Source organism: Myodes glareolus, chromosome 18, assembly GCF_982192425.1.
Source record: "Myodes glareolus chromosome 18, mMyoGla1.1, whole genome shotgun sequence".
Lineage (NCBI taxonomy): Eukaryota > Metazoa > Chordata > Mammalia > Rodentia > Cricetidae > Myodes > Myodes glareolus.
In genome coordinates this window covers 11,410,895-11,481,063 of record NC_142043.1, presented here as the reverse complement: position 1 = coordinate 11,481,063, position 70,169 = coordinate 11,410,895, and the positions used below count along the sequence as shown (strand labels likewise).

The 70,169-nt window shown below is 51.0% G+C and overlaps 2 protein-coding genes and 2 long non-coding RNA genes across 8 annotated transcripts in view; 2 read left to right on the top strand and 2 right to left on the bottom strand.

The window, feature by feature from the left end:
- The window catches only part of Slc22a7 (solute carrier family 22 member 7), a 6,000-nt gene extending 4,940 nt beyond the window's left edge, over window positions 1-1,060 (bottom strand). The window contains exons 1-3 of one of the 2 annotated variants that reach the window (XM_048445298.3): window positions 1,042-1,060; window positions 876-958; window positions 296-762 (exon numbers count right to left, since the gene is read on the bottom strand). In XM_048445298.3, the coding sequence (XP_048301255.1) occupies window positions 296-688 (393 nt within the window). In that variant the 5' untranslated portion in view covers window positions 689-762; window positions 876-958; window positions 1,042-1,060. The remainder of the gene's footprint in view (window positions 1-295; window positions 763-875; window positions 959-1,041) is intronic. The other variant, XM_085679307.2, reaches the window with a different exon arrangement.
- A 15,308-nt stretch (window positions 1,061-16,368) lies between these two features.
- Window positions 16,369-18,864, top strand: LOC125407564 (uncharacterized). Its single transcript, XR_007234256.3, has 2 exons — window positions 16,369-17,686; window positions 18,162-18,864. It is a non-coding gene; the product is annotated as an uncharacterized LOC125407564 (long non-coding RNA).
- A 3,049-nt stretch (window positions 18,865-21,913) lies between these two features.
- On the bottom strand, window positions 21,914-65,748 carry Ttbk1 (tau tubulin kinase 1). 4 transcript variants are annotated; one of them, XM_087897960.1, is made up of 16 exons: window positions 65,506-65,748; window positions 62,061-62,222; window positions 57,744-57,891; window positions 57,194-57,267; window positions 56,850-56,990; window positions 56,067-56,171; window positions 55,773-55,838; window positions 55,268-55,360; window positions 55,063-55,188; window positions 52,364-52,518; window positions 49,641-49,872; window positions 49,289-49,467; window positions 45,865-46,426; window positions 40,454-40,732; window positions 27,392-28,944; window positions 21,914-26,803 (listed from the first exon to the last, which is right to left on the bottom strand). In XM_087897960.1, exons 2-16 carry the CDS (start codon window positions 62,166-62,168, stop codon window positions 26,419-26,421), a joined length of 4,206 nt encoding a protein of 1,401 aa, XP_087754086.1. In that variant the 5' UTR covers window positions 62,169-62,222; window positions 65,506-65,748; the 3' UTR covers window positions 21,914-26,418. The 4 variants fall into 4 exon arrangements, with proteins under 4 accessions (XP_087754086.1, XP_087754083.1, XP_087754085.1 ...); XM_087897957.1 differs by lacking the exon at window positions 40,454-40,732 and having other exon boundaries at window positions 65,506-65,746; XM_087897959.1 differs by lacking the exon at window positions 40,454-40,732 and having other exon boundaries at window positions 21,914-26,800; window positions 65,506-65,746.
- Window positions 65,749-67,452: 1,704 nt separating this feature from the next.
- On the top strand, window positions 67,453-69,397 carry LOC146890695 (uncharacterized). Its single transcript, XR_014998430.1, has 2 exons — window positions 67,453-67,578; window positions 68,520-69,397. It is a non-coding gene; the product is annotated as an uncharacterized LOC146890695 (long non-coding RNA).
- Window positions 69,398-70,169: the final 772 nt, after the last annotated feature.

Here is a 70,169-nt window from a genome sequence, read left to right as displayed (position 1 = left end):
AATGGAGGCCTCTGTAGTTTTTCCATCTCTTACTGCAAGGACATCGTCCTCGACTTCCTGTTCCAACAGCCTGGAGCCGCCTTAGCCCTCCCCTGCCTTCATCAGCTCCCAGTGAATATAACAGATGAATTTCTCAGTCCAAACCCAGAACTCAACTCAGGGCTTTCCATCCATAGACTCTGCACACAGGCAAGCAAGAACTCTCAGAGCAGAGGAAGGTTATTTCACACCCACACAACAACCCCCAAGGTAGTGACAGGCACTAAAACATCCCGCACCCTCTGGACTCAGGTACCTCAGTTACAATGGTGGAGGAGAATTCTGAGTGGTCGTACTCCCAGCCCTGAGAGCAGGGTACTGTGGTAGGTTCTCCCTCAGGCTCCCCAGAGCTGTGTGCCTCTGTCGCCAAGGTGGTATTGGGGAGAGCCTTGGGATGGGCAAAGCGGAGGCAGGAGCTAAAGCTGCCGTCAGTTTCCCGGGGTAGATGGGCCTCCAGCCACAAGTCCTGGTGAGTGAGGTTGGCAGGGGCACCAGGCAAGGCACAGTGGTGGGCAGGCACAGCGGCCATGAAGACGGGCAGGAGGAAATGCATGGGCAGCAGCACCCGGGGCAGGGCCATTAGCACCAGATTCCGCAGCTGGAAGGGGCCAAAGCCACCCACCTTGTCCAGGAGCTCCTCAAAACCCATGCTACCCACCCAGCAGGTGTCCTTCTGTCGTGCCTAGCACAGCTCAAACTGCTTGAGACACGGACCCTTGGACTCTGGAGGTAGAAATGGTTATACTGCTGAGTGGAGAATCTGTAGCCAAATCCAGCCCCCAAGGGCTGGCCCAGGCCTGGCCCTCCCCCATCATCCATACTTCTACAGATCTTACCTTGCTAGTCTAGTGTCTACAGGGAAGGGCTACCATCCATCAGAGATCATGGTGTCTATGGATCTGGCCCTCACACACTGAACCTCAGAAACCAGGTAGGAGAGTCAAGGACCAGCATAGCGGGGCAGCTGGGTGTAGAGGAGACACGGAGACCCTAGCTACTTACTGGAGCTTCGAGGCTGTCTAAGAGGAGGAGGTCCCCTGGACACAGTGCCTGATGTCCTGGATGGCCTTTGTACTGTGACTTTTTGGTTAACTTTGTCTATTTGCAGCCAGAGCAGAGCTTGGCTCACAGCCCAGGATTCAGGATGAGGGCTGGACTTCCTTATGTAAAGGAGCCATCGCTAAGCCCCAAGCTTTTCTTATACCCCCACCCATGGATGGAGGATGCCCTGACCTAAGTCAGCTCTGGGACTGTGCTAGCCCCTCTTGGGGGTCTCAGGAACACTCTTTGGCTATCCTGTCTGCCTCAAGAGCATCCAAGAGAAGCCGTTGGAGTGGTGTCTTCCTCAGTGTTGCCAAGAGTTCATGAAGGACCTGCGAGAAGGGTTTGTTCCTGCTGACACTCCAGTGGTTCTCATTTACTGTGCCAGTTAGTTTTCTGTTAACTTGTCATAACCTGCACTTAATTGAGAAAATGACTCATAATATCTATCAGCAGTAGACAGGAAAGTCTATAGAACATTTTCGTAATTGCTGATCATTTGGGAAGGGCCCAGCCCATTGTGAGTGATGCCATCCCGTGTGGTGCCATCCCTGGGCTGATGGTCCTGGGTTCTATAAGAAAGCAAGCTGAGCAAGCCACGGGGAGCAAGCAGTAAGCAGCTCTCTTCTACGGCCTCAGTATCAGCTCCTGCCTCCAGGATCCTGCCCTGTTTGAGTTCCTGTCCTGACTTCCTTCAGTGATGAACAGCAACATAGAAGTGTAAATGAAATATGCCCTTTCCTCTCCAAGTTGCTTTTGGTTATGGTGTTTCAGTGAAATAAGAGACAACTAAGTCACCTACCCTGTAGCAAAAGCAGGGTAGAAGCCGGTAATGTCACACATATCCTAAGTTGATTCCCCAAATGCCAAAGCTCCTTTAGGTGTCCTTTGAGAAAAAGCCACTATATTTTTTAAAACGTTGCAAAGCACTGGACGGTGGTGGCGCATGCCTTTAATCCCAGCACTTGGGAAGCAGAGGCAGGCAGATCTCTGTGAGTTCGAGGCCAGCCTAGTCTATAGAGTTAGTTTTAGGACAGCCAAGGCTACTCAGACAAACCCCGTCTCAAACAAAACAAGACAAAAGTTGCAAAGCACTGATTTAAACCATCTCTCACTTTGCACAGATAAAGAAACCAAAGACAGGGTGGGGACATTGGGGTTGTACAGTGACAAAACCAGAGTCAAGAAAGCACCAGGAACCCAGACACACACACCCAGGCCCAAAGCTGCCGACTGGTTATGTCCCAGTCAGCTCCAGGCACCCCCAGACACGCACAGAGAAAGCTCAGAGGAAGGGACTCAATCTGCATTTTTTTTACGGGTGCTGATTGACAGACACACAGTGAGGGTCAGGTCATTCCCTGAGGGCGGTGCCGCTGGAAGGCAGGAAAGAGGGGCCAGGCAGGGCGATAAAAGCACAGATGTTTGCTTAGTCTAGTGCAGCCCAGGTATCCCGCAGGACACAGAGGTACTTCAGATAGCTCTACCGTTTCAGAATCAGAATCAACAAGAAGGTTCAAACAGGTCGTACAAACCTGGAGGAATGTGTGTGTGTGTGTGTGTGTGTGTGTGTGTGTGTGTGTGTGTGTGTATGTGTTGAAAAGGGGTCACAAGTGGGTCTTGGGAGGCAAAAGAGGCTCAGCTAAAGACCTGGACTTTCTGCCTGTCTTAGTTGGGTTTCTATGACTGTGAAGAGACACCATGACCATGGCAACTCTTATAAGGAAAACATTTAATTGGGGTGGCTCGCTTACAGTTTCAGAGGTTTATCCATCATCATCATGGTGGGAAGCATGACAGGGTGCAGGCAGATGTGGTGTGTAGCCCAGGTTAACCTTATATTCACTATATTGCTTAAGATGACCTTGAGTTCATGATCTTCTTGTCTCTACATCCCAAATTGGGGTTCAAGGCAAGAACTGCAATACCTACTTCAGGTGTTTTATTTGGGTGATTTATTGTTATACTATAATAATAATAAAAATATTGAATAAATAATAGCACAGTGGTCACCTCTCCCTCTTTACCTTGGCTCTTGGTAAATGTAAACACACAAGCCTTTTTTCAGGGAGAAATTTGGTATTAATTTGCACTGGTTTCATCTTTCCTGACCCCACTCAGCATGGCAGCACTCTTCCCTAATGTCACTGAAAATGAAGGTTACAATGATCATAATACTGGTGCCTGTGACTCGGCCAGGATCTCCACATTCCCTCCTGCCATGGGCGGGCTGGCTCAGGAACCAGGTTTCTTCATAACAGCTCTGCGTTCTATCTGCCTGAATGCCGACCTCCATGCACACCAGTGGCTTTGGTGGTGAGTTTTCCCCTTCCAGCTCCCAACCACAGCCTTGACAGCTACAGTTGAGCCTGTTATTCTTCTGCTGTCACTTTAAGAACTAACCACGCCCACCCCAGTCACTTCTGACCCCCCCTCCCCCCCGCCATCTTCTCTTCTCTCTCTCTCTCTCTCTCTCTCTCTCTCTCTCTCGTGTGTGTGTGTGTTTCGTGTCGTGTGTACGTGTGTCTTTGTTCTCTCTGTGCTTGTCTATGTCTCCCTTTCTTTAAGTAATAAATGTCTAGCTTTATGTATAGCCTTATGTCCATTTACTCTGCCGTCCACCGCATCCAGCCGCCTGACTCTGCTGCTCGCCCGGGGACCCTGTACTGCTCTGGCGGCAGCTTCTGCCTGGCTTGCAGGCCACCCGGGCCATCCCAACATCATATTATTTTTAAAAAGAACAATAGAGCCCTTCACTAACATTCATCTCTGGTTGCTTCCCATAGCTGAAAACATGACCAGACAACCCAGGGTTGGTCCTCCCATGCTAGCACTGCACACACTGTGTGGTGCATTCAGTTTGGGGCCTAGGGTCCCCCTAATTTTTCTTTCCCCTTTCTTTTTTTCTTTCCTTTTGGACCAGCTGTAAGTGGTCCCTGCTGTGAGAGACCACGCGGGGCAGCCTCTAAGCCTCTCTGGCTTCCAAGTCTCCCAGACTGGAGCCAGTCAGGCTTTAACACCCCACCCGTAGAGAGAGGACGCTCTTCTATAGGCCCTGTGGTGTTTCCGCAGGTTTTCATGTTTTCAACTATGGTATAAACCTTCAAACTATGCTCGCTGGCGTCCCACTGGCTCCACTTTTCCTCAAACTGTCCCTGCCTCTGCTACCAACAAGACTGGTTGACTCCATGAGGCAGCTGTTTTCAGTTCCAGCCTCTGCTCCCCACCGTGGCTTGTGGCATGGCTGCTCGCCAACAGAGCGAATCACACCTCTAGGTAAAACTCAGCTCAAAAAAGTGGCTTCTCCATACAACATGTGACCGCCACAATTTTGACTGAGGTCAGGTGACTTCACCGCCATTTTAACTGAGAGCCAGATTAAGTGACCAAGTCCCACCATCTTTACTGAGGTATTCCCTGCCTTGTTCCCTGGTGCTGACTCTGTTACATGTGTGTTTTGCGCAGTGGCATGTCTTTGGTAGGGCCCACCAAGAGCATCCATTTTGCCCAATTCCTTTTCACTGTGTGTATACATACATAAAACTTAAATGCACCTATGTTTACTGTTAAATGTTATAATTATCTGTCCCTTGTATCTCATTCCAGACTACAAAGCAATAAGTCTCATGTCTTAAATTGGTATGTACTTTTAAGTCTCTTAATCCAACCCTGCTTGACCTGTTGAGAGCCAGTACAGTCGAGCTCAGACTCAGCTCTCCAGGGAGATTCTGTACTGTAGTTATAACTCATCTATACCTGGTAACAGCCCTCAACTGCTCAGAGATCTGGGGAATATGGCATTTAAATGCTTAATTATTTAAAAAATACTTTTCATAACAAAAAGAGACAGGTTGGCTCCTAGCAGCAGCACTATTTCCTCCAAAGAAGACAGAAGACAAATGGACACAAAACAACGTCCATCCGCAATTTGCTTCAACTGCCAAAACTGCCCACTGGGCAAAACTGCCTTTTATCTAAACTGAACATCTCCAGACAGTGGACAGAATCACTGGAATTGACAGCCTAGCTGCTCAGGTCAAGGTAGACTTGTCTTCCTACAGATTTCTTAGCCCATAGAATCTTCTGAAGCCTGGTAGGCCTTGTGTTAAACAGTAAAAGAAAAATATGACCGTGGAGGACCCTGAGGAGGGGCTCTATGTGCTAACCAAGTAAGTTCTCTGTTGTTTTTTAATCAATAACTCAAGTAAAATTTAATCCTTCTCTAAGATCTCTGATGCAGTTGGACAGCTGAGAGGTGTTGTCAGTTTAAAAGGACAACCTCACCAAACAAATTTCAGTAAAATACAAATACAAGTTATTAAGGTATATATCTGCAAGTTATAAAGATGTGAGGACAAATACAAGTTAACAAAATTCTCTCTCATGCTGCCTTTATTAGTCTTAAAGATACTTTTCATTATGCAATAATTATCTGTCACAGTCATTCTTTTTTAAAAATATATTTATATTGGACTGAGCCCCCAAGGTCCAAATGAGGAGCGGAAGGAGGGAGAACATGAAAAAGGAAGTCAGGACCACGAGGGGTGCGTTCACCCACTGATACAAAGGGACTGGTCTGGTGGAAGCTCACCAGGGCCAGCTGGACTGGCACTGAACGAGTGTGTGATCGGGCTGGAATCTCTGAATGTGGCTGACATGAGGGCTGACTGGGAGGCCATTGACAATGGCGCTGGGTCTTGTTTTGTCTGCATGTGCTGGCTTTCTGGGATCCTGGTCTGTTTGGATGCTCACCTTCCTGGACCTGGAGGGAGGGGGGAGAAACTTGGACTTCCAGCGGGGCAGGAGGCCCTGACTGCTCTTGGGACTGGAGAGGGAGTGGGGGGAATGGGAGAATATTGGGAGGGGGGAGGAAGTGAAAATTTTTTTATAAATAAATGAATAAATAAATTTTAAAAAATTATTTATTTATTTTTTATGTATACAATATTCTGTCTGTGTGTATGTCTGCAGGCCAGAAGAGGGCACCAGACCCCATTACAGATGGTTGTGAGCCACCATGTGGTTGCTGGGAATTGAACTCAAGACCTTTGGAAGAGCAGGCAAAGCTCTTAACCTCTGAGCCATCTCTCCAGCCCCTGTCACAGTCATTCTGATATAAATATGTAAATATGCTGCTGCTTAAAACTTATGTTTTCATAAACCCAAAATATTCTTGTGAGTTCCAGGGAGCTAAATTAAAGGATCCACCTTAAACAGGTCAGATGCACCCCTCTCAATTCCCTGGTCCTAAAATTTTTTTTCCTAAACTTATCTTTGTCCTCTGTCCTGCCAATACCTTAAACAGGTATAAGAAACACCAGATATTTTCATACCACAAACACCAGACAGAAGCAAAGAAACCAGCTCTGCCAGGATGTGGCCAGCACCCAGATTTCTCAGGTTCCCCCTGGTGTAGGAGTTCCTTTACCTTTTTTTTTTAAAGCATTAACTTTATTTTATGACTCTCTATACTCTTTTTCTTCTCTCTCCCAAGCCTACGTATATTTATCCACCACTGAAACCCATTTAGAGGTCTTTTGTGTCTGATTCTGTCCTATTGTGAATCTGTAATTCTTTACTGTCTAAATGCACTTCTTAAAATGCTAAGCGCTTCTTAAAAAACTTAAGTTATGCCATTCTAAGGGGTAATATGGTACCACCTGTTTGTCTGCCCAGTCTAAAACTTAAGCTGTGTTATTACTATAAATATGGTAGTTCCTGCCTGTGCTCTACACAGTTCAGCATGGTGGAGCAGCTTGTGCCTCTGAGCCACATGCATTGCCCCACTTCTAGGCACACGCAAGTCCATGAGCCCACGTTTCCATCAAGCAAGCTGTAGCATTTTACTCACAAACCCCATCCAAAAGCTCTGTCTCTAGAGCCAGAGGTCATGCTGGCAGCACAGCCCAGAAAGCACACATTTTAAACCACTGCTTTTTTATGCTGCGGCTGCTGAGTCAGGAAAATCTTTCCTAAAGGAGCTGTGGCAGGTTGCCAGCAAATAGCAAAAACCTGTATTAAATTCTCTCTAATTTTTTTGTCTAGAATTCTTTTTTCAAGCCTTCTCAGGTTTTACGTGGATTTAGTTGACCACATTGGAGTGCCAATTGTTGTAAGGAGAAGGCCGTTTGTTCGTTCCGGCCACCCAGCTAGCTTAGCCCTGAAATAACCACATGGCTCAGTACCTTTTTCAGCAGGGCAGGTCACATCCTGCTTCTTCAGTATCTGGACAGTACTGGGGAAAGAGCTTCCTTCTTCCCAGAATACTCCTTTTCTCTACTTCCTGTCTGGTGGTCCCGCCTATAATTCCTGCTTGGCTACTGGCCAATCAGCGTTTATTTAAAACATAATTGACAGAATACAGAATTGTCCAGCACCAAGAGAGTTCTAGGATGTGAGTATAACTTGTTTTGTGTCAGGGACCAGCCTTGACAAAAATACCTTTCTCCAGAGTGGAGGCGTGGGAATTTAGAAATATAGTAAAGAATATGAAGACATGAATGAAAATACTAAAACGCAGAAAGATATAGGATAGTATCAGGAAGGACTTTCTCAGTGGGTACTGAAAATCAGCCCACATTTAACTTCCAACTTCTTGAAATACCCCTGACTCCAAAAGGCAGGAGTAAGACAAAAGACTGCATTAACATGACACAAGGAAATGACCATGCCAATTGAAAGTCGCAGGTAACATTCATAGTTAAACATTCTCTTGCTAGAACAAAACAAGCCATGTTTACACCCTAGACCAAAAGTTCTGTAGGCAAACCACTCCCTGGGTGGAATCCTGAGTTATTTCCATAAAGGGAACTGGAACTTAGTTGGATCCTTAGACCTTTGTTTGAGGTAAGAACAGATCTACTCCTCTGTTCCTGGAGCACAGGGTCTGGCAATTAGCCACACATGTTGACGATAACCTTGAGTGAGCAGAACTCTTTGACCTAAATCTAGGTGGGACCTCTGTCTGAGGTAGAAGCACAATAACCTTGAAAGAACTAAAAACAAGTCCCAAACTCTCTGACCTTTGGCCTTTTTGGGCTGCCACAGTTTTGTCCTTGCAACAGAACATTACGGATGTAGCCAGCAACCTTCAATTGGTCTAGTCATTTCCTTGTATCATGTTAATACAGGTTTTTTTGTCTTACCCCTACTTCTTGGGGTCAGGGTATTTTAAGCAATTGGAAATTAAACATGGGTGATTTCAGTATTCACTGGATCTCCCTCCTGATGCTATTCTATGTTTTTCTGTTTTATTATTTTCACACGTATCTTCATATTCATTACTAATATTTCTAAATCCTCATGCTCCTCCCTGGCAAGTGGTATTTTTGTCGAGGCTGGTTCCCGACCTGTGGCACAATATGGGGGTAACCAGCGAACCCCAAAATGCACAGAAGTGTGGCCAGACATACAAGGAAGAACGTGAAGGACCCTGCAAGAAAACTGCACCACAGGTGTAGAGGTGAATAAGGAGCACTTGGAAATCGATAATAGATAATAAAAAAGGAAAGAGGAAAGTGGGCATAAAATCAGGAGTAAAACTGTAAATATGGGACAAGGAAGTAGTATTCAACTATCTGTACAGTTGCTTGAATGTATTTTGATAGCTAGAGGAGCTGAAGTGGAGCAGAAACTGATACAGAGATCTTTTAGAGTTTGTAAATAGTATATTAGTGCTCCCCATTGGTGCCTTCGGGCTGCTCTGGGACTTGGAGAGGTCAAAGTGAGGCCATGCTTTTGCCCATGCAGGTGGTGGTGTTTTGGTCACCTGCCACAGCCTCTGTGAAGGGAATGTGGCCTTTGGCCCAGAAGTGGCCCAGGTTACCTCTGAGATAGTGGCGGTTTTGAGTCTAATCCATGCTCTGAGATGGAGCCAGGAAAGACAGGAGGCAGGAAATTTTAAAGGGCTATACCTCCCACGGTCAGCAACCAGAGTCAGTCAATGGAAATGCCTAGAGGCTATTTGGCCCATGAACCAAGGAACCTATAATGGATAAATCTATGGCTTTTAACAGAGGAGAGGAATCAAGAATTCTCTTTATTTTATGATTACAAAATTTAAATAAAAAGAAAGGATAGTAAAAATTGACATGGTGCTCCCCAGTCCTGCCCAGACACAGAAGAAGGAAGATGTGACCTGCCCCGCTAAAAAAGTTATTAATATAGACCTCTGTGTGATTTCTTTGGGGCTAAACAATAATTGGAACTGGGCAGGACAGAAACTCAGACAACAAATGGTGCCCACGTGGACAACTGCATCCACATAAAGTCTGACAGAGCTTGGGAAGTAATTCTAGATGAAAAAGAATAGAGTTAAGCATGACTTCTTGGTAGCAGCAATTTCTTGGATCTGCTCAGCTTGCTAGAGGCAAGCGCTCTCATCTAAGAGAGGCTTCCTGACTTGACTTTAGCTGCAAAACCCTGCAGCTCTTTAAGAGGTCCTGCCACAAAACACTTAAATGGTCTTGATGAAAATCTGACCACATGCTTTTTGGTTTTCAACCATAGCAGGAAAAAAAAGCCACACTGTTTTAAAATGCCGGCTTTCTGGGCCATCCTGCCAGGACAAACTCTGATTTTTTTCAGGCAGGTAGTCTGACTACAGAGCATTTGAGTGTGGTTTGTGAGCAGACTGGGGCAGCTTGCTTGCTGGCAGAGACCTTGAAACACCATAGAGTTGGGGCAATAAACATGGCCCCAGCCGGTACCTCCACCATGTGCCTGGAATCTGAGAAAGCTAAGGAATGGGCTGGATCTAGCTATCAAAGCCACAGCTTTAATCCTCTCCATATTGCTTAGCAAATTAAAGACTCATGTGGTCAGAAAAAGAGAGATATACAGTAAAGAGAAATTCAAAGATGAAGAAAACCTCTAAATGGTTTACAGTGTGTTAAAAATATTTGCAAGCTTGGGAGGATAAAGAAAAAGGTTAAAGTCCTTAAAATAAAAAAGAAAGAGAGTAGTTGGATGTGGTGGTACACACCTTTAATCCCAACACTTGGGAGACAGAGGCAGGCAGACCTCTGTGAGTTCAAGGTATGGTGGCATATGCCTTTAATCCCAATGCTTGGGAGGCAGAGACAGACAGATCTCTGTGAGTTCAAAGACAGCCTGGTCTACAGAGGGAGTTCCAGGACAGCCAAAGATATACAGAGAACCTGTCTCAAAAAGTAAAGGTAAAAATAAAAGAAATAGAGGTTAAATTAAAACCAATGTAAAGATGAAAAATACACAGAGAATCTTGATACTGTATGTTATTATGCTCTCTTTGAATTGTTTGAATGCTGAGAAAGGAGCAACAGCTGCTAAAAGATATTTGCTTATAAATGCTGCCGAATTAATCCAAGATAGGTATTTTGAAAATACTTTGACTTCAAAATTGAAGTCAAAGGTTTGTTACTTTAGATAAGAGATTTTGCTTTTGTTTCCACAGGAAATGAGAGACTGTGGATTCATTCTGAGTTAAGAAAAATCAGGTTTCATCAAGGAAGACCACCTGAGAAATCTCTGGTAGGACTAGATGGTCTGGATGCCTGAGTTCTACATTCAGAACAGATTCAAGGTGCTGTCTGAGATGATCAAGACTCACAGGATATTCCAGTCAGGAATTGATCATAATTTTAAATTTTCATTAGGTCCCTATAAGATTATTAGTCCCCCTAGCCAGCAGAAAGTAGCCTGGAAAACTATGACCACGCATTCCCCCCCCCAAAAAAAATGGACTATGGATGTTCTTGGTTTTTTTGTTTTTGTTTTTTTTTTAAAAAAAAAAAAAAGAGGAGGAAGTGGTGTGGGACAATTGTCTATATTCTGTCAATTATGTTTTAAATAAACACTAATTGGTCAGTAGCCAGGCAGGAAGTATAGGCGGGACAACCAGACAGGAAGTAGAGGCAGGGCAATGAGAACAGGAGAATTCTGGGAAGGAGGAAGCCCATTCCTCCCAGTCCTGCCCAGACACAGAAAAAGGAAGATGTGACCTGCCCCACTGAGAAAGGTACCAAGCCATATGGCTAACATAGATAAGAATATAAGTTTATATAAGTTATAAGAGTTAATAAAAAGCCTGAGCTAATGGACCAATCAGTTTATCATTAAAAAAATTGACATGGCTATACCTGCCTAAGCTTATAATCTCACAAGGCAGTTTCAGAGCTGTTACAATGGCAAGCACCTGGGAACCTGAGCTAAATTTGCCAGCTGGTCATAATCTGTATTGGGACCCTGGGACCACTGAACATAGCCTGTGTCCTGCTCAGGCAGAGCAGGCAATGAGGGACAGGCCACTTGGTCCTAAGTACCCAAGCGGGATGGCCAAGAGACTGAGGGAGCATGGCTTGCACCCCATGCACTGCCCAGCTTCAAGCCCAGATTTCCCATTTCAAGCCTAACAGTCAAGCTGCAAAATAAAGTAGCCTTGGGGGAACTGTAACTCCGGGCCCAGACAGGTGTCTATGAAAATGTAAATGAGCGAGTTAGGTCTATCAGCTAGGCAGACTTGCAATTTGGATTAAAAGATAGTTTACAAACTTTTAAGAAAACAAACTTTTAAGAAAACAAGATCTTCCTATGGGAGATCTTGAGCCACTAAGTAAAATCCTTAAAGGGAACAGTGGTCCAAATTCCACTAGACAGCTTACAGAAGCTCCAGACAGGTACTCACACAGGTAGAGCATGCTATACAAAAGAAAGCAAGTACATTATATTACTTATGATCAGCCTTGGCAAGCATGTATATTACCTACAAAACTTACTCCTACAGCAGTATTATGGTGAAACGGTTTACTTTTATGGCTATACCTTCCTATTTCACCAGTTAAGGTATTAAACCCTTATTTTGAAGCAGCAGTAGCTTCACAATAAGAGCAGGATGGAATCTAGGAGATATTTTGGCAGAGAATCCGCTGTAATGGTTTAGATAAAGTGATGCAGTTTCCTGAGGGGCGGCAGAGGGTCTGGTGCGGCCAATCCCACCACCCAAGGCTTCTGTGAGTCCCAGGCAGGTGGGAGGCTGGGAGGTGGTAGGTGAGAGACCTTGGTGGATCTCACAAACAAGGCCAGCAGATCATAACACCAGCTATGATCAATGTTCCTTATACTAAGCAACAGATTGATTGGTTATTTCAAAACAGAGATTCTTGGGTAATTGTGTTTGCTCAATTTGAAGGCCAGATTAATAATATTTTCCCCTCTGATCTGTTGCTGCAGTTTGCACAACTACATTCCTTTATTTTTCCTAAAGTTCCCTTAAAGGATGTGATGTTAATTTTTGCAGATGGTTCTTCCAATGGAAGAGCTGCATATGTTGTTAATGGAGAAGGACAAACAGAAATGGCCTCAACTCAAATAGTTGAGCTGCGAGCTGTTGCTAGTATTTAAGCTTTTTGGAAATAAGGCATTTAATCTATATACTGGCAGCCAATATATATTTAATGTTCTTCAAGTCCTAGAAACTGTTCCATATACTGGGACTAAAAATAAGCAAGTTACAATGCTGTTCCAGCAAATTCAAAATTCCATACAGCAAAGAAGGTTGCCATACTTTGTAGGGCATATCAGAGCGCATTCAAATCTCCCGGTCCTTTAGCAGAAGGTAATGCTTTAGCTGATAAGCTGACAAAACTAATCACTTTATCTCAGGTTGAGCTTGCTCAGTGATCACATGCTCTGCATCATCAAAATTGTATAAGTTTAAGAAAACAATTTAGATTAACAAGAGAAGCTGCTCACCAAATTGTTAGTGAATGTGATATATGCCCATAGTATTTACCTGTACCTCTTCTGGGAGTAAATCCCCGAGGACTACTTCATAATCATTTATGGCAAATGGATGTTACTCATATTATGGAGTTTGACAAATTAAGATATGTGCATGTGACAATCGATACATATTCAGGATTCTTAATGGCCACTGCACAAATTGGAGAAGCCACTAAGCATGTAATAACTCATTGCTTAAAATTGCTTCTCATTTATGGGAACCCCAAAAATCATAAAGATGGGTAATGGGTCTGGAAATGTTAGTAAAGCAAGTCAGCAATTTTGTTCCCAATGGAATATCAGATATAACACATGCATTCCTTAAAATCCTCAGGACAAGGGCTGGAGAGATGGCTCAGTGGTTAAGAGCATTGCCTGCTCTTCCAAAGGTCCTGAGTTCAATTCCCAGCAACCACATGGTGGCTCACAACCATCTGTAATGGGGTCTGGTGCCCTCTTCTGGCCTGCAAGCAGACTATTGTATACATAATAAATAAATAAGTAAATATTTTTTAAAAAATTAAAACCAGGAGAAGTATATCTTCAAATGACACATAATGCCTTGAGCCATGCACTTTTTATGCTAAACTTCTTGAATGTGGATGTCCATGAGCAATCTGCTGTAGACAGATTTTGGCATGATGTCTCCAAGGTGACATTTGCTAAAGTAGGGTAGAGGGACGCTTGCACTGGATTATGGAAAGGACCTGATTCTGTGTTAATATGGGGTTTACAGCATGTCTGTGTTTTTTCAATGAGGATGAGGATCAAGCAAGATGGCTTCCAGAATGTCTGGTTTGGTACACCCAGCAGAAGTGTTTCAGCCTTGATTGTAATGGATTAATTAAAAAAGCTGGGGGCCCCCCCGGAGGCAGGCAGTGAGCGGGCCATGTGGTGGCAGGCAGCCTGGGCCATGAGAACATGCTGCAGGTCCCCGAGTGGGGGCAGGCAGTGGGCCCCAGAGCAACTAGTCCCAGGCAGAGACAGCACAGTTCCCCGAGTGGCCGCAGCAGGCCACGAGGAGAGACAGACAGATGGGAACGCCACTAGACCACATCGCAGGTCTCCGAAGGCGACTAGTCCCAGGCAGGGAACCATGCAACAGTGGGCTAGAAATAGACGGATAGGCATGCCATGCAGAATGAGGTTGGATATTTATTTAGTGGGTTATGGAAGTATGGAGGGGAAGCGGGAGGAGAAGAGGAGAGAGAGAGAGAGAGAGAGAGAGAGAGAGAGAGAGAGAGAGAGAGAGGAGGGAGAGATGGAAGCTACCTCTTCGAGAGGGAGGCAGAAAAAGGAAAAGACGCAGGCTGTAAGCAGAAAAGATCTGCCTGCCTCAGCAGACAGGTGGGGGAGGTGGGCGTGGCTTGTTTCTTAAAGAGACAGAACAAATCACTACACTGATCACACTGTAGCTGCTAATGCCCCCCCCCCCCACAGAGAGTCGGAGTGAGAGCCTATGATCCTGACTTCCTCATGTCACCATGCTGCAGGCTGAGGAAAGGGGTACCTGAACCAATGCTCCTGACTCACAACATCATGCTGAGGTCTGAGAAGGGAAAGAAGATTGTGGTGATGCTCAGACTTCCAGACCTACCGAGTCCTGTTTACCTTGGAGCCAGACCAGAAATACAGACAGAATATTTGACTATTTTATACTTTCAGACACAGAACTCAGATTGCCAATGAGGTATTCAGTCTGCTGTTGAAAGGACCTGAGAACTGAGACCTCAATTTTCCCCTCAGGGGAAAAAGGACTTGTTGCAAGGAGTGACTGAAGCCCCTCTTCAGATGTGAGGAGGGTAGCCTAAGGGTTTTGCTACTGCTCAGAGACTGGGACAGTTCCTTAAAATCAGCATCACAACTGGACTCTCACCCATCACAAAAACCTTTCCTGCCTTTTGGTTAGAGTGGACTTAAGAGAGCTGTGATCTGACAACTGTGTTACGGTACTGACCTGCCAATGCTTTAGTTCACTATAAGACGTCAGTGACTAGAAAAAAATTAGAACGTGTCTAAGAAAAGTTTGACATTACCAATGAATTCTTGAATTTGACATGTTTGATAAGACAAATTTAGATTTTGATACAGCTGAACACTATCCCCAACCCTGGTGATCCTCCACTCCTATAATTAGGAAATACTATAGCCACAGAAATATGCAGAGCACCAAGTATTATTGGCTTGCTTACCATTAGCTAATTGTTGATGAAATCTCTTGACAGAAACTTGGATCAGAGACACAGAGGCCAGAGGTGCTTTCTCCATTAACCCTTTGATTGCAGAGGTCAGCAGTCAGAGAGAGATTTGATCTTTTTTCCTCCCAGGCACTTAAGAAATGGGCATATATGATTCCAATGACGGGTGAGTCTAGCAAACAGAAAAGTGTTCACCTAAGGCAGACACGATAATCTGTCCTGTTGCAAAAGCACAGGCTTTATTAAAATTAATTTTTAAAAAGGAAGGAATTGTGGAGGTCCAAAAATGTGAGCCTGTTTCCATCTTGACCAAAGGTTGGAGCATTGGAACATAGTTCTATTCCTTCAAGGTTATTGTGTTTCTACCTCAGACAAAGGTCCCACCAAGATTTAGATCAGAGCTCTGCTCTCTCAAGGTTATTGTCAACAGGTGTGGCTAATAGCCAGAGCTTGTATTTCAGGAATAGAAAAGTTCCTACCTCAAACAAAAGTCTAAGGATCCAACTAAGTTCCAGTTCTCTTATGGAGGTAACACTGGATTCCCCCCAGGGAGTGGTTTGCATAGAGAAGGCTTTGGTCTAAGGTGTGAGCATGACTTGTTTTGTCCTTGCAACAGAATGTTTAACTGTGGATATAGCCTGTGACCTTCAACTGGTCTTTACTAATATTTCTAAAGCCCTACACTCCTCCCTGACAAGTGTATCTTTGTCGAGGCTGGTCCCCAACAGTTAGTTGTGTGTGTGCATGTGTGTGGGGTTATGTCTGTATTGTGGGTGTATGTGTGTAAGTGTGCATAAGTGTGTGGATATATGTAAGTATGCATAGGTGTGTGGGGTTATGTGTATAATGAGTGTGTGTAAGTGTGTGTGGGTTTATGTCTGTATTGCGTGTGTGTGTGTGTAAGTGTGCATTGGTGTGTGGGGCTATGTGTGTATTGAGTGTGTGTAAGTGTGTGAGGGGTTATGTGTGTATTGAGTGTGTGGAAGTGTGGGGAGGTTTTATTGAGTGTGTGTAAGTATGTATAGGTGTGTGGGGTTATGTGTGTATTGAGTGTGTAAAGGGGTGTGTGTGTGTGTGTGTGTGTGTGTAGCTGCTGAGACTGGGCTTGTCTCCTAGTTCCCTCTCACCCAGGGCTGAATCTCAGAGCCTTGCGTGCCCTTCCCATCACCTTGTGCAGTGTCCAACACTGCTGAGAACTGAAAAGGACAGGCTGGCCTCCTTTAGCCATGGCCTGGTTGCCCTCAGCACTTTTTTCTTACCTCCCTTCCTCCCCTTCCTCCCTTCCTCTCCTCCCCTCCTTCTCTCCCTTATTTTGAGATAGCATCTCACTCTGTAGCCCAGGCTGTAAATCTCCTCCCTTAGCTGCAGAGGGGATACTGGGGATGCAGGTGCAAATAACCCTGGCTTCAGTCCTAGCTCTTGTTCTGGCCTTGACCATGAGAAGTCAGTGGAGAAATCTCAGCAGAACTGCATCCTGTGGTCAGGGACATCTCAGTTTCTCCTCTAATGGCTCCTCTGCTTGACAGGAGTGCCTCCTGGGGTTGGAGAGACCGGTCAGTGGCCTCTGCTCTTGCGGAGAGTATAAGTTCAGTTCTTGGCACCAACATGGTAGCTCAGTCATCTGTAACTCCAATTCTAGGGGGTCCAATGCCCTCTTCTGGTCCCCACAGGCACTGCATACACATATAGATGCAGGTATTGATATTCACACATATGAAATAAAAATTAATAGTTTCTCTTTTTTGGCTTTTTGAGACAGGATTTCTCTATGTAGTCCTAGCTGTTCTGGAACTCCCTCTGTAGAAGATGACCTAGAACTCCGAGATTCTCCTGCCTCTCCCTCCTGAGTACTGGGATTAAAGGTGTGTGCCACCACCACCTGGCAAAAATAAATCTATTAAAAAGGCCCCTCCCACTGTTTTTTGTCTCCATCTAGACCCTGCCGAGATGACCTTGTCGAAGCCAGTTTCCTCTCTGGGTCCTTGTCTCACTCAGTCTTGTCTTCGGCCATGGAACAGAAAAGAGAAATCTTTCTTAGGGAGAGTTAAGAGATGTACCAGGGGATTTTACACTTTGCCCCTGACCCCCAAGACAGGGTTTCTCTGTGTAGTCCTGGCTCTCCTCAAACTCACTCTGTAGATCAGGCTGGCCTCTAACTCAGACATACAACTGCCTCTGCCTCCCAACTATTGGGATTAACGGCCAGTGCCTCCACTGCCCCCCATGATGAACAGATTCTTATCTGTGAACATCAGGAAGTTCCTACAACTGAGCTAGACTTTGGCAAGTGACTTTGGCCTGTCTTGGGATCCTAGGGAAGGGGCTGGCAGAGTAGAGTCCCCTTAGCTGTCTTAGGTGGTGCAGCCCACCCTTCCAGGGCCTGGGCCTGCTCCACCTCTGTTCCCATCTTGTGCTCTGTGGCTTTTGCCTGTGATCAATAAGCTAAGCTCTCACACATGGTGTAGGAGGTCCTTCTGTTTGTGTGTTGTTTTCATTCGTTAATGAATAATGAAGCTGCCTTGGCCTAGTTGATAAGGCAGAACTTAGGTAGGCAGAGAAAACAGAGATGAATGCTGGGAGGAAGAAGGGCAGAGTCAGAGAGAAGCCATGGATCCTCTGCCTGAGGTGGATGCCCATTAGAATCTCTGGTAAGCCATTGCATGTGGTGATACACAGATTAATGGAGATGAGTTAAATATGTAAGAGTTAGCCAATAAGAAGTTAGAGCTGATGGCCATCAGTGTTTTAATTAATACTGTTTCTGTGTGGTTTTTTCATGTGTAAGCTAGCGGGTGGCCAGGACAAATAAGGGGCCCTCCCCTTGTAACACACACGTGTGCACATTGCTCATGCTGCTGCCTCAGCTGGGAATGCCCCATCCTCTTCAGCTGCCCACTTTTATCTGTCCAGGATTTGGTTTGAGAGACACATTCGGATGCAGGTGTTGCTGCGGCTAGGCGAGGGTGTGCAGGGAAGCTGGGGCGAGGGTGTGCAGGGAAGCTGGGGCAAGGGTATGCAGGGAAGCTGGGGCGAGGGTGTGCAGGGAAGCTGGGGCAAGGGTGTGCAGGGAAGCCCAGCCAACTCTTTCTGAGAAATCTGAAGCCACGATTCCTTCTGCTTCAGATATGCTGAGAGCAGCACAGCGGAAGACAGACACCCAGGTACCACATGCTGGCAGGATGAGGAGCAAGCTGGTAATCTGTGAGCTCATAGGAAGACCTGGTGAAGCCAGCCCACCTCAGGAGAGAAAGGCGTGCTCCAGCTGGCAGCTCCCCTCCCCAAGAGGCATTCATCTGAACCTCCACAGAGCTGATTTCTGAGTCCAATCCTCCAACAGCTGGTTCTGGCAGAATTTATCTAAATGATCTCATCTCACCAACAAGAGGTGCGTGAAGACCATCCCTCACCCCAGGATCTTACTGACCTCCATGTGGAGACTGTCCCCACCCAGAGATCATACTTAGCTCCTTTCAGCTACTCCTGTCAGAACCCTGCCCCAGTGACCCACTGACGGCTGACATTTCCTCACTGTTGAAATATGATAAGCCAGCCTTCCTCATGAATGCCGGACAATGGACAGAGACACATGCAAGATGGAAATAGCCGCCGATGAAGACAAGACACTGGGCAGCCAGGAAGTACAGACACATCTGCCTCAGGGTCCTCCTCACTTCATCAATGGTTCTTTGACACAGCAGTCTCAACTGTCTGTTTTTCTTTCTTTTTCTCTTTGGATTTGATGTTATAATTTTTGTGTCCTATAAAATACATTGTATAAATATATTTTGCTACACAGTTATTCCCTAAAATATAGTTTATTCATTCATTCATTTGCTTGTTTTTTGAAATAGGGTCTCACTATATTGCCCTGGCTGGGCTGGAACTATGAAGACCAGGCTAGCTTTGAATTCACAAAGATCTGCCTGTCTATGCCTCCTGAAACTCAAGGCATGTGCCATTACCCCTGACTAGTTTGTTTTATCTTGTACATATGTACTTTGAAAGGTAATTTTAAATATTTGCATGTGTTTCTGTGTATGGTGTGTGTATGTGTGTCTGCACGCGCACGTGCGTGTGTGCGTGTGCCCACGCATGTGTGTGTAGGAGTGAAGGCACATATATGGAAGTCAGAGGACAACCTGGGACATTAGTCCTCACTTTCTGTCTCCTGTTGTTCACCACAGGGTCTGCCATGCTAGCTGGTCCCATCTCAGTGCAGCTGAGATTGCAGATGCTCAATAAGTGTCTGGCTTTATGTGCAATCTGAGGACCTGACTCAATCTTCACACTTTAGCAGCCACCACTCCACTTTTCATTTATAAAACTCTTTATGGCCAGGCGGTGGTGGCACACGCCTTTAATCCCAGCACTTGGGATGCAGAGGCAGGCAGATCTCTGTGAGTTCGAGGCCAGCCTGGTCTACAAGAGCTAATTCTAGGACAGGGTCCATGTCTTTGCATCTTGTGCACACCTAGAGTCTGCAGAGGCCAGAAAGGGGCCTCGGATTCCTCTACAGTTGGCGTTACAACTGTAAAAGGTCACATGGTTTCTGGGAATTGAAACCAGGTCCTCTGGAAGAGCAGCCAGTACTCTTAGCTGCTGGACCATCTCTCCAGTCCCTTGAACATCTTTTTTTTTTCTTTTGGAGACAAGGTATCTCTTTATAACCCTGACATTCCTGGAACTTGCCACCTACTTAGACCACATTGGCCTTGAACTCACAGAGACCCACCTGCCTCCCAGGTGCTGGGATTAAAGGCGCACACCACCACAGTCCAGCTTCCTTGAAAACTTTCAAACATAAAAAAAAAAAATCACTTTTTTTTTTTAAAGAGGCACATCCAACAAAGGGTCGTTCTTCGTGCTCCCAGGCTGAGCTTCATGTGTCAGGATACATGGAAGATGGAAGCTTATTCCCAGCCACTGTCCTCATTTGTCCTGCATAGGAGACAGCGTGGTGCTGATACACCTCTGGGAAGGTGCAACTCAGCATGGGCCCAGATAGTTTACTGGATAAATGGGATGAGGGAACCAGCATGGTGGGGCACACCTACAACTCCAGCACTCAGAGGACGGAGGCAGGAGGAACAGACACGCAAAGCCGCCCTTACCTACATAGAGAATTGAGGCAATTCTGGGCTGTGCAAAACCCTATCTCAGAAAAGATATGGGAATTATTTATGTACATCAATATAATTAACATGTAATCTGTGGCATTCTTTCAATAATATTTCAATCAATAACAAGCAATTTGAAAGTAGAAAATACTGTTTTTCATCTGTTTGCTTATTCTGGGAATAAGGGGACTTCAGAAGCATGATGTTCGCTGGGCATGTGTGGGACACAGTATCATGAGAAGCCCATAGGGAACTGGGTAAGTTAGATATAAAATGTTTGTGTGGTGTGGCATTATATAGTCATTAAAAAGAACACTGGGGTCATTGTTGGTACAAATGGAAAATTAGTGATTCCTTAAAATGTTAAATGTGGCATTATCACATGACCTAGCAATTCAACACACACAAAGATACACATACACACACACACACACACAGTCATTAAACACACTTAAAAACTTCACTTAGTAGCATTATTTGTGATAATAAAAAGAGTTCATCAACTGAAGAGTGGAAGAGTAAATTGTGTTGTGTAGAATATTATTTATTAATTATAAAGACAAAGAAATTATGCTAACTGAAAGATCACAAGATGATCCTATAGATTTTATGTTTATAAAATGTCTAAAATCAGCAGTTGGGGTTTTGTTGTTGTTACTGTTTTGAGATAAAGTTTCCTGTGCCCAGACTGGCCTGGAACTGACTACCAGTCTGAAGATGACCTTGAATTTCTAATCCTCCTGCCTCTGCCCTCTGAGTGAATATCAACATACCCAGTATATGCAGTGCCAGGATTCAAACTCACGGTCTTGCGTATAATAGACAAGCACTCTACCAAAATGAGCTACATTCCAAGCCCCCAGTAGGTGGATCTATGGACAGAAAGTGGATTAGTGGTGGCCTGAGGCTGTGAGAGAAGTAGACACGGGGAATGTCCTGCAATTGACCGTGGAAACGGGAACACACTGGGCTGTGTGACTTAGGTTGGAAAGCTGTATATAAGTTATATGACAACAAAATACTTTCTTTTTCAGAGACAGGGTTTCCTCTGTGTAGTCCTGCCTGTCCTGGAACCTGCTCTGTAGACCAGCTGGCCTTGAACTCAGAGATCTATCTGCCTGCCTCTGCCTCCCAAGTGCTGGGATTAAAGACGTGCCCCACCACCACTCAGCCCAAAATAGCTTTCAAAAAATGGAGGAGGGTGGGAAAGGTGGCTCAGATGGTAAAGACACCTGCTGCAATGACCACCTGAGTTTAAATTCTGGGGACCCACGTGGTAGAAGGAGAGAGCTGATCCCTGTAGGTTGTGCATGCACACTTTGGCACACATGCGTGCACACACGCACATTTATATATTGTATATTTTAATATATACAAATATGTATGTTTACATGTTTTTGTTTTTCTTTATTTAATTTATTTATTTATTTTTGATTTTTGAGACAGGGTTTCTCTGTGTAGCTTTGGAGCCTGTCCTGGAACTAGCTCTGTGTACCAGGCTGACCTCAAACTCACAGAGATCTGCCTGTCTCTACCTCCTGAGTGCTGGGATTAAAGGCTTGTGCCCCCACTGTCTGGCCTATTTTATAAACTAACAATAACAGCTTTGAAACGGAGTGAAGTTGGAGACTGCTCAGCAGGAGAACACATGCCTAGTCTGCATAAGACTCTGAATTCCATCCCGGTGTCGCAGGTCAGGGAGGAAGTGTACTTCAGTACACACTGCTGGAGATAAAAGCCACATTTCTGGACAGTAGATATAATATGCTCCTCTTTTATTTATAAGAAATATATATGGACAGAGAGAGATAGGTATTGTTACAAACATAGAAAAGGTCCGTGATGGTCCACACCAAGCTGTTCACAGGGCTCTCGCTGGCCAGGGTCATGCACAGGGTTGTCCATATTTGATATGCTTTTAGCATTTACTACAAGTATGTCCTTTCCGGACATGTTAAACAAGAAGGAAAGAGAAAGTACATCGGGCCCTGCCAAAGGCCCCAGAGTCCACTGGCATTCAAGTTAGAGGAAAGGGGTCCCAGGAGGCTGAGGTTCTGGACAGCCAAGAGCAGCACCCCAGGGAGAGTGGGCTTTCAAACCTGGATGGTCTCACTTCCCAGCCGTGTGGCCCAGAGCCAGGCCTGGCGAGAAACCGTTTTTGTCCACTAAGCAAAAAGACTCACTTATGGTGAATTTAGGATTCAGAATACAAAGGGTACTTCCAGTCTCTCCCCATGTAAACCTCCCTCATCCAGCCCATCTCCTGTCGGGATGGAGACACTCGGCATCCAACTGCCTTGCTCTTCCAAGAGCCTCATGACCTCACACATTTCTGAGCTGGGGGACAGGCCTGTAAGAACATGAGCTGCTTCCTTCAGTTTGATTCCCCCGACACCCCACAGTGGAGTCCCTGTCACATGTACCACAGTCCCAACCAACGGCCATTAAGATTGCTCAAGCCATGTCTTTTTCTGGTCCACAATCTCTTACCAAAACCATTGCCATCACAGAAGAAAGATAGATGAGATACTTTTTGTAAAGGAAGAAAAATAATTCCATGCATAGCCCAGATATTAGAAATAGGATCAAGAGCAGTGTCTCAGAATCAAAGACAGGAATAACACCACCTAACTAAGCATAGCGGTACATACCTGTGATCCCAGCACTTGGGAGGTCGAAGCAGGAGGATGGCACATTTGAGGCCAACCTGGGCTACCCGGCAAGACTTTGTCTCAAAAACTTTTTATTTCACTGAAAACATGTATAAGTGAAATTAATAAATACAAACAGCTTGTCATGGCTTTTGGTTTCTTTTTTCTTTTTTTGAGACAGTCTTGCATTTAGCCTAGGCTGGCCTTGAACTTACTGTGTGGTCAATCTGACCGTGAACTTTCAAAAAAATCCCCCTGCTTTAGGTCCTGTGGCTACTAGGATTACAGGCCTGAGGCCATCGCCTGGCTTCTCTGTTGCGCACTGATACCAAGCGAACGTGTACCATCCAAGGCGAAGGCCACCGAGCCTGGTTTCTCTGTTGCGCATTGATACCAAGCAAACGTGTGCCACTCAAGGCAAACTCCCACTGTTTCCCACTGAAACTGGATTTCATATGCGTAGACAAGGCTCTGCAGACAGGTGGGTGACTTTGGATGTGTGTCATTTTGCAAGTGTACCCCTAGGATAAACTTGTAGACGGGCAGAGGCCGAGTCACAGGCGTTGGTCAGGGCAGGTTTTGCTAAGGCGTTTGTTGCCAGTGAGCTGCTATGCCTTCTGTCTCTCCAGAGCCTCACTTCTACCTGCTTCTTCTAGGGCAATGATAGTTTTGTTTCTTTCTTCTCTCTGTGCCAGCCCAAATGGAGTCTACAGCCTTCAGCACAGACAATCAAGGAGCACAAGCTTTGCCAGGATAGCTTTTCCTCCTGTGAGGCCCTGAACAAATCACCTATACCAGACCTACACTTTTGTTTCCTTCTCTGCGGAGATGATGACATCTCTGCCCACCTGGCACCATCCTACATTTTCTCTCCTGCCCACCTCCGCCCTCAGGGGCTGGGCTTTGCCCTGCCTTCCCTAAAGGGAAAAAGAGTCCAGGCCAGCAAAAAGGTCCACAGGCTTTTTAATGGTGTAATGGCTACTTCCCTTCCGAGACCCCATCTAGTTATGACAGCGACTTCCAAGGCGTTGATGTCAGGGGAGTGGGCTGGCACAGGGTGGGCGGAGGCCATGCAGTGACTGGGAGGGGTGGCCAAGGACTGGGACATTCTGTTTGGCATGTAAACATTCTTCTGTTGCTTCCCAGGGAGGGGAAGGGCAACTCCCTGTGCCCCAGCACATGCCCAAGGGGCTCAGGAGACTGAGCAAGCCAGGCCCCTCAGGAGGAGCTGGGAAGCCAGAGAGCCATGTGCCTGGGGCAGGGCCCTTCTCCTGTACCCCTCTGCACATGGTACGGCTGGGGAGGGAAGGCGCATTAAGGTGAATACACCCCACATCTGAGTCAGTGACATAAGCAGTCAGGATGGGGACATGAGGGATGGCGGTGGTCGCTTGACACTATCAGAGAGGAGGGCCTACTGCAGGGGATGGATGATTCTCAAAGAACAGGCTTCAGCTGGGGGCGGGACATTGGCTTCCTCTGCCCTGGTTCCTTCCTGGGAGAAGAAGCACTTAGTCCCCTCACCACCCACCTCTGCTGGTCCTCTTTTCCTCTTTCCTCCTCGTCTGATGATACTATTGACTCAGGGGCCTGAGGTTGGTTAGAGCCCTGTGGAGGTCTTGGGATCCCAAGGGTAGACTGGATTTTGCCTCTGTGCCAGCTTGGGTGAAGCTGGGGTGGGGTGAGCCTGGGGCCTTCTCAGGCCTCCCTTTCCTCCCATCTCCAAACCAGGGTGCCGTCGGTCCTCCAGCAGAAGTGGGACTGTGGGGAGCCCTACATTCATGGTTCGGTTGGTGGCAAGGAGCAGGCCCAGGACCTGGGCACCAAGGGTCGTGCCCTGGTCCCCACCTGGCATGAGATGATTGTCATAAAAGCCCTGGGCAGGAGGAAGTGAACCCTCTACTCCTCTGCTGGGCTAGAGGGCAACTAGAAGGGGCCTCGGGGTGACAAAGATAACTGAATCCAGAGAGGTTTCCTGAGTGTTCTGGGAGCTTCGACATCAGCGTGGGAAAGACCACAAAGACTATCCACCCTGGTATCCTCCCCAGACTGGTCTGCAGAGCTGCCTTCTTGGCACAGAAGCAACTGCCCAGACCCTCAGAACTCCATGAGGAGTTCAGCTGGCACCAAGCTGCTCCCAGTCGGTCATCTTGGGCGTAGATGTGGCCAGACCGCTGGTCCTCTGAGGCCTCTTTTTCTCCTGAATGTCTTGGTTTGCTCTCTGTGACTCAGGGAAGGACAGGATGACCAGAACAGGGGGTAGAGGCTGTGAGTGCTTTATAGGAGACCTGCAGGCAGTCCCTGTCCCAGACAGGAGGGGCTGCCTGTCCCTTCTGCAATCAGGGTAAGGCTTGCCCCAGATGTTAGCAGCCCAGGCTCCTGATGAGGTGGGTGAGATGTGCAGAAGCCAACATGCAGGAGGAGGCCCCATGTCAGGCTCAGAGCAGCTCAGCTGTGTGGGCTGGCTTAGAGCAAGAGGGGCCCAGGGTGAACTGGGGTGGTGTGGGGGTGGCCACCAGTTAGAATTACACACAATCTAAAGTGAGAAGGGCCTTCTGCCTCCGGGAGCCAGTCTGCCTCATCCTGCTTCCTCTGCCTGTGTAGGGGGGATGATGCCCGAGCCAGCCCACTGCCCACAGCAGAGATGGCAGGATGACCAGAACAGAGCCCCTGAATCTTCAGATGACCAGCACACAGAAGGCCATAAGCAGCCCCGCCGCGTGGGACTCTGAGAGGAGAGCTGACTGAAGCTGAGGTTAGGCAGCAGGAAGGAATTCCTGATGGCAAGGGGTCCTGAGTACCAGAGGACCCAAGAGCAAGTAACCACAAAACCCAGTTCCAACCCGCACTGGGAAACACTCACGGAGGCAGCTGCAAACTTCCAGAGGTCCCATTCATTCCTATCCAGGAAAGGTATTTCTGTTCCCCCAGAGACACAGGCAGCAACCCCTCTCAAGAATCATATGACCTGTGCCTCTCATAGAGCTGACTTTAGCCAGACTAGAGGTGTCCCCTTAAGCCTAAATAAGCCAACGACCTCTGGCTTCCGTTTTCCCAATCCCAGCTTGGCCTTCCATGGCCACCATGGCTCCTAGGAGACTGTGGGCAGTCCAGAGACCGCACACTTCTGGAATTTGAGGCTGTTTCTCCTGTTGGGTAGGGTTGGAAGCTGAAGAAGATGGGGATGGGGACAAGGTGGGCCGCAAGAGGTGTAAGCAGATGTAAGCCCCTTGGGTAGGGGTCATAGAGATCAGCCAAGACCTGGTGGGAGAAGGGGACAGGCCCTAAAAGCTGAGTCTTCAGGCGATAAGTGCTGAGCCTTCCCGGGGCAGAGGATCTGCTGTGAGCCTGTCCCTGCAGAGGGGCAATAGGAGGGAGGGAGGACGCAGAGAGACGAACCGAGACACGCAACCTCCGGGGGTCAGTGGGCTGGCTGGGCTGCAGGGCGCGACGCGTGCTCACGTGCGTCCTGGCGAGTGCAGGCGGGAAGCTGGGGCCGCGGTGGCGCGCGGGCGCATAAGGCTGTGCTGGAAGCTGCTCCAGTGTGGCCAGCTGCGGGTGGGGACCGGGGTGAGGGTAGGGGGCGCCGCAGAGAGCCGCAGGCCGGTGTCATTATCTGTTCCCGGGCCGACCCTCCGAGACTGCCGCCCGGCCTTTGGTTGCTGCGCGCTGAGTCTGCAGTTGTTTCCCTCTGGGTCCTTTCTTGGGGGCCCCTGGGGAGGCCTCAGGCTGAGATCTGGCCTGGAGGACCCCCCGAGAGGGAGGGGCGCTGGGCCGGGCTTGATGCGACGGGGAGGAGCTCTCTTTGCGGGGTAGGGACTGGCTCCGCGGGGACCCGCTGGGGTGGCGCGAGGTGGAGGCGGGGAGGCCGGGACTTCGGGGCGCTGCAGGCCTGGAGACTTGGGCGCGAACTGGGCCGGGACCCCGGCTCCCGGAGTGTTTGGGACGGAGGTCAGCAGCAGTGGCCGACCCTGAGGGCTTCTGTAGCTGGAGCCTGCTGAGGGTCAGAGGGCAAGAGAAAAGGACCGGGGTGAGGGACAAGGAGAGACATTTTCAGAATGCCTTTGAGTATAGAGTCCTGCATCGTCAAAGCTGGGAGGGATGGAAGAGGCCAGGCACAGATGAATAAACAGGCCGGTGTTCCACCCTGCAGTGCGGGACCTTTTGGGCTATGACTGGAGGTTTTCTTTAAGAGTCATATGTCATCTTTAAAATTCCCATGGGTTTTGCATTCTAATCCAGAATACAATATACTATTTCATGCCAGTTACTGGAGGCCTAAGACTTTTACCCTTTGGTTTCCAATGTCCCATGGCGTACCAGGAATTGTATGTGGGCTCTGCTGGTCTCCCGCAGCCTCCCCTGGTCCCACCTCACAGTATCCCCGCTAATCACGCTGTTCCTGTTCCCTTGAGCCCAGTGACAGGGCTGACACTTAAGTCACAAGAAACACAGTGCCCTGACGGGAGATGGTAGACCCGAGAGGTATCTGAAGGTGTCATAACCCCTAACGTTGGTTCTGAAAAGTCCCTGGAGGCCTTCTGTGGCCACTCTGCCCACAACCAGTCCTGGCACGGTTTCTCACCTGCTGGTGATGGCCACATCAGCCGCTGAGGCCGCACCATGGGGTCTGCCAGGAAGCTGCTGCCCTTCCACAGGCGTGGGCACACCGATGGGGCGTGGAATCCGGCTCCGGGTGGTCACTGCCCGCCCAGCCTTCCTAGGCAAGGCTGCCGTGGGCTCTGAGGCAGGTGTATCCTCCTCAGAGCCAGTGCCAGAGAGTGTCTCAGAGGCACGGCGCTGCTCCTCGCTAGAGGAAGATGAGGCTCCTGAGGCCAGCCTCAGCAACAGGCGACCCTGCCTCTTCTCCATCACCAGCCGAGCCAGGTCCTGCTGTGGCCTAGCCCTTTTGCTCCACCGCTCTTTGGCCGACAGTGAGCCTGAAGGCTCTGAGCCTGTGTCCTCTTCAGACAACAAGACAGGAATACGGCTCCTGGGGCGAGAACCTGGCATAGCATGGCGGCTGGGGGAGACAGTGGTCCCTTTCTTGGTGACTGGCTCCAGTGGGGATGCTGGAGCTGGCCCCTCAGCAAGGGCTGGGCCATTGGGCAACGAGTCTGTGACTACTTCTGAGGGTGTTTCCCCCGGAAAGCCAGACAGGACACAACTCTCGGTCTCAGTTCCATCCAGCCCTGACAAAGCCAGGCCATTCTCCAGAGGCACTGGGGCCCCCTCCTCTGCAGTGCCCCCCTCAGAGAGCAACTCCAGGCCCAGCTCACCCCCAGGGCTGAACTCCTCTGGCCTGGAGGCCTGCCCTCCGGAAGACATGACATTGAGGTGGGATTTCTCCGCAATGTGAACGAAGGTCCTCTCGACTTTGGTGAAGGGTGAGGAGGTGACTGCCACTGCCCCACCAGTGGCCACCGGCCCAACCCCAAGCCCTGCTGCAGGTCCTGAGGGCTTGGGTTCGGACTTGAGGATGGAGGACAGGGTGCCCGGCTCTGATACATCCAGCTGACTTCCAGTAGGCTGGGGCTGCTCGTGCTGAGGAGTGAGCGCAGCCAAGGTGCCCAGGTCAGGGTCAGGGGCCAGTTCGGCAGTGACTGGCGACTTCTTCATGTCGCCAGGGGAGACGAGCACCAGCGTTTTGGAGCCCTCCTCAGGCTCCAGGTCCCCATCAGCCACGGACCGGCCCCTGGCCTCTTTCTGATCATCAGCCAGCAGTGTGGATGGGGCCCCCTCCTGGCTCCGTTCAGTGCTCCGCTCACTGGCCTCACTGCTGGAACCACTCCGAGGCCCCAGCACCTCCCCAAGGGCCCCTGCCTCCTCCTCCTCCTCTTCATCTTCCTCCTCTTCCTCCTCTTCCTCCTCTTCTTCATCTTCTTCATCCTCCTCCTCGTCTTCCTCCTCCTCCTCCTCTTCTCCCTCCTTCCCATTGGCCTGAGGCTGAAGGGGAGCCAAGGGGACCTGTGGGGTGGTGAGCAGCGTGTGCGAAAAGCCCACCCTCCGGACCCTGTTCAGCAGCCGTGCTCGTTCTCGATAATCAGAGAGGTCTCTCTTGAAGTCCTGGTAGGGCAAGCCCAGGGGCGCAGCTCTTGGGAGTCCATTCACCTCAAATGGGGGCGCCACAGAGAACACCTGTAAGGGGCACACACAGGGACCCACTGAGGTCACCCACCCTGCTGGGCCCCAGGAAACCCACCCACCAGGAATCCCTGCCGGAAGGTAGACAATGGGTCCATTTTGTTACTGCTATATCCTCAGACCCTAGAATGACCCCTGGTTCCCAGGAAGGCTCAGGGAATCCCTGTCTGAGGGACAGATCCGAGTGACTCTTCTCTCTCCCTGCCTTCTCCTCCCCTCATCAGACAAAGTCAACTTTAGGGTATGACTGGTAGCAGAAAATAGCCAAAAAGAGGGAGCATTTCAGAAACGGGGGGGGGGGGGTTGTGTCACTTTCTGGGACTTTTCTATGCTCACAGATGTCCAAGGGCGGGGCCGCTGTAACCGCCATCCTCCCACACTGCAGTGCGAGCAGGGTCACGGGAGCACTACCCTCTTCCTCCTGTTCTCCTCCGGCCTGTCAGCGAGAACTATGCTCAGCCCTATCTCCCAGGAACTCAGTGAAGTTTTCCTCCCTGTGCATGGAGCCCTTGGCAATCCCATCATGGCTGAACCTCTTCCTGCTGTTAGACTCCCCCCACATTCTTTCTGTCTCCTCTCTTCTAGACTAGGAAGGCCTGGCCTCCTTGGCAGAACTGACTGTCTCCGACCCACCTTGGTCCCCAGGCCATTCTACAGCATCCTCAGAGGACACTACAGCAGGGCTCTCCACAGTGGGGGGCGGTGCTCAGGGCAGCACTTTCTTAGGCTTTTTTTTTTTTTTTTTTACACACTGAGCCTGTCTTCCTAAACCAACAGGACACAGTCCGTCCAGACCAGAAGCCTGAAAAGGGAAATAATTGTGCCCCTCCCACATCCCAGTCCTATATAACCATCTCAATGTCTGCCCCCACAGAGCTTCCACAGACTTTTTCCTGCCAGTCTAGTATTCCACAGCCAACAATCTGTTGTCTCAGTCCTGGCCCGGCCAGCCATCTTTCTTACAACTGCCTGACTGAACTTCCTGAAACTCAGACCCCTTTCACCTCTGCAGCGGTTGTGATGGTGCACGTGGGACAGTAGCCATCCTTGGCTTGGCACAGGAGTCGTCTCCCACCCTCACCCTGCCTTCTCCTTTTAACTACCCTGCCCTTCTCCTTTTAACTACCCTGCCCCTGCCCCATTTATGCCCTACCCATCAGTTGTTATCAGCATCTCCCTGGGTGGGTCATGTGCCTCACACTTGGGTCCTCACATGACAAATCTCAGTTGTCTTTCAACAGCTCTCCAAAGCCTTCCCTTTCTCCCTGCTTGCCAGATCCTTCTACATGTTTCTCTCTCTCTCTCTCTCTCTCTCTCTCTCTCTCTCTCTCTCTCTCTCTCTCTCGTAAATGAAGTCCCTAGAGGGTTTTGTTGTTGTTCATTCATTCAAGAGTCCTTAACCACCTGCGGCGGCATACACAGCTACCCCAGCTCTCGGAAGCAGAGCAGGAGTTCACTTCATGGCTAGACTTGGCAGAGTGACCTTGAGGTCAGCCTGAGCTATCCCTCATGGGGATTCACCCCTAAACAGAGAACTATAGACAACTAAAGACAGCCGAGAGGCGGAATTGCTCTTTTCCAGGGCTCAGCTCCCTTGATTGCCCATCTGATACAAAGCAGCCAGCCCTGAACAGACAGGCAATGCTAAATGGACTCAGCAGCTTATATTTCTATATTCGTGTGTGTGTGTGTGTGTGTGTGTGTGTGTGCGCGCGCGTGTGTATAAGAATAATAGTCAATGAAACTAGGCCATCAATTTAAGAGTAAAGTGGGGTACAGGAGGAACTGGAGGGAGGAAAGGGAAGGGGAAATAATGTAATTATATTTCAATTATATATTTTTTTTAAAAAAGAGCGGGGACTGGGGGCAGATGGCTCAGTTGGTAAAGTGTTTGTCACCTAATTTTGAGCCAGGTGTGTGGTGTGCGCTTGTAGTCTCAGTGCTGGGGAGGTAGAAACAGGTGGGTTTCTGAATCTCACTGGCCAGTCAGCTTAATCTAATCTGCAAGTCTCAGACCCTAGTGAGAGACCCTGTCCCCAAAACCACACTGGATTGCTCAGGAATGCTGACTAAGGTTGATCTCCAGCACACACACACACACACACACACACACACACACACACACACACACAGTGTCCTGGTTGCTGCGTTATACGTTAGAAATCTCTGGGTTAGGTAATGAATAAGGCAGATATGCATTTATTTGAGTGGAGCAAGAGATCACCACACAAGGAAAAGAACTGGGCGTAATGCACATGCCCACAAAGGTTCTGAGTGTAGAGGGGGTCACAGAGGCAGCAGGCTTGCAGACAGCTCAGAGTATCTGCCCACTCTCCTTTGCTCTGCTCACCCTGGTTTGTGGACCACGATCTCTTCCAACCTCATCATGACTTTTGGAGTGTAGGCAAAGGAGATGCCCAGGCAGTAGCATTGGTGCAGTTAGCTCTGAGGCTGGCAGAGAATGAGACAGGGGTCTCCAAGGCTGAGCATCTGCCCAACTGGTGGCTTCCCTCCCTCAGCTTCCACCATCTGTTGCATAATCTACTGTCTTTGAGGACTCAGTGTGAGAGTAATAGCAGGTAGATAGCCTGGGGCGGGTGTGCTGGCAACACCTATAACCCTAACACTGAGGACACCGAAGCAGAAAGATTGCTGGGAGTCTGCAGGCAACCTGGGCTACTTAGTGAATTCAAGGACAGCCAAGGCTAGATAGTAGGACTGTCTTAAGAACACCAAAAGAGGGGGTGGGGAGAGGGCTCAGTGGTAACGTGCTTGCTGCACAGACATGGGGACCTGACTGATCACTAGTGCCCAAGCAAAAACCCAGCATGTAGTGGCACGTGCCTGGGGGTGGGTGGAGATAGCCTGGGGTGGGGGTGGAGACAGGGAAATTTTCCTAGCTGGCTGACCAATCAGTCTAACCAATAGATGAGCTCTAGATTCAGAGAGAGACCCTGCCTTGAAGAATAAGGTAGAGAGTCTGGAGAGGCGGCTAAGCAGTTGGGAGCACTTGCTGCTCTTGCAGAGGACCCAGGTTGGTTCCCAGCACTCCTGTAGTGGCTCCCAACCATCCATAGCTCCAGTACCAGGGAATCTGGCACCCTCTTCTGACCTCTGTGGGCCTCAGGCACACATGGTGCACATACATACATGCAGACAAACACTCATGCACATAAAATAAATAAATCAGGGTTTTGTTTTTAAAGTAAGTTGGAAAGTGATAGAGGAAAATGCCTGACCTTGACCTATGACCTCCACATTCATGTGTGTACTGTTGTGTAAACACCTGTGCAGAGACAGGGTATCCTCGGTCACTGTCCTCTTTGCATCCCTGCTGAAGTCCCCAGTAGCTGTTTTCTTTTTGTCCACACTATCTTTCTTTTCTGAAATTTATTTATTTATTTTATTTATTATATATACAATATTCTGCCTGCAGGCCAGAAGAGGGCACCAGATCTCATTACAGATGGTTGTGAGCCACCATGTGGTTGCTGGGAATTGAACTCAGGACCTTTGGAAGAGCAGGCAATGCTCTTAACCGCTGAGCCATCTCTCCAGCCCCCATACTATCTTTCCATTCTTCATGTCAACCACTCACCTAGCAAGCACACCTTGCATACCTGTGCTGTGCCCCCATCATACGCCTTGCCAGTGTTAGAGCTACAGAGAACAGCTGGGCAAGTGGGCAAAGCTGCTTCCAGGGGCGATGGGGATCACGGCCGGGCAAATGCACTGACAGCCAAGGACAGGAAGATACTTGGGCGGGAGCTTCACTTAGTCCTTCCCACCTAGCACCAAACTCGCCTGACCCCTCAGCATCTCCCTACTGAACAGCTGCTGACTTTTCTTACCCCATTTCTGAGGTCTTGGACGATTCTGTTAGGACCACCTTTTTCCTACACCTGGTCCCATGCGGGTGACACCCACCCCCTCCCAGGAGCTGGATAACCGCAGGAAAAGTCCTTGCCTTCCATCTGGGCCCCTTTACCCTAGTGGTTTGGGGGCGGGGAGAACTGAGGGCCAACCAGGCCAGCGTGGCAGCAAGAGGCACTAACCAAGCATTGGGTCAAATTGGAAAATGTGTTGACAAGGGTTACCAAGACCCCGGATTTGCCAGTGCCTGTCTCACACACAGGAGAATGGAGGACCTTCTGCAGTTGGAGGTGAGGGGAAGGAGCTGTAGATCTCAGAGCTATGCCAACAGGATCAGGGCCACCCACACTAGCCTGGATACACTGGGTTTTCTGTTTAAATCCTCCTGGCCCCTCTCCCAGCCACTATCCTGTTAGGAAGGAGTTCCCACCTCAGACAGGAGCAGAGCACTCTTCCTGCCTCTCCCCGGATGGCTAGTGAGCTATTTGCCCTCTTAGCTACCAGTCTGCTGGTGTCCAGGACACTGTGTGCTTGGCCATGGGAGCCTGAGGAAACTGTGGGAGAGGAAGCAGTGAGCAGGCTGCAGTCCAGCTCTGAGAAGAGCTAGCAAGTGGCAGCTGGCTTGAGGAGAGCACATCTTTCGCCAGGGCCGTGACCTTTATGTTCTCCTGTGTTTGTGTAGGCTCCCAGGCCTGCCTTGACACTGCTCATCCTGCTGATTTGAAGCTCCCTGGTTGCTGGGCATGGTGGCACACAGCTTTAATCCCAGTACTCAGGAGGCAGAGGCCAGGGGTCTCTGTGAGTGCAAGATCAGCCTGGTCTACATAGTAAGTTCCAGATCAAACAAGACCCCATAGTGAGACTGTTTCAAAAGCAACAAAACAAAAACCCCCAGCTCTGGATGATCCAGAGTTCATCAGAAGGTGGTACGGCTGCTTTATGACCCAAGGGGAAGCAAGCTGTTCAAGCCTAGATCCGAGAGAGCAAAGAGAGAGCAAAAGCCTCAGGTTTCTGCTCGCTCCACTGTTCCCTGAGGCCTGAGGCTCTCCCCTTTGAAGTTAAAGGCCAGCTGAAGTCAATGTCCACTCCCTCAGGGCCACGTGCAAAGAAGGGGAAAAGGCTAGACCTGGTCTCCCTTTGCTGGTCTCTTGTTAGCCCAGGGAGAACTTGTGTCAATGGCCCTAAAGACCTTTCATTCAAGCCCATTCCAACGCTCACACAGGGTGCGTGACACAGGGTGCATGAGGTGACTCTCTTGCCTGGACTCTGGCCAAGCCATACCTGGAAATACACTCCAGCTCAAAGTCCCAGTGTTGTGGAGTATGGAACAGGCTGAGTAACAAAAGCAAAAGGGTTAGCTGGCACTCCCCCACATTGACCAGGGGAGGGTTTTGTGCCTTTTAGGGCTACTTAATGCCTCACATCCCTGCCTCTGTTCAGGAAGGTGGAACATGCTCCTCCACCCTGGCCCCCAGCCATGCAGCAATGCCAGGCCTGAGAAGAAAGGCCACGAAGACCAAGTAGTCACTGGCAGCTCTTACACATCATCTGCTGACTCACTGGCCTGCCTCAGTCTACCTGCTCTCCCCCTGAGTGTTTCTGAATGCCAAAAGCCCTCCCTCCACTCCACCACCGCCCCAAGAGAGAAACCAGTTAGCAACAGAGGCTGGGTCCCAGAGACCAGAGGCCATTCATCACTTTCTCCCATGAAAGAAGGGGGCAGGGGCAACTCGAGCTCAGCTGATCAGCATGCCCAGTCCTTCAGTCAACCAGCCCAACCCTTGCCCTCCACTCTGCCCCCGGGGCTGAGGTCCTCATGGACCTGAGTGGGGCGGTAAAGAAAGCAGGCCAAGGCAAATGTTCCTGGAAGGCGTCTTTAATCAGGATTTGGTAGTACACAAGCTCTCCGGATTGTCTGCATGAACACACAGGGACTTTAAAAGGCACAAGATCCCTCGCACAGCGACGCCTGACGGCGGGGCGCCCCCATCCCCGCCCGTGCACAGCCGTGTGCGCGTGGGTGCGTGTCCGTGTCCCACCCCCGTGGCGGCGTCGCGCGTGTGCGTGTCGGTTTCAAGTGTTGGATTTGTACAGTACTCGCAGTCTGGGGTGGGGGTGGGGGGCTCAGTGCATGCTTTTCTACCCGGGTCCGGGGCCCCTGACGCCGCTATATACACTAAGGAGGACGCACCCCGGAGAGGAAGAGGAAGAAAAAGGAGAAAAGAAAAAGAAAACGAAGGAAAGAAAGAAAAGAAAAAGCGTCCCATCTTCGTGTGTGTGGTTTTGAGTTTCTCGTGCATGCTTAGGCTGGCCGGGGTAAGGGAATAGTGCAAGCGTATAATACAGTATTATTGCAATACAAAAGAGGGTTGAGGAAAGACGGGATGAGAGGGAGGAGTGCTCAGGATTAAACCGGCTGGGACTGGAGACCTCCGGGAGGGTCTTCTTGTCAACCACCCTCCCATCCCTCGCTTCACCCCATCCCCGGGAGGGGGGATAAGGGGTGTTTGTAGGGAGGGAGCTCAGTTAGGTCCTGGGGCTGAGTTTCCCCACACCACCAGTTCCACCTTTCACGGGGCAGGGGCCAGCCCCTCTCGTTCAATACTGTCAACTCTAGGGGCCCTGGAACCCGCCCCTTCCCCCACGGAAGCCCCTCCACCTGGGGGAGGGGGTCGACGGAGCAAGTGCAAAGGAAGCAGATGTTGGTCCCTGAGTTTTATTTTCGGGGATGGGGGTGGGAGGAGAGTTGGAAGTGGGGGCATGTTTGGGGAGCCCCCCAGGGCCCTTAGTAGCGTATGGGGTGGGATGGGACTAGGGACACGGACTGGAGCATGGGCAAAAGGTAGTGGGGTTGGGTGGCTCTGAGAGACCTAGGCTCAAAGTTTGGCTCCCCCCTCAACTCTGGGCTCTTTGGCATCCAATTGCAAGGCCAAGGGTGGGGACAGCCCTATGGGCGGTGAGGTAACCGGAGTAGGGATGGGGAGTCGGGCTCTTGGAGCCAGTTTTTCCCACATCCCTTCCCCCGCCCCTGGTCTGCACCCTAACCCTGGAAGCACTCAGGGGTGAGTCCCCCACTCGTCCCCACCCTGCCGTCCAGGCCAGGGATCCAGCGGCCGTGAGCCGGCAGAAATGAAAAGCAAACAAAACTGTGAGCGAAGGCGGACGGCGGGGGCGCTAACCCAAGAGAAGAATTTTAGCAGCAGGCAGCTTGGCGGGGCGGAGACCAACTGGGGTCCCGGCCAGGCGGGGCGCGGGGCGGGGCGGGGACTCCGAGGCCGGAGGTACCTGGGGCACGCCAAGTAGCAGCTGGTTAAAAAGACCGAAAGTACATTCGAGGTGCGACGGCTGCAAGGGTTGGGGGAGGGGAGAGAAGACGGGCCCCGGGGCGGGGACAGTGCTGGAGCGGGCAACAGACGTCCCTTACAGTTAGTAATCTGCAACAGGGGTTCGGGTGTGCTCCGGGTCGGGGCTGCTAAGTTTGCTGTCCGGAGAGTGGATGAAGTGTACGCGAGGCTGCGGAGTGTGAGCGTGCGTGTGCGTGGGTGGTCATTCTCTCCACCGACAGCCTGTGCAGGATCCGAGGGCAAGTGGTGGGGTGAAGGAAAACCCAGGGAAAGGAGAGGGCTAAAGAAGGTACCCCAATTCCTTCCCCCACCTCTTCTTAGGTGGGCTCAGGGGCCTCCCAGGTTGGGAAGTCCACTGAGTATGTGTGGGGTTATCTGAGGGAGATGGTCCTCAGCCTTGGGGCCTCTCCCTTAGGGAGAAGGATACCTTAAATGTCAGACGGTATGGTGGTGTGGGCATGGCTCCTGTCCTGCAGTTAGGAGTGTCTCGTATCTAAGTGGAGATTGAGGTACAGCAGAAATTACCCTTAGATGTCTATACTTGCACCCCAATTGCCATATCAACTCCAGGACAGCAGAGAACAGACATCTGTGTCCCCAGCCTCAACAGAGCTCCCCAACCTCCAATGGAAACCGCATCCTCCCCAAGCATGGTTTCTCCCAAAACCACCCGTTAACACTGACAGCTTCTTCTATCCTCAGCGGCCCAGGCTCCCCCACCCCTGCCTGAACAGACAGCACCGCCCTGCCCCAGAAAGAGACCAAGACAGGGCAGAAGACAGAGGTAGGAAGGAGGGTGCTGGGACCAGGCTGGCTCAGAGGTGTCACCCTACAAACCACTGAGAAGGACTGGGTCTGTTTTCCCTCTAACTATAAATGAGGAAAGAGAATATTGGGCTCAGGGTTAGTGTTGGGCTGGAGGCTGAGTGGTTATTGCTGTGACCCAAGCTGCCTTGAGTGTATGGGGTATGTATTAATTACGAAGAATTTAATATAGCATTTTTCACTGACTTACAGCCCTCAGGACACACCTTTTCCCATTTAGAAAATACTGGCCCTATCTACTCCACACACAATGAAAAAAGTCCAACGGCTCCACATACTGAGTTCACCATGGCAACATGCACACTAGCACACACACACACACACACACACACACACACACCACACACCACCACCACCACCACCAGGCTTTACTAGCTGTTTCCTTTCTAAGCAGCTGCCTGGCTTGGGTTGCTTTGAGAGCTGCGATCCTGGACAGAGGCTGCAGTGAGGTGTTCTCAGGGTCACTGAAGTTAGGTCACCTGCCCTCTCTTCCCAGAGCCCACTGCTCTGGGGTGCCTCAGAGCTGAATAAAGCTCCATGACAGGGTGTGACTGGCAAGGAAGGAATGATGCAGACAACCCTCCTCTTACAAGCTGGGACCAAGAGGAAAACAACATCCAGACTAAAATAGCTAAAGATTCCCAGGGAACAAGAGCTTGGTATTCAGCATCAGGTGGCTTTTCTATTAATTTATGTTCTTGTAAAGGGAATATCTGATTAATCCATTAAAGGCGGTAACATTGGGATCTATCTCATACGTTAGTATGGGGTTCAAGTGAGTTCATTTTGTCAAGTGCTCAGATCATGGCCTGGCACGTGGGAAGCACTGTATGACGAGATGAACTACAAAATGCCCGCAGACATAACTGTGTGCAGGGTGTGAGTGCGAAAACACCACGCTCTGAGTGTGGCCAGGAGTGCTGCTCACTGGCAAAGCTGGCGTTGGAGAAGCTGTGTCCGTTCCCCAGTGGACACTAACTTTTCCAACACTCTGGGAAATTCTACAGAGGGAAAGGGTCTGACACCACTCTAGGCTCTCAGCTAGTCCCTGCATGCATGGGACTCAGAGATTTGGCCCCAGACCCGTGCAGCCCTCCGCCCAGGTCCACACAATCCTGGTGAGCTTACAAAGTCCTCCACCACAGAGGCCAGTTCACAAGGACGCTTTCTGGAGGGTCAGGCATTTTGAACGGTGGCTTGGCTTTCAAGGACACCTGCCTTCCTACAAGTGTTGTCCTTTCTGCCTGAGAGGTGGGGACAGATCCCTATTCCTCGAAGCTTAAGGAAACAGTTCCATGTGTATAATGCTAAAACTGAGGCTCAAGTCAAGTCATTATCTTTGATAAGCCTTAAGGCACTTGGGGATCTCAGAACACCTCAGGGACATTTCTAGTCACTGAGGTGAAACTCTGTTCAGGTCTGGTGGTGGAGCACTCTGAAAAGGAATGCCAGATAGCAAAGTACTTGGTGCCATGAAATCCCAGTGCTGTCTTAGGGAGCAGGCTAATGAAGAGAACCCTTGCCATCACGGGAGTGGGGGAGGGTGGTGTGGAGGGCAAAGGGTAAGGGGAGAGGGAAGCAGTGCTGGAAGCAGGGAAGGGCTGCTGTGTAGCCCCGCCCCTATCCTTTGTGCTTTGTGTTTCCGTTCTTCCTCAAGGAGTCTTCCTGGGACTCCCTTCTCCAACTCCTGCCTGGGCAGAAGGCAAAGCCATCCAGAACAGCCAAGAAGACAAGAGAGCCCTGGGATTGAGGACATTCAAAAGTGAGCAGCCTGGCTTGAGGATGACATATAACTAGAACTAGGGTCTGGTTTTGTTTGCTACAGGGAAAAGATGCTCTCGGCCCAGGCATTAGTGTTTAAAACTGCAGGAACCACTGTCAGACTGCTGAACCATAGCACAATGTTAGCCATGTGCATATGTGGATAGCGCAACTCCTGACCGCTGCCCACTAGATATAAGCGTCCCCATATTGGTTCAGGGGCCCTAAGACCGCTACTAAAATCAGGGATATTTAAGGAAATTGATGGGCCACATAGGGAAGAAACAGGTCAGAGGGAAAATACACAATGAGAAGAGTAGAGCAAGACTAGGGGCCTAGGACACACACGCACACACGCGCGCGCACACACACGCACGCAGGCACGCACACACAGCTGCAGCACCGTGTAACTTCAGTAGGTGCTGGTCATACCAGGATCTATGTAAATAGCATTCTCTGGAATTGTGCACAACACAGCCTGAGCATTCACCCCGACAGCCCAGCTGTGTGCACACGCATGGATTAGCACACTCACATGGGTACATGCATCCCTGCAAACATGGTCTGCAAACTCTCTAGCCTCCTCTCCTCCCCAGCCAGGCATTACCCTTTCTGGCAGCCCTCCTTACCGTCATTCCCTAAGCCTCTCTGGCTGGCATGGGCAGGAATGAAGATAGGAAAAGGTGGGGTCCCTGCAGTGTCGGGTTGGGGGACTGAGGAGTGCACAAAAGGTAAGGGGACAGTCGGGTATTTGCCCAAGAGTGTCTAGGTCACCTTCTGGCTGCCTACCTTGTGTCCAGTCTGCACCACACCCAAGGTACCCCCAGGAGGAGTTCCCTGAGAGTGGCAGATCTGAGCTGTCTGCTTGGGACCTGTTCTGTGCCCAGGATCTCCTTTACCCCATTCTCCATATTGCCTGCAGGTCATTGGCAACCCCTCTATCCATGCCCAGCTCTGAGGACAGGGCAGTCAAGTCTCTCGGGGAGCGACACATAGGGTCTTGGGGACACTGTGGTGACCATGAACCCAACCTGCGCCTGTGGGGTAAGATGTGGAAGAAAAGGGACTCTGACTTGGTGGTGGTACCATGGGAAATGTTCACTAGGTCGCAGAGCTGTCCACTCTTCATCACTGAGTACAGACATTCACCCCACCACACCCCAAGTTGGTTTTGACCAGCCTCCATCACATTCCTAATCCAGATCAACTAAACAGACGCAGGCGCACATCTGCTAAGGTTCGACTTCGGCCAACCCCTTAGGGGTGGATCCGACCCAGACCCGCCAAGACACAGAGTAAACAGAACCTGACCCCACAGCAAGATTGCCCCTCAGCTCTCCCACACCTTGGTTTCCCCTGGACTCGGAAGCCGCTGGTAGCTCCATCCCAGAGCCCCTGTCCTGTTCAACTGCGCCAGCACACCACCCCTCCCTGCACCATTTTGTCTGGCCCCTAGCAAAGGAGCCCACCCGGGACAGAGTCTCTGGGGACAGAGCCTCTGGTGGGGCGGGAGTTTTACAGTATCTCGGGCCGACCTTCTAGGGAGCGTATTGCACGTGGGTGGGATGGGCTGTGTGGCCTGTGATTATTGCGTCCTGGGAAGGAACCATGGTCTCTGTCTGCTCCCCAGCCCCCCCCACCTGCCCCCTCCAGGAGGGGGGGGGCCCAGCCTAGGTCTTGTGGGTGAACCGTGCCCACACCTGCTGCAGCTGGGACCGCGAGATGCGGAGCACCGAGGGCACGAGTCTGTGGTTGCCGGCGGCCAGGGGCGCGTGGCGCCGATGGGGAGCACGCACGGGGCTGCTCTCGGCCGAGCGACTGCGCTGAATGAGGGAACCGGAGGAGCCCGAGGAGCCGCCGCCGCCGGGGTGAGGGTAGTGCTCCGTCTCCAGCGTGGAGGAGGAGAACACGGAGGACGCCAGTCGTCGCAGGGGGCTGTACCGCGGGAGGGAGTGCCCCGAGAGTCTGTCCTCCTCCAACTGAAAGAGACCAAGAGAGTGGAGGAAAAAGAGGCATCAGGCACAGACTGGACAGCTCTTCTCGGGGGCCACCCACCGCTCACAGCCCCTGCGGCACCGGCGTCCCTGGCAGGGGGCGGATGGCGCTGGAGGAGGGGGCTGCAGGCTGCCCACCCAAGGTCCAGCCTCGGAACTGCCAGCGCCCTGCCCACCTCCTCCTCTCACAGCGCGGTCTCTGGGCGAGAGACCTCGTCCACTCACCTCCTCCCGGAAGCCTTCTGGGCTTAGCCCCATCTAGCACTGGGCTCCCACTGGGCTGGAACCTTCCGGTCAGGAAGGCCCTTTTGTTGTGTCTTTTAGTCAAGCCCCCACCCAACGGTCAAGCCTCTAACCTAACCACACTCCACACTCCTCCAGATCATTTTTAACATATTTGCGGTGCTGAAACTTCAGTAGGGGTCTCCTGCTTGCTAAGCAAGCGCGACCCCCCCCCCAGCCCTCCTCAAGAGATTTAAAACAGCTGCTGCTCCCTCCTTGGCACCCTCAGCGTCCTTATGGGAAGTGCCGGGGTCTCAGGGACAGTGTGGATGAACTTTGGAGTCCAATGTTTGTTTATCAGTTCTGGAGACTGAATCCAGGGACCTGTGCTTGCTAGACAAAATCTCTACCAGGAGAGGTTTTTTTGTTTGGTTGGGTTTTTGGTTTTTTGAGATAGCCCACACTAGCCCAAAACTCACTATTTAGCCCAGGCTGGCCTCTAACTCTTAGTAATCCTCCTGTGTCTGCCTTCCAAGCACCAGCGTGATTATGCATGAGGCATCACCTCCAGCATCAGCCCAAAGATGTCTTAACCCCGACTCTGTCACGTCACTGTGACCCTTGACCTCAGCTCTCTGTGCCTCAAGCAAGCTCTTCCCCTGTAAAATGGAGTAAAAGTGGCTGCCACCTCCTAGGCTTTGAGGACCAGATGTGCAGGGCACTTACAGGTCCTTAGAAGACACAGGGCTGCTGAGCTGGGATAGGAAGCTACAAAGTTGGTGGTGGCCATAAGAACCCTATCTCTGTTCCTCCTGTCTCCAGGAGACAGGGAACACTTTCCAGGCACACGGGAATGGGCATGGTGGCCTGGTGTCCACAGACTTTGCCTCTCCTTACCCCTGGCTCTCGCGGTGGCTCTGGGGGAGTGATGGAGGAGAGGGGAAAGGGGCTGGAGTCACCCAGCTCCAGTATGCCTTGCTGATTTCAGCCAGGAGGGGGTCACGGGGGATCCCTTCAGGGAGGAGGCAAGGAGAACATTCTAACTTCATCATCTGCTCCACCCCACACCAGTCTGCTTCCTGTCAGCTTCTCTGGGGGCCAAGGTTGGGCTCCTTATTTTCTAGTTTGCAGTGAGAGAGGGCTAAGGCGCCCAAAGTCGCTCTCAGAGTACATGCGGGGCCTTGGGTACAATATCAGAGTTTGTTCTCCATCAAAGAGGTCTTAGAAGCTGAAGCTGGATCCCAGCATGCTCTCTGCTCCAGGCCATACATCACTGTGACCACCCATTTGTCCTCAATACCCAGTATGAAGTCACCTTTGTGAGCACATCCTAGCTTCCCCCCACAAGGCCCTAGAGCAGACAAAAGTTCTTCATCCTCCTGATGCCCTATCTTCTAGCCTGTCCGCCCAGCCCCCTCCTCTTGACTGCAAGTTCTGACCTGAGGACTGAGAATGAGACCTTGCTAATCTTTGTTCTCCAGTACGCTGTCCAGCTTCTAACACAGTAGTGTTTGGGTGGCTTTCCAGCAAATGTCTTTATGTGTAAGGAGTGTTACTGTGCTGTGCTATTGACCTCAGACATCTAGCCAAGACACAAACAGCCAACCCCAAATCATTTCCTTTGCCCAAGCTGAGCTGTCTCCTTGGCTCCTGCCAATTTGCACCTGAACCACCCCCTGAGAAGGGAGCCAGGCTTTCACATAGCCACACTATGCTCACAAGGGACAACCCAGTGCCTAGCTCCACATCTGCTCCCACGGCTGTTGGTGACAGGTTACTGCGTTTGTGCGGTAATGACTTCTACAGGGACAGTTCACACATCAGACTCAGAGCGTGCGACACCAGGTCTCGGAGGGATTCCTCGAAGAAAGGTGGTGGAGGAAGGGGTGGAGTGTTCTTCCCTAGCCATCCACCCAGGAATAGGGAAGACTCTCAGGTTTATCGCAATGGGCAACAAAGCATACAGCCCCAGGCCTAGCCCAAAGCATGCCCCTCTCAACAACGAAGTGAACATATGCCGGTCCAGTTTGCTCCCTCTGCCTTGGAGAACAAGGGTTTTACCTCACCCTAATGTCCTGAAATACATACAGAACATGTCCTGTCCCATCTGTTTCACCCAGAGGCAACCAAAGGCACCGTGCACACTGGCATGCCTGCAGGCACATGTGCCAATGAGCCTAGCCAGCTGGTGTGCCGGCCATGTGCACGCACGCACACACACACGACTGCTCCAGGCTCTCTGACCCTGCGCAGACCGTCTGCTTCTCTGACCTGCATTGATACTCTGCATGTTTGACACACACGCCTTAGATCGGGTTCCCAACAGAGACCCTGACCCAGCTGCCTGGTGTCACATCCCAGCTCCACCACTTGGCAGGCCAGGAAGCTTGCTCACTTATGGTAGGTTACTACTTCACCTGGTAAGTCAAGGTCGTCGTGTATACTGGAGCAATCACATAAATTTGCACATGCATCTTGCAGTGTGCCATGCTGGCTGCCATCATCACCGTTTCTGTCACCCTCCCTGCTCTGGTTCCCCTAGAAGCTCCCAGAGATAGTGATGTGTGCACATATGTCCACATCCACACATCAAAGCACACTCAAGATCAGGGGGCTCAGAAAAACACACACGTAATTATAGAATGCTAAGGCACCTCAATTCTACATAGTATGGGGAAACTGAGACTGGCAAACACCCCTCTTCCCCACAGACACAGTTCACTTCTCTGTCCATGTCATACACCATGACTGCACAGCAGGCCTGTCGCTGGTTCTGAAAGAGTCCCCAGCATTAGCACGACACCTAAGATGCGCACAATATCTGCAGGAGAGAGCGCCTGCAAGGATTCTTGGCCCTCTTGTTCTGAGACTGGAAGGAATCAGTGGCTGGCCCGCAGTGACCAGCAAGGAACAACGGAGCAGAGAGCCGACTTTTATCTGTTTCCCTCCACTCCAGCACCACTGTCTATGACCTTGGCCCAACTCTGCATTTCCTGGGGACCCCACCCATTGTGCCAGTCTCTTTGGTATGGGGTGCTGATGAGGGAGAACAGGGCATGAGAAGTTCTGAGAACATCTTGTTTGCCCCCACTTTCACCAGAGTCATTTGTGGGAACAGTGGTCGTGGCTTAATCATACAATCCCGTGTACTGCCAGAGTAAAGGCTCCACACCAGGGAGGTAGGGCCTCTGTGGGTGGGGACTCACGGTCCCCAGTTTTTCATTGCTATAAACAGGTTCAAGGCAAGACCAGATAAATATTCTCTGGGATTGGGGATCAAAAAACCACTTCTAGAAAGAACCTCCTGACATGGCCAGAGCTGCCCTTTCTACCCAGGTCATCCCAACCTGAGTGAGTGTCAAAGCCAGCTCCTGGGCTATACCCAGGCACCACACACAGCTCCACCATTAGATCACCAAGTGGAACAAGCTGCAGGCTCTGAGATAGTGCAAGAACTGACGATCACTTCTCAGTCAGAAGTCAGCTGGCCTCCCATATAGAGAAGCTTGGCCATAACAGTGGGTTCACAATCCTATTCTGACAGGGTGTCCTTAAGAGGACACACACACTCTCTCACACACTCACGCCCCACCATTACCACAGTGAGACATGCTTCTGATCCTCAGATCAGCATTTCCAAATCCTTTCTCTCTGCATACTTCTTCAGTCTGTTCCTCTGCACTAGGCACAATTGCGCAGGCCCGGAAGCTCACATGCTGAAGGCGGTCCAAAGGACTGGGAACCAGCCTGGCCTACACGGTGGGACCCTGCCTGAAAACACCTAGAGGAGGAGGCGCCACTGCAGCCAGACAGGGCTCCCAACATGCCTATTCATGTGAGCTCGCTTAGGATGACCCTAACCTTCCAGTCTTCCTACCCCAACTGCCCAAGTCCTGGAATTTCAGGAGTGTGCACCTACACTCTAGTTTTATGTGGCCCTGGGAACTGAACCCAGGGCTTTGATCATGCCTCCCTCCCTGGAGCATCCCCCGACTGGGAACGATGGGCCAGCATATCCCAGTGCTCTCACATCCCAGATTTGTTCACCTCTCTCCCCATTTTTTCTCCCCTGCTCTGGTCCCTCCCGGGTCAGGATTAAGGACTCCTCTCTCTCTCTCGTCCCTCTGTGTGCATCTAAGAGCATTTCTTAGTTTCTGCCCCAACTCTTGGACCTCCCTATCCTGCATGGTTGTCTTGGGTACTGGCACCCACTACCATGGTTCCTATGAGACCAGGTGACTCTCTTTCCCTAGCAATGGATAACACAACATGGCCATCCTTCAGCTAGCAAGAGATGACTGTGTCCAGTCTGAATCCACACACATACCCTCAAAGCCACTCAGCTATGGCACTGTTGCCCTCAGAGTCCCAGGCATCTAGTGAGATATTTCTACCCCGCAACCTGCCCTTCACCGTAGCCCTTCCCCTTGTAGTCTACTTCCTGGCCCAGGCCACCAGGATACTCTGGCTACTGAAGACATTGGCCTTCCTACTTCTAAACTTTTACCCTTTCAATTCACTTACTACAAAGTAGCCAAGGGATCTCTAAAGTCTCAAAGCCACCATGGAGCCATACTCCTGTTTAAAAGCCTTCCATGAGTTCCCCCAGGCCCTGCTTCACACCCTCATGGGTACTGTGCTGAAGACTGCCACCACAAGGTCTGTGTGTGCTCTCCTTGGGCCCCGGAGGCCTTTCTCCTGCTTTATCACCTAGCTGAACTCTTAAGACTTATCCCACAACTTAAGCCTTGTCTGTCCCCACATACATCTGTCTGTCTCCACCATGGCCCTATCACTGCTGGGGTCCAAGGCCAGAGGGGCTACAGTGAAACACACTAGACCTGCCTTCACGGCTCTAGGGGTCTGGGGATAGGAGAGTCATACACAAGTCTTACCTGTCTCTGAGGGCCCGTGGGGTCCGACTCTCTCCGTCGAGGGCGGGGTCCCGAGTGCAGGGGAGAGTGAGAAAGGCTGCCAGGCGTGGGTGGCTGTGATGTCTCTGATCGGCCATCAGCCTGGCTCAGCTGAGGTGGTGCAGGCTGGGGCAGTACCTGCCGCAGGTCCTCCTCTGCCAGCGTCTGCATGCCACGTCCTCGGGGCCTGACACTGGGCTCTGTCCCCAGGCGTCTCCTTTCCTCACCCTCCTCGGGCAAAGGCCGCAGCTCCTCCGGCTCTTCATCCGTGGTACCTGATGTGCTCGGCTCGGCCCCGGGAGGGAAGTCCTTGAGCTCCGTCTCTTTGTCAATAATAACCCATTCCTTGCTGTCAAAGTCTTCCTCCTCAGCCAGTGGCACCGAGCGGAAGGCGTTGCTCAGGGCCTCCTGCTCCACAGAGGCTGACACGTCCATGCGGCCGCTGGCCTGCCTGTCTGCATGGCCTGTGTCCACTGACAACATCTGAGCTGGCTGTGAGGAGCAGGCCTGTCGTGAGGGTGAGCCAGGCAAATCCATCCGTGACCTGCAAGAGCCACCCGAATGGAGCTCAGTGCTGGCCTCTGAAGCCCCAAGGACATCAAGCCAGTGGCAGTCACATCAAGAGTGTGACTCCATCAACATCACTTTCTAGAAACACTTCACTTATCTATCCACCTGTCATTCATTCAACAAATAAATATTCCTTAATGCTTACCATATTCCAGGAACATGAGCGTGCAGAAAATGAACCCATCCATCTCCTCTGGGCTACTCTGGGGAATCCAGTCTTTCCAACACTCAGCAGGTACTTAACGCTCCATCTGTGGCTCCCTCCTGCTGCACCCAGGGCAAATGTACCCTGACTCTTGAGTTTACAGATGGCTTCTAGCTCCACTTCTGACACCCTCCGGTCCAGCTGGCACTTTATAACCCCAGGCAGGCTGGGCCTTGCAGTCCCAAGCCACAAGCCTGAGTCTGCATTCCTTAGCCTGTACCCAGGGCCTCTCAACCGAACCATTTTGCTCTTTCCCTAGCCAGGTCTGTCAGATCCACTCGCTTTTCTAGCTTTGGAGCCTGTCCTAGAACTAGCTCTTGTAGACCAGGCTGGCCTCGAATTCACAGAGATCCACCTGCCTCTGCCTCCTGAGCGTTGGGATTAAAGGTGTGCCCATCACTGCCCAGTCTCACTCACTTTTCTTTATCAGTCCACCCTCACCCCAAATGCCTGTGCCTCCATCCTCTTCTCCGACCTTACTCTGAGGAACTTCCTGTGGTGAGCCCCCCCTTCCTGCACAGACAGTTACTTGCCCCCACAAGGCACCCCACGCCCCCACCACACCACAGACCTCAGACCGGCTGGTGTATCTGTCTTCCTTACAGATAGACTGTGGCCTTCACCTGGCAGGGCGGGGGTTCCTCTAACGTATAAACTCAGGGCACAGATCCTGCTGGGACTTCTGTCATCATCCTGAACTGTGTCTTTGACTCTCAACCAACACTCAGAAGGTCTCTGTTCGGTGTGGCAGCAGCCCCAAAGGGAGGTGTCTCTCATACCATGTTCTTGTGTGTGGTAAAGGAAGATGCTGCATAAGAAGGAAGTGTTGACCCCTGGCCCCAGAACACCAAGAAGCAGGTGGCCTAACTCATGTGGGATCTGGGCTCCGGGCAGGGGCTCCTTAGTGGTCAGTGACTCCCCTGCAGAGGGAAGATGCGCAGAGCAGAGTTCCCATTAGCCTTTCTAAAAGACCCCGCCCAGCCTGCATGGCCACCGCCTAACCCCATTCTTCACCGTATTTGTATCGATTTGTTAGTAAGGCTTAAAATAAAACATCATTGACAGAGGCCGCCCTGGGACTCCCTGTACGTGGATGCTCACATTCCCCGAGAGCACAGTTTGTTCTGAGGGACAGGAAGGATAGAAGGTAACAAAACAGGAGGTGAACTCTGCACGTGTGTGTTCCCGTGTGTCTAGAAGACAACGGTGAGAATTGGGACACTTCAGTCTTATCTGCTCTTGTGCCCCAAGTGCCACCAAGCCATCCTACTCCCTCCGTATCTGTGACATCCTGAACCTTCTGTAGCAGAAACTCTCTTCACCCACCCCTTCCTGCCTGTGTTTCCCGACTGCTCCAAGTTCCTCCTGAGCAGGTAGCTCTTCTGAACTCGGGACACTTGCCCCTCTGGTCTCCACTCATGTCCCTTCCTTACTTCTCTGTGTCCATAAGCCTCTGTACCAAGGGACTCCATACTGCCACGGATGAAGATGAGGTCTCTGGTGGTGCCTGGCAAGACATCCCCGGTAAGCAAGTGTGTGCTGTCACAGACTGGGGGACCCAGACCTGTCTTGGGTTTGTCTAGCCCCAAACTGGCATCGTGTCCGGTCTGGAAGATTAGGAAAGTTTAGGGCAAGGTCCAGGGGAGGGGCCATGGCTGGTGTAGGCCATTAGGAAAGATACTGAGTGGGTATGAGAAAGGAGGCCCTCTTCCTGCAGGGCCGAGAGCCTCTTTTCTCTTTCCCAGTGCAGAGAAGTCCTGGTCTACTGTGAGCAAAGGTCCTCATATGCTAAGGGAAATCAGTGACTTCCATCTCTCAGGAGCTTCCCACTGGTGTCCCATCCACTCAGGTGGTGGCCTGGCTAACCCCTGCCAGCTACACCCAGCCACGGCCAACTTTACCCTCCTCCCACCTTCCAAAAGCCAATTCCCTCGGTGCCCCGCCCAATCCTTCCTCTCAGCAGCCAGGTTCCTGCTGGGTCCCCCTGCTCTCAGTTCATACCTCTTAGGCCCCCAAATCTGTCTCACCCTGCTACCAGCAGTCCCTTAAACTTCTCTCCGGCTCTGTGCCTGCAGGTCAAAGGAAGCCCACCTCTGCCGCCCTTCAGGTATCTGTGAATTGTTATCTAGGACCTGGGTCCAGACACTGGCCTGTCCCATTCTTCCTCCCACAGATGCCCCACCAGAGGCCACCAACTGATCAATTCTGCAGAGCCTGACTCCAGGTCAAGCACAGCCTTCACCATGCTTTCTAGAGTTCCTCAACTATTGCCTCATATACGACCTTCCACGGACCAGCCACGCTGACGAGGGCAGATGGGACCAGAAGGCCTGTCACCCCGAGCCTGCCTACAAACGGCCTGTCACCCCCGAGCCCTGCCTACAAACGGTCTGTCACCCCGAGCCCTGTCTACAAACGGCCTGTCACCCCGAGCCCTGCCTACAAACGGCCTGTCACCCCGAGCCCTGCCTACAAACGGCCTGTCACCCCGAGCCCTGCCTACAAACGGCCTGTCACCCCGAGCCCTGCCTACAAACGGCCTGTCACCCCGAGCCCTGCCTACAAACGGCCTGTCACCCCGAGCCCTGCCTACAAACGGCCTGTCACCCCGAGCCCTGCCTACAAACTCACCTCCTCTCATGCAGGTCTACCCGCCCATCAGCTGCTGTAGATAGCCTCTCCGACTCTGGGCTGTTGACCCTCCGGTAGCGTAGAGACCGTACTGGGGTTGTTGGGGAGTCTGGGGGGGCACGTACTGGGGAACTGGGGACCCCTACTCCTCGACTCTGCTCTTCCTCCATGCAGGGGGTCTGTAGAAGAGAGGATGCTGTGAGTTGGGGTTCACAAGCTGGCTGTGGGTCAGAGACTTTCTCACGTTAAAAGAGACATGAGGCGGGTTGGTGGCGGTTCGGGAGGATAGGGCCAAGGGCTGGGAACCCAGATGGGGGAGGCTACCCACACCCTTCTGCCTGGATGCAATTACTTTGCCGATGTTGATGCGCAATTTGTTGCGGTTGACATCTGTCTCCTCCCACACTTCAGCCTCAGGACCCCCAGTGTGGGGGACAAGGTGGGGACCAGGGCCCAACCCCTCCGGAGGCCTCCCAGGCAGGATGGGGGGTGCATTCTCCTGGTCACTCAGGTGCTCGCCCTGGAGCACATCCTCGGTGTTCTCGCGAAGCAGGTCCCCTGGTACCGGTGTCACATTGACCACTCTGGGGAGAGCAGGGAGAGGCATGGGTAAGACTGGAAGAGACGTCCTTTTTTCCTCCTTGACTTCCTGCCAGCACAGGCCCTGGGGACATCTCCAGAGTGCACACACCATTGCCATCCCTGACCCACAGGTCTCTGAGACCAGACCATCCTCAACGTTGGCAAGGACTGACACATCCCCACTGAGCCCCTCCTTTTTGGGGACCTGTGGGTTTCCCAGCCCTTGCTGGAGCTCACTGTTAGTGCCTGGCTCCTTCCAGACCTCAAAGAAGTCTGAAAAAACCCTATATACTCCTTATCTAGAGACCTTTTTTAAAAGATGCATTTACTTTTATGTGTATGAGTGTTTTGCCTGCATGTATGTATGTACATCATGTGTGTGCAGTGCCCGAGAAAGCCATAAGAGGGTGCTGGATCCCCTGGTCTGGACTTACAGACAACTGTGAACCACCAGTTGTCTAACACAGATCCTCTGCAAGAGCAGCCAGTGTTCTTAACTGCTGAGCCACCTCTCAAGTTCCTTAATACATTTCATTTTCTTTCTGTTTTTGTTAAGTTTATTTTTATCTGTGTGTGTGTACACAAGAGTACATGATACCATATGCATGTGGTGGCTGGATGACAACCTTACCTGCTGGCTCTCCTTCCACCTTGAGACACAGCTGTGGTGTGTTCGAGTGTATGTGTGTGTGTGTGTGTGTGTGTGGTGTTCACCTGTGTGCATGCAAGTGAAGGCCAAGGGTTGATGTGGAATGTCTTCCTCTAAGGTTCTTCACCTTGTTCTTTTGTTTTTGTTCATTTCTTTGTTTTGTTTTTTGAGACAGTGTCTTACTACGTTGTCCTGCCTGGTCTGGAACTTGCTATGTAAACCAGGCTGGTCTCAAACTCCCAGAGATCTGCCTGCCTCTGCCACCTGGGTACTGGGATCAAAGGTGTGTGCCACCCCACCTAGCCCTCACCCTGTGTTTTGAGACAGGGTCTCTCAATGGACCTGGAACTTGCCATTTCAGCTAGACTGACTGGCCAGCTGGCCCCCGGGGTCCACTGAGCTAAGGTTCTCATGTGCATCAGGCCAGCTGAGCTGCAAGCTCAGGGGGTTTCTGTCCCTACACCTGTCTCGCCATAGGAAGACATAGATTACAGGGGTGCACTACCGTGTCTCCTTTCTGTGGGCTCTGTGGACCCTATGCCAGGTCCTCACGCTTGGGCTACAAGTGCTTTATCCACTGAGCCACATCCACAGGCTTTTCTTTCTGTTTTTAAAACGAAGTCTCCCTGTGTAGCCCAGGCTAGTCTCAAACTCATAATCCTCCTGCCTCATCCTATAATTAGATATGTACCCTCATGCCCCACTCCTCCAAGTAACCTCAGTACAGAACTGGGCCACTGTGGTGGGCCAGCAATTTCTGTGACATCTTCCTCCCAAAGGTGGCCCTGGATTAGGTGGTGTGATGGCTAGTCTTGGTTATCAACCTGACTATATCTGCATTTAACTAAAACCTAAATGGCTAGGCACACCTGTGAGGGAGTTTTCTTAAATCATTTGAAGTGGAAAGACCCACTTCTAACCTGGATCTATCTTTAATCTCGAATCCAGACCTTTCGAAGTCAGAAATCCACTTTTAATTTGGGCCACGCCTTCTGCCTTTAGCCTATATAAAGGACGTGGAGGGTGGAAGCTTGCTCTCCCTTTGCCTGCTTGTTCTTGCTGTCACTGGCAAGTTCATTCTTTCACTGGCATTATTAGAGCCTACTTTGGGATTCCAGTATATACTCAAGACCAGCAGAGACATCCAGCCTCATGAACTGAATAACTACTAATTCTTGGATCTTCCAATGATAGACGGCCATTGCTGGACTAGCTGGATCACAGCCTATAAGCCATCTTAATAAATATATTAATTCTATAAGTCTTATTTCCCTAGAGAACCCTGATTGGTAGAGGTGGGGCCCTTTAGTCAGGATTCTCCCCCAGACACCCTTCCATGCACCTCACATGGTTCTGAAATCACTGGCCACATTCCAGCATTGGCCGAGGCCTTGTGAAAACAGGGGTCAATGTCCCTCTGAGCCCCGTGGCGTCTGGATGTGAGATATACATGTTCGTCGTTTACAATGAGGAAGGGAGGCTATGTGGCTCAAGCCGCTTCACCCAGGATTTCTTCCTTACTCAAAGATCTAAATGAGCCGGGTGGTAGTGGCACACACCTTTAATCCTAACACTCAGGAGGTAGACACAAGTGGATCTCTGTGAGTTCAAGGCCAGCCAAGGTTGCACAGAGAAACCCTGTCTTGAAAATAAACAACAAAAAAGCTCCAAGGAGATACCCACTCCAGCTCGGATTCAGAGCAGACTGACAGAAGAGCTCAAGAACCCAGCACGAAGACACAACCAGGGTCCAAGGAGGACGAGAGGGGCTGGCTTCCTGGGTGACAGCTCCAGGTAAGGGCCACTGACCACCCCACACACCGTGATGCCCCGCTCAGACTCACCCGAACATGGCTGCTGTCTGCCGGGTGTTCTGCTGGGGTGGGGTGGAGGTGCTCGTGGATAGGAGGGCATCAGTGCCTGCCTTCTCCCAGTCAAAGGCCTCGTTCTCAGCAATGCCCCGTTCCTTCATGCTGTTCTCAAACACCGACATGATCAACTGCAGGGGGTGGGGTGGCAGGAGGAGAGAGAGGTGACCCCAGGGCTAGCCAGGTAAGAGGGGTGGGGTGGCAGGAGGAGAGAGAGGTGACCCCGGGGCTAGCCAGGCGAGAGGGACAATGGCTGGGATAGCAGTGAGGGGAAGATGGGGACTTCCGGATCAGAGGCGGGCCTAGAGGGGGCACTGGAAGGAGAAGGGCACATCGGTTTTAAATGAAAACATAGCACAAAGCACTATGCAAATTATCACCTTGGATTAAGCCCACCAGATGGACACTAGTCCCCTGAGACCTGTCCCCTGAGGACAGTCTCCAGACTCTTCCGCCATTCCTGTCATCTTAACAGGCACATCAGTGGGTTCCCTCGGGGTCTCAGGCCTCTCTGCAGGCCTCTGATGGGGTGCCTTTCCCACCGTCCTCCCTGACACCCGCCTCACCCTCCCATACAGCTCCCCCTCATGACTGGGCATAGAGCCTTCATTCTGCGTCATCTACAAGCTTCTCTGCCCATTCTTCACCTCCGGCAGTCATCACAGGGCTCGGTGTGGACGTATGTGTAACGGTGTGGACCAAGCAACTCAATGGCCAGAGCAAGGAGTCAGCTCACCAGCAACTGGGGTGCTGGGTTCAAGAGGTAGCAAGGGGCTACAAAACCTCTGAGCAATCCAGGTCATTCAAGGTTGGGCTGTCTCTCTCCCTCCCTCCTTCTCTCTCTCTCTCTCTCTCTCTCTCTCTCTCTCTCTTTAAAGATTTATTTATTTATTATGTATATAACATTCTGCCTTCACGTATGCCTGCACATCAGAAGAGGGCACCAGATTTCATCATAGATGGTTGTGAGTCACCATGTGGTTGCTGGGAATTGAACTCAGGACCTCTGGAAGAGCAGCCAGTGCTCTTAACCTCTGAGCCATCTCTCTAGCCCTGGGCTGGCCAGACTTGCTTTGGTGTCTACTGTGTGACTGACACTGAGTCCCTGCAGTGGGCATCACTGTGCCCATGCACCGCGGTTTCTGGGCAAACACTGACGTGCGTCTACAGTTTCCAGACAGTGACAGGTGCCATGAGGTGAGGTGACTGAGCCGTGGGGAGGGCGAGACCTGGAGTCAGGTAAGCATCCTTCCCCACAGAGATGTCGGTGAGGGTGGTGCCACGAGGTAACTGAGAAGCTGGAAAACTCCTGTCACCTGGTCACGTCAGTCATTGTGACTGTGGTACAGCGTACTCCAGGGTGCAGTGATGCCGGCATCCTCGGTCACATACACAGTGTGACACACAGTCATGTGCAGTACATAACACTATGTGCTTGACTTTGGGTTGTGTGCTTATTTTTAATTATGTGTATATGTATGGGGTATACACATGAAGCTGTCAGCTTCCCTGGGGCTGGGCTTGTATGTGGTTGTGAATCTCCTGACCTGGTGCTGGGAACCGAACTTGGGTCCTCTGTAGGATCGGCATGCGGTGTTGACCAAGGCAGCATTTTCCTAGCCCTGTTCTTTGTTGTTGTTACTGAGACAGGGCCTCCCTGTGCAGCCCAGGCTGGCCTCAAACTCATGACTCTCCTGCTTCTGCCTCATGGGTTCTGGGACTACAGCTGAGTATCACCACACTTGGCAACACTAGTTTTTAAATCGCTATTTTAGAACATACACTCTGGTTATGTGGCTATGTTGGCAGAATGTCTGCTTGTCTGCCATGCAGGAAGCTCTGGGTTCAATCTCGGCACAGCACAGCACTGGGCACAGTGGCACACGTCTAAAATCCCAGCACTTGGGAGGTGGAGGCAGGAGGGTCAGAAGTTCAAGGTCATCTTCAGCTACATCTTGAGTTTGAGGACAGCTGGTCTACACGAGACCTTGTCTCAAAAACAACAGAAATTGTAATTTGCTACAGCATGCTTGGGAGTCTCATGTTTACTGGGTCTCTTATTTGGGTCATTTTTCTCTTGAGTTTTACTTAATTTCATCTTGTTTGCCACAGGTGTATGAAGGGGAGGTCCTGTCCAGGTTTGGGAAGTGAACTCTTACAACGGTCAATCAGTGACATTTTAAGGACGGTCTGTACCCTGTCAACAAGCAATACATCACTGTCTCTGAGCCCAGCCCTTCTCTTAACCACGATGTCTATCTACCCTCAGTTTCCCATCTGTGAACAATCATCCCAGTTAGCTTCCTGCAGAGTTCTGCTGCCAAACACATGGTCACCCCCTCCCAGGGTCTCAGCATGTCACCCAGCTGGCCTGTCCTCAAACTCACAAAGACATCTACCCCTTCCCCAAGTGCTAGAATTAAAGGTATGTATGACCATGCCCCTGCCTCAGACGCTTGTTTTGAAGCTTGACTATGCTAACACAAGAGCACCACCTACACTGGGGAGGGTCAGCTCTTGAAAAGTCTGAGCAGAGACTGCTATAAACAGTTTGGTACAGGTAGAAGAAGATCAAGGGGGCAGACGCAGGGGCAATATTGAAGTATGCCAGGCTACAAGGGGGCATCACTGCTGGGGGCCAGCAGCTTCTCAGTCGTGCCCCAGGCTGGGGGTACCTGGTAATCAGGCTTGGTGAAGTAGTCAAGGCTGGCAATGTGGTCCAGAAAGAGATGGAACTCCGAGGGCATGTGCTTCAGCAGCATCCGGTGTTCGTATTTCTCCTTGATCATCCCAACCTGCTCCTGGAGGGGCGCGGACACAGCAGGTGAGGGCCCAGCTGCTTTCCCCTCTGCCTCTTCCACCCAGCTGCGGGGGCCTCACCTTGTCCTTGATCTTCCTCCAAGGTAGCTGGCCCACTGCAAACTCCACCAACATGTAGAAGAGGGACCACAGGTCATCGTGGCGGCCCATCTCCTGAGGGGTACGGAGAGCATCACCTGCAGTTCTCACGCCCTCCTCTGAGAAGGGTGGTGGACCCTTTTCTGGGTACATCTGACACCCGGACCCAGACGGACAAAGCTGGGATCTCTCTGACTGTGGCCCGTCCTATACCTCAGCACGCACAGACACCACGGTAAATGGTTCTGCGCATGTTTTGTCCCTTCACCAGGGATTTTCGGTGGGAAGAGGGATGATGGAAGAGCCCAGAAGGGAACATCACGGGCAGCCAACGGTGATACCTTCCTCCCACTCCAAGTTTCAGGGGCTGACTGGCCACATCCCACACCCCATTCTTTTCTCTCCACCTCGACACCCACAGCCTACTCCATACCGAACCTTGTCTTTCTGCCCTTAGTCCTTAACGCAGGCTCTGCTGCTCACTCACCCGGTTCTTGTGGGCATTGACCGAGGCATAGCGAACAGTCCCCCGGAACCCGGCCACATTCCGAGGCTGCGCAGAAGAGACAACAGCTCAGCCACACTGACAACCCTGCCACCACCAAGACTAACTGCCCACCTCATCCTGATACCCAGGAGCCCAGGTAGTCATCCAGGGTTGGATGTACTGATACTGAAAAGAACCCCAAGCCTGCTTCGGCAGCCACAAGGGAAGCAGTGAAGTGTTCCCAGACAAGAGAATCCTTAGAGGCCCCACCATCCTCATGCCCGGTGTACTCACGGGCCGGACGTCCCCTGTGGTGTTAGTGTACTGCCGGGCCAGCCCGAAGTCCAGCATGTAGCACTTTCTATAGGTGGAAGGCAGTCGGCCCATGGCAAAGTTGGACTGTGGGGAGACAGCAGCTGTGACCTGGGGTCCAGCGCCCCCAGACCCACTAAGACACTGCCGTGCCAGTGTTGACGGGCCCCCAGCCCATGGATCTTACATCCACCCATATTCATAGGAGTATGGCTGTCGCATCTCAGTAATGGAGCAGGTATGGCTAGCCTCAATTTAGAGACACAGGAAGGGAGGGTCAAAGGCTGAGGGGGCGAGATGCCCCTCAATCACAGAACTGGTGAAAACAGGCTTTGAGTGCTGGTCCACCCTGCTCCAAACCCTCAGCTCCCTACAGGGACAGAGGGGTTTAGTATGGCTGCCTGGCTCAAAATCAGCTGCCCTCTCCTCTGCCTTTTTCCCTGTGAGCCGTTCACCCAGCTTTACCCCTTTAGGTTAGAGGATTGTACTTTCTTTTTCTAGCACCAAGATCCAAGATGCCACAGAAATTCAGGTGGCCTCTCCTGACCTCCTGACCTCTAGACTGAGGGACCACACAGGGTCGTGGGTGAGAGATGCAGAATGGAGGGCAGAGATGAGAGCCAGGCACTCATCCTGGCATGGCCAAGAGGTGAGAAAGAGGGCATGGGGTTTGTTGTGGCCAAGAAATGTTCAAGTACAAGAGGTTCAGCCACTGGGTGGAGCACCCAGGCTCCGGCAACAGGGGAGCTCAGGCGCATTGCTCACCGGCTTGATGTCCCGGTGCAGGAAGCCCACGGAGTGAATGGCTTCGATGGACTCCAGGATCTGCTTGCCCAGCCGCAATGTAGTGCTTAGTGTGAAAGTACCCCTCGGCTGGCTGCGGCGCAGGTCAGCCAGGTTCCGACCCTGGGTGGGGTGGGCAAGACGGACAGATGGGATAGGAGGGGAACCAGCTGCCATGGTGACGGCCACCCAGCCTTGCCCCCAGAAGGTTATGCCTACCCTCTAACCATCGCATCAGGAACTGAAGCCTCCCTTCCCCATGCTTCGCCCAAGTCACACACCAGCTCTCAGGGAAAGAGGTGGGAGGACAGGTCCCAGGGACGTACCTGCAGCTGCATCACCACGTAGTTAAACTTCTCGTTCCGGCCACAACCAATGAACCTGCATACGTGGTCCTTCCCTGCAGGACACAAAAACAGGGCCTCCTAAGTCCCATTCCATCCTCCTCACCAGCCACAGACAGGCTCTGGTGTGCCCCACCTCACACACACACACACACACACGTGCACGCACACACACACATACTTTGTTGTGTATGGTGTGTATGTATGTCGTGCCCACTTAGCCCTTATGAGGGTTATGAGAATCTGAAGCGTTTTAACCTTGGAGCCACTTAGCCACCCCTCTGGAACACTCTTGAATCCTTCCCCAGCCCTGGTTCCAGGAACGCCTCTTTAAGGGCCTACAACTCCCACCCTAGTCCCGCCTTCTAACACTCTGCCCCACTGTTGTCTGTAAGTCATGACCCGCCTCAGTTGGCCATCGCCCACAGACTCCCTCCCTCATGGCTCTCCATTGATCTCCTAAGCTCTGGCCCCATCTTTCTTAGATCCTGGCTCCATCATCTCTTCCCATGCCCCAGCCCCAGAGTGTTACCTTGAAGCTTTTTGAGCACAGCCACCTCCATCTTGAGAACCTGCTTAGGCTGCTGGGCTGATTCCACCTTGAGGGCCACATTCTCCCTCGTCAGCAGATCCATGGCCTCGTAGATCTCACCAAAGCCCCCACCCCCGATCTTCTTCAGCTGTGGATGAGGGAAGAATTGTGCTCAGGGATCAGGCTGGACAGTTCCTTAACCCACTTCTGCTGATCATGTTCTCCACTGATGGGCGGATGTATTCTTGAGGGGGAGGACCCACCTGCCCGAGCCAGTCAGTGCCCTCACCTCTCCTCTGAGACAGACAGCTCAGCCTATGAGTATAGATCCCTTCTAACACACACACACACACACTCACACACACACACACACACACATACTCACTCACACACACATTCACATACACACACTCACATACACACACTCATACACACTCACACACACACATATACTCACTCCACACACACTCACATACACACACTCACATACACATTCACATTCTAACACACACACACTCACATACACACACTCATGCACACACTCACATACACACACTCACTCATACACACATACACTCTTACACACACACTCACTCCACACACACACAGGACCAGACAGGTATCTGAATAGGAGCAGAAGAGAAGAGACACATGGCTTCAGGCAGACATGGAAACAGATCCGATGATACAGAGTTTTAGACACTGTGGGTCATCCTGCATCTCTTCTCTAAAAGGAGAGCAGGGCCAGGGATATAGCTCAGTTAGGACAGCGCCTGCTTAGCATGCATGAGGCCCCAGGCTTGATCCCCAGTACCACATCCAGCAGGCCTGGTGGTGCACACTGGGGAAGGAAGTAAAGGCTCAGTACCAGCCTGTGCTACATAGTAGGGCTAGCCTGGGATATTTGAGGCCCTGTCTCCAAAGAAGGGGAGGGAGGAAAAGAGAGAGGGAGAGACACATGGGTAGGAGCTTTCTGCCAAGTCTGACATCCTGAGTTTGATCCCCAAGACCCACATAAAAGGAGTGAGCCAACTACCTTAAGCTGTCCTCTGACTTCTACACACATCATGACACACAGAGTCACACCGCACATCAATAAATGTAAAAAGAAAATAATAACAGTAAAGGACAGAAGAGAAGCCAGAGCTGTGAGGAAGGGAGAAGTCTCTTGAGCCAGGGTAGGAAACAAGGAAAGAGGAAGGGAAAAGGGCAGAGAGGAACAAACACTGTCCTACTCTGACGGAAGCTACTGGACAACAGAAGTCTAACAACCCAGTGGGAACGACCCAGGGGAGCGCTAACCGTTCCACATCCTTTCACAGTGTGCTGTGTGCAGCACAGGCGGCAGGGTAGGTGAGACAGGGCTCACAGGCATCACCACAGTTTCCCAGGCTCCACAGCACGTGTGAGGACCATCTGACTCCCCACGGTGCACACAGCAAAGCCACAGGGCCCACGGCCTGCAATACCTTGGCTGTAAATAAAGGGCCTGCATTTTCTCTCAACTCCATCAACTGGAGACAGAACCTATGGGTGTAGAACCCATAAGGTTACAGGACATGGGCCGCTTGGCAATGCCAAGTGTAGGAGCTGATGCTCGAGTCACCAGAATCCCTGGTGGCAGAATACCTAACACCTACTCCCCAGCTTCCCAGGGCCCCAACTTCTCTATTGGCCTTTTCCTCACACTGAGCCGATTTCTTTCCCTATTTGCCACCCCATCCCTAGGGCAGGGGTTTGGTTGCTGGCACTCATTCACCCAGTATCCGTTCCCCCTGCTCTGTACTGGAGGCATACTTACTCATCAAAAGGTACAGTGGGGCTGGAGAGATGGCTCAGCCACTCAAGGCTAGGCTCACAATCAAAACATAAATGAACTTTAAGACCACAGAGAAAAACTCAGTCTAGAATATGAATGTATTACTTTCTATAACAATGAAGCCATAAAATGCTATTCTTACTACCCTAAGGTAGTAAGAAGGTATCATGAGCCGAAAGCACCCATGCCCATGAACTCCACGAGGCAGCCCCTTGAGAGAACCCCTTCTGGTCTCTTTCAGGCCATCTCTCCTCTTCTGTATGTTTTAATGATCCCACACATCCCCATCAAAGGACCCCCTAAAGCAGAGAAGAAGCACAGCCCAATGGAGCCTCAGTTTATTTGGGATGGACATCCTTTTCTTGGCTCCACTCTGGGCAACCTAAAGTCATCTCAGTTTCAAAAACAATTTGGGCCTCTTCTTTTTCTCCTCAATAAGAGAGAGAAACAAGCCACGAAGACCTTTCAGCCCCTAGACTCCAACTCTCGCATGGGCTGAGTTTTGCTGATTGTGTTGCGGCAGCAGACAGACCTCGGCCTAACTTCTGATCACAGCACTTGGCAAGTTAGCTAATCACATCTATGAAACAGGTGTGCTAGTAATTGCTGTATCTACTCCATCAGTTCTCAAGAAAACCCATGGAGAACACGATCACAGCCTCTGAGGTCGAGAAGTGTCCAGAGGGGCTGGAGAGATGGCTCAGGGGTAAGGGGACTGGCTGTCCTTCCAGAGAACCTGGGTTAAATTCCCAGCATGCACATGACAGCTCACAACTGTCTATAGCTCCAAGATCTGACACCCTCACACACACATGCAGGCAAAACATCAATGCACATAAAATAAATTATTTTTTAAAAGGCACAGAACAAACACTAAGATTTTTATTTCTGCTGTTTGCTATGTGGCTTGCAAGGATCACCCCTCGAGAACAACTTACTGTTTTTATTTTTTATTATTTTAGGGCAAAGAAATTTATTTACAACTTACAGCGATCCTAGATCACTGACCCCCATTTCTCCTGGTTGCAGCCCATCTCTGATCCATGATTTCCGGTTCCCTCACTCCCACATCAGCCCCACCCCTCCTGTCTCTCTAGCTCTCCAGGGAAGGAACAGGAGACCAGGTCTGGCGTACTTGCCCCCTCCACGGCCCCTCCCCCTCCCTCCGTCTCCTCTCTCCTGTACACTCCCATCCTTCACAGAGCACAACAAGGTCTTTAGTCTAAACTCTGTGTGTGAACAGTCTTTTTCTCGCCTTTTCAGTACAAATGTTATTCAGTCTGCCATCTGCCAGACACCAAGTCCATGTGCCAGGGACCCGGGGGTCTTGAAGGGGCGCTTCTCACTTTGTCAAACACCCTTTCCTTTTATGGCTACCCCGGCTCCTCCTGCATTTCTGTCCAGTTACTCTCCCTTTCAGGAATCCCCCTTCGGGGGCCCTAAGAATCTCCTCCCTAACACCCCAACTCCCAATTCCCGAAAATGCTCTCTTTGGACCTCTAGAGGGACTGCGCGGCCGGGTGGCTGTTGCCATGGAGATCTACCGGCACCCAGACCCCACCCTCCTCTCCAATCCAGCACCCCTAGTGAGCGAGCTGAGTCTCACCACACCAGAGCACAGGGACGCGCGCACACGAACACAACTCTATACAGGAAAAAAAAAAAAAATCTGACCTCTATGGTTCTTTCTTCCCCTCTGGATCCCCATTTCCGCGCAGACCCCACAGTCAAACACACTTTTCCCACACTATACCATTCTACATCACCCAGCCCTACAATAAAGAGAACACCAGGGTGCTTTAAAGCGATGGAGAAAAAAGGATTTGGTCGAGGCTGACTGACAGTAGGTCTGGTTCCCTAGACACAACCACTGATCCAACCCTTACGTGGCCCCCTCCCACCCAGGATAGCATTCTCCCCCGACAAAGAAACTCAGACTACAACTCCCAGCAGGCCCAGGAGCCTGAAGTCCTGGGTTGGAGGAACAGGGCACGCTGGGAGATGGAGTCTCGGCGTGTTGCACCTGCCGCAGGAACCCGGGAAGGGAGGAGGGTGGATGGAGAAGAGGGAGTGCGGATGCGGTGGGAGCAGCCTGAAGGGCCTCTTTCCTCAGACCCAAGCCTTTCCGTCCTCTGCGGAAGCGGAGGAACACATGCTCACTCAATGTCCTTCCCCAAGGTGCGGCAGAGAAGGAGCCCCCTCCCCCACCATCCTCCTCCGCACCACGGGCTCTGCAGCTCACACCTAGGCATCCAACCAGGAGTTGTTCAGGCTAGGCTGGGCCAGCACGAGGAAGGGGTGAGAGGGAGCCGGGTTGGAGAGAGGGTACTGGGAGAATGTGTGGACAAAAAAATAACATTTGATCAGTATGCAAAGGAGGTCGAGGACACCTCCCACTTAGGGTAAGGGCTCCAAGGGCACCAGTGTTAGGAAGTCTCCAGATCCCTGCTTCTCCTTTCCCAGACCCCTCCCTCTGCCCAGCTAGGTCACTCACTCACCACCTTCCAGCGATCTTTGACCACGTAGTTGGCCGGCAGGATGTCGGCCTGCTCCCCTCCCCCACTCATGTTGGTTTCGTCCTTAAGAGCAGCCGCTAGGCACTGCATCCGCCAGCCGGAGGGAGGGGTGTCCGCAGGGCCTGCCCTTGGGGGGCCATCTACCTGGGAGAGTGAGGAAGGGCAGTAAACAGCCTGGCTGCCCCCCTAGACCACCTGACAGCTGTGGAAAGAACCCCCATCCTGCTGGCAGGCATCCTTCCCAAGCCGGAGTGTGTGTGTGTGGGGGGGAGTTGATGCTACAGGAGTTACTGGGGGAGATATGATGGAGGTCAGGGGAAGGGAGGCGTGAAAATCAGCAACAGGACACACACGGTGAAAACAGGAGAGGGCAGTGATGTGTGACTAAGCCATGGGTTTACCATAGAGACATTCCAAACTAATGAAGGGAAGATGTGCCAGCCAGCGGGCATCCTAGGCTGAGACCCAAGAATGACAAGCCTGAGTCACTCATTCTACCTGTGGTCCTAAGCATCCACACCTAGATGGTGTCACAAAACTCCGGAGGAGCTGTGCTTTGCTGGCTGAACAGAAAGATCTACGGGTAAGCCATGGGATACCCTCATCAGAGTGGCCGGCCAGCCAACCAGAGAGATGTGACCATCAAGAAAAATGAGGACATGCACAACAGCCCCTTGAGGGTGGCATGAAGGCAGATGGATTGTGGAAAGTGGAGGCTGACCCCACTGGCAGCCACAAGACTTCCCGGTCTATATGCCAGGATTTGTGCCAACCACAGACCATGGACTCAAGCCGTGCACTTCAGAGGAATGGTATCCCAGTGTCCACTCCACAGGGGCCAAGGCAGACTTAAGTTGGGGGAGCAGAGTAGTGGGTGCTGTCTGTGGGGAGGCAGAGTGATAGAGAACCACAGGTCTGGAAAGGCGGGGGTGAGCAAGTCCATTTCCACATCTATGTGGAGTCAGCCAGGCGGAAGGCAACTTCTACTGTGCTTAAGTGGATAAAAGTTGACATGGGAGAGAGTATCCCAAGCGTCAAAGGACTAAGACACAAGTTATCCAAAGATGTGTGTGCTGTGTTCATGGACCCCCTCTGTATGAGTGGATGTCTTGCTTTGTGTGCACATGTGTAGAGAAGGGACCAGCAAAGGTGACTTTCTGGTATTCCTGCCAAGTCAGCCCAGGATTGGGAACCAGCATCTTCTCTCCTCATCTTTCATCTACAGATACTTTATGTGCTCTCTGCTCCACTCTAACCATGACCCTGGAGAGCCACACACAGGAGTGAAGTAAATCAATCATTCAGGCTGGGGACTGGGCACGGGAGAGGCCGGGAGGGGCTAAGTTCTTTGTAAATGGGGAGAACACTACAATTACTAATTGTGGCTAACTTGTTTGTAAATGGGGGAAAAGGACATTACAATTATCTCATGGACCTGAACCTCCTTGAGATGGCTAACTCCTCAGGTCCTGCATCTAGACACCCTGACAAGGGCAGGCTGGGCTGAAAGAGACCTGAGACATCTCCAGGTCACAGTGCTCCACCCGGGACATGAAGAGAAAGAATCTCCGTGGGGAAAGACATCGCCACTCCTTTTTAGCTTTCTTTAAAACATCTGAGCTGAATTGTTTTCCCCAATCCACACAATGCCAGGGCTATGGGCTACCAAGAGTTTGCAAGGCAGGAAGGACAATGGCAAGATAAGAGGAACCAGAATGGAGTTCTGAAATATAGGTCGAGACCAGACTGGGGTGGCTGAGCATGGTACCACACACCTGTGACCCCAGCACTCCGGAGGGGGAGGCAGGAGGACGAGGGATTCAAGACCAATCTTGGCTACACAGCAAGTTCAAGGCCAACCTGGGCTACAAGATACCCTGGCTGAAAACAAGAAAACAAAACAGAACCAAAACCAAGCAAAAAAGACTGGAGAAGCAATCAAACTTCTTAGGAGACCTCAGCTGGGACTGGGCTGTAGCTTAATCCTTATGTGTAGGAGGCTATGGGCCCCAGCACAGGGGAAAGGGAAAAAAAGAGTTAAATTCAGGCTGGGGAGAAAACTCAGTGTTTGAGTACATGTCCAATATGGTCAATGCACCAGCTTCAACTCCCAACACCACCAAAATGTACTTTTTAATAAAAAGGGGCTGGGACCTGCCGAGGCAGTCCTGTGGGAAAAGACCCTCACCTTCTAATCGGATAGCCTGAGTTGGATTCCTGATAGCCGTGTGTTGAAAAGAGGGAACCAGGCCCCTGCCACCTGTCCTCTGGCCACCACATGTGCACAGTGGCATGCACACACCTTTCACACACAATGTGAATAAAAGGTACCCCAAAGGGGGATTGAGAGAGCTTACTGTATCTCAGTCAGCATTTGAGATATCTTGATATAGTTCAATCAGCACAAGGTCCTACATTCAGTTCCCAGTACTGAAAAAATAATAATAATAAGTTGAAGAATTGGAGGGACCTCCGTCCTGTCTGGTGGGCTCTGCAGGTCGATGAGGACGATCTGTGTGCGGCTCACACTTGATACTTGGGAAAATTGGAACTGGTGGAAGGGGAAAGATCTGGCCACCCTATCCACCACCCTTCCCAGAGAATGCCTCCGTCGACCCAAGTTATCCCAGACTGGGCTGACAAGCTTGGCGGCTTGGTTACTGTCCTCTGAGGTCCCTTTGTGTGTGTGTGTGTGTGTGTGTGTGTGTGTGTGTGTGTGTGTGTGTAGGCATGGCTGTGTGTATGCATGAGAATGTGGGGTAAGTAGAGAGAGACAGAGAGAGAGGTGAGTGTTTAGAAGCACATCGTGGTTTGGAAGCAGAGGAGTTGATGTGTGGCTACGCAAGGTGTGAGGAATCTTAGAGGCCAGGTCAGGAGAAGCAAAGCCATGAGGAGCGATGGGAACAGGAGAAAAGAGGTGAGGAGGAGAGAGCAGGGAACAGGGCCTGTCAGAGTGACAGGATGAGGGGAGGGGGGTAGGTAAGACAAGAAGATCACGGTGGCAGGGACGGAGTGATGGAGTGACAGGACCACGGGAAGGGCTTCTGGACACAGCTGGAGAATAATAAGGGAGGCTGGTGGGTGGAAGGGAGGAACTGAGGATGGGAGTGAGGGTCTAGAGACAGCAGGATGACTTGTCAGAGATGACTGGAGAGTGAAGAGGGAAATCATAGGGACAAGGGCTGGGGGAGGGGTTGTGGGGGAGGCAAGAAGGATGGGCTGGGGAGGGTGGGTCTGTGCGGGGGCAGGGAGCGGCTCCAGGCCTCAGGCTGCGGCCCAGGCAGTGTAGGCCAGCGTCCCATCTCCTGGCGGCGGCGAAGAAGACCGCTGCCGGATGGTAGCTGAGCCGTGGAGGTGAGCCCGACGGGAGGCCCGATGAACCCCAGAAGGGACCCCAGCCCGCCTGCCCGGCCCCGCCCCGCCTCACCTGCTCGGTGTCCGCTGCGGCTGCGGCTGCGGCTGCGGCGGTGAAGACAGCGGCACGGGGCGGCGCATCCCCCGGGGCCGGGGCGGGGCGGGGGCGGCTCAGTGCGGCGCTGGGCGGCCCACTCTCTCCCGCGGCGGCGGCGGCCTCCCGACCCCAACCATCCCGGCCCGGCCCGGCCCCGATCCTCCTAGGGCGACGGTGGCGGCGGGCGGCAGCAGCAGCAGCAGCAGCAGCAGTAGCAGCAGCGGAGTGGGGAGCTGCCCACAATGCACTGCGCCGCCAGCATCAGCACCAGCCCTGACATCACCGCCCCACCGCCCAGCCCTTACATCACTGCCGTTTTTCTGACATCACGTTCCACTCTGATCCCCGAGACCCTGCCTGAGCACTCTCAGATGATCCTGTAAGAGCTACCGGGGCTTCTTAACTCACCTATGCAGTTCACTTGCCCACGGGCTCCTTACCTGTCCCCAGAAACCTCACTTGTCTCCATCACCTTTTATCTCCCCCAACTCCCAGAACATCCCCATTTCTCCTTTAGCCTCATCTGACCCCCGATTTCATCCTCCACATAGCCATCGTACTTCCTTCTTAAGCCCTTCTTCTACCTGGACCCATCCTTCCCATATGTCTCCGTCATAGTCTCTTCTGACACCACCCCACATTCGGAATCGCCACCTGTAACCCTCTCCTCATCTTGCACGTGCCTTCTCTTCTGGTTTACCGTCTCTTTCTTTGACCCTTTCTTCCAACTACTGATAAATTCTGTCATTGTTTTTTATTGCTTACCAAACAAGATACACACTCTTTATTGTGACATTAAAACTTCTCAACATGCGCCCATAAGGCTATTACTCCCGTGACAGATGGGATTACTCAATATTCTCTGAATATACTCTACGCCCTGCATCTCTCGGTTCCTCCTTCCATCGCTTATATCTTCAGCAAACGCAGAGGGAGCACCTTCAACAACAACAATAATAGCAGTAGCTACACCTGCCAGATACACTAGCTCGTTTAATCTCTTATAAGCACCCTATGGAGTAAGAGAACTTAGTGTGCAAGCATAATGACCCGAGTTTGGATCTTACCACCCGTGTAAAACGCCAGGAGCTGTGGATCTTCAGACATAGCCCTGGGGAAGCCGAGAGGCGAGGCCTCAAAGCTCATTGGCCAATCTGACTCCAGGTTCTGTGAAAGAAGACTGTCTGTCACAGAGCTTTTAAAGAGGAGCTGCTCTGCGGGACTGAGCCCCCCGAGGTCCAAATGAGGAGCAGAAGGAGGAAGAACATGAAAAACGAAATCAGTACTGCGAGGGATGCCATCACCCACTGATACAAGGGAATGGATCTGATGAGAGTTTACCAAGGCCAGTTGGACTGGGACTGAAAGAGGACGTGATCTAACCAGATTCTCCGAATTTGGCTGGATTCTCTGACTGTGGCTGACCCGAAGTCTTTCTGAAAAGCCATTGACTATGACACTGGGACCTGTTTCCTCTACATATAATGGATTTTGGGGATCCAGTCTGTTTGGACACTCACCTTCCTGGACCTGGAGGGAGGGGGAAGGAACTGGAACTTCCCACAGGGCAGGAAACCCTGACCGCCCTGGGGGACGAAGAGGGAGGAGGAGGGGGAGTAGGGGGAGTGGGAGGGTGTTGGGAGGGGGGGTGGAAATGGAAACTTTTATAATTTAATAAAATTTACTAAAAAAAAAAAAAAGAGGAGCTGCTCTGGCCTCCACATCTGTGCGCACACCTGTGCACAGGCACACACACACACAGCTGGTAAGATGGCTTAATGGGTAATACATTTAAAAAGAAAAATAAATCATGACATGTTCAGGAACGTGAATGCCACTGGCAATTATTATGCGAAGTGAACAAGCAGACTCAAAAAGACAAATTCTTCTTGTTCTCTCTCAAATGCAGGGCCTTGGCTGGCAGTGTGTAAAGGAGCCTGTGGCCAAACCCGATGGCTTGAATTCAATCCCCAGAACCCACATGGTGGAAGAAGAGAAACGAGTACCGAAGGTTGTCTTCTGACTTCGTATATGTTCCTTGGCATGCAGGTACACATGGCTACACACACACACACACACACACACACACACACACACACACACAAATACACACTCACACAGAGATACACCCACAGATACACACAGACTCACACTCAACAGGGATACACACACAAAGATACAGATACTTCCACACTACACACACACACACACACACACACACGAGAGAGAGACAGAGAGAGAGAGAGAGAGAGAGAGAGAGAGAGACAGAGAGACAGAGAGACGAAGAGACAGAAAAGAATGGGGAGGGGGAAGTCTCAGCCAGTGAGCTGGTACACACTTTTAATCCCAGCACTGGGGAGGCAGATGTGGGGAGATATCTGTGTATTTGAGACAGCTTGGTCTACTGTATAGTGAGTTCCAGACCAGCAAGGACTGCAGAATGAGACCCTGTCTTTCACAGAAGTCTTCTATGTCTCACGGGCTGGAATGTAGCTCAGGTAGTAGGATACCTTCTTTGCGTGCTCAAGGCTCTGGGTGAAATCCCTAATCCTCCCTTCCCAGATCATCTACATTTCTTAATACATTCAATTTTTCTTGTAACTTTAAAAAAATGAAGTGGTTACTACTGTTTTAATGTACTTATCTACTAACTTCATTGTCTGAGTAATTTCTGGGTAATTCAATTTTAATTTATCTTCTGACAATCAGTCATATATTTTTTCTTTTTATTTCCATACTTAGCATTCTTTCAACCTTTAAATTTGTTTAAAAAATACAACTAAAACAAATGTTAGGGTCTTGTGGCTGGAGGGTGGGCTCAGGGTTAGAAGAAATAAAACAAATGTGGGTCTTGTGGCTGGAGGGTGGGCTCAGGGTTAGAAGCAAGTGTTGCTCTTGTTTCTATTACTGCTGTTTGGGGTTTTGGGCTTAGTTTTCTTGTTTTTCTTTTGTTGCTGTTACCATTTGTCTTTCTCTGAACCTTTTTCCAGCCGCACGTCACTCACTGGATGCTGATCCACTGCGCCTGGCACTGCAAAGCCCATGAAGAGCACGTGCTGCTTAACAGTTCGATTTAAATGCCTTTAAAAGAAGATTTTCTGCCAGGCACAGTGGCACACTCCTTTAATCCCAGCACTCGGGAGGCAGAAGCAGGTGGATCTCTGTGAATTCAAGGCCAGCCTGGTCTACAGAGTGAGTTCCAGGACAGCCACGGTTACACAGAGAACCCCTGTTTCAAAACACACACAGTAAAAAGATTTCACATAAAAAATATTTTGCTATTTATTTTATGTGGAAGGTTATTTTGTCTGCATGTAAGTCTATGCAGACTCCTGGTGCGCAGTTGAAACCCCTGAATCTAAACCCCTGGAACTGGAGTCACAGGCGGTTTTGAGCCACCGTGTGGGTTCTGGGATATGAACTCTGGTTCCCTGGAAGAGCAATGAACATGCTTAACTGCTGAGCCATCGCTCCAGCCCCTTGATTTAAATTCCTTAGTACACACACCTATAGCCTTGATCCCTGGCCCATGTGGAGCTCCTTTCTAATCCTCTGAGAAACCTTACTCTTTCTTCATAGCTTCTAAATCATGCATCCCTGCTTGCCGTGCCCGAAGGATCCGGCCCCTCATGACCCAGCCAGTACTCATTTGTCATTTTGGGTTGATTTTTAGTTGTTGCTTTGTTATCATTATTGTCTGAGCCATGGCCTCCTGGAGCCCAAGCTGACCTCAAATTTTCTATGTAGCTGAGGCTGGCCTTGAACTCCTGATCTTTCTGCATCCATCTCTGAAGTCTGAGATTATAGGCATATGCCACCACACCTGGCTCACAATTTTTTAAAAAATAAAATCCATTCTAACAAATGAGCTGTTTTGTTTTTCCCTTATTTTTAGTGTTTATTTATTCATTTGTGTGTGGCTGTTTCATCTGTATGTATGTCTGAGCACCACATGCATGTGTATGGCTCTTTCATCTGTGTGTATGTATGATGTCTGAGCACCATATGCCTGCCTGGTCCTGGCAGAGGCCAAAAGCAGGTGTTGGGTTCCCAGGAACTGGAGCTGCCTGGGAACCAAACTCATGTCCTGTGCAGGAGCAGCCTTTTATTGCGTGTCAAACACTGTGACAGCGTTATGGAGTTCTGACTGCCCTCTCAGCCTGAGATGGTCCGCTGTGGTCTGGACCCCAACGAGGGGCAAGCTGGGGCCAATGTCAAGCCCACTGCTTGCTTGGTCTTCTGCCCACACCTGACCCTAGACTGCCTGACACCAGCTGGTCAACCATACTCAGTCTAGCTTTTTGGTTTTTGTATCTGGCTGCTTCTTCCACATCTAGTCTGGCTGTCAAATGGCAAAGATGTAAAGATAAACTGGAAGGGACCTTCTGCGTGTGCTGCTTCTGTGTGAGCACGGGGTCACTTCACTGCACAGCCATGAGCACTGTGTACGTAATTCCAGTTCTTCCTGTTCTGGAGCTGGGGCTCCGTCTTCTCAAAGCCAAGTAGAACGTAAAGGCTCAGTTCTCACTGCCTATAGGAGTCCTCCCTCAGTGCTCCTCCTCTACAGTTCCTCACTGCCCATGTGAGTCCTCCATCAGTGCCCCACCTCCACAGTTCCCTCACTGTCCATGGGAGTCCTC

Excerpts from the sequence above, each read along its gene's own strand:
- Ttbk1 (XM_087897960.1), bottom strand. The coding sequence starts at position 62,168 with ATGCAGTGCCTAGCGGCTGCTCTTAAGGACGAAACCAACATGAGTGGG. Across the intron at positions 57,268-57,743 it reads TGTGCTCAAAAAGCTTCAAG|GGAAGGACCACGTATGCAGG; the intron begins GTAACACTCTGG and ends TGTGTCCTGCAG. Across the intron at positions 56,172-56,849 it reads TGCACCGGGACATCAAGCCG|TCCAACTTTGCCATGGGCCG; the intron begins GTGAGCAATGCG and ends GTCTCCCCACAG.